The sequence below is a fragment of the Falco peregrinus genome, chromosome 9 (genome assembly GCF_023634155.1).
Source record: "Falco peregrinus isolate bFalPer1 chromosome 9, bFalPer1.pri, whole genome shotgun sequence".
Classification (NCBI taxonomy): Eukaryota; Metazoa; Chordata; class Aves; order Falconiformes; family Falconidae; genus Falco; species Falco peregrinus.
Genome location: NC_073729.1, coordinates 31,396,712 through 31,462,143, shown reverse-complemented (window position 1 = coordinate 31,462,143; position 65,432 = coordinate 31,396,712). Strand labels below are relative to the sequence as shown.

The window sequence follows — 65,432 nt, the reverse complement described above, 5'->3', positions numbered from 1 at the left end:
TCCCAGGAGTACCCAAAGTCGTCCCACACCCCCAGTTGCAGGCAGGCTTCCCTCCCTCCTGCTGCCTCAAGGAGGGGCAGAGCAGAGCTGCTTCACTGCTTGCCTGGCACCACTCTGCCCAGGCTCTTGGTGCTTAGTCAGCCTTGGGCTCCTTTGGCCTTCAGGAAAAGGGCAGGAAACACGCCAGTGCAAATTGGTTATCAGAGAAGCTTCTGGTTCAGGTTCCCACAAAGCGCATTCAGAGCCACCCGCCTTGGCTCCAGCTTTCTGCCTTTCCCAGGGTGTGCATTTCCTCTGTTAAGTCTCCTCTCTGCGCTCACTGACCACAAGCACACACCCTGCGACTCTTCTTCCCAAGGATGGCTCCATCAGACCCACCTTTCCTCTTATCTTGATGAGGATGAGTCTGGGGGACTGACTGAAAGCTGTGGAAGCACCAGCCTATTCCCTAAGGTGGCCAGGTGTGTAAAACATCACCTCCCGGCTGCGCCTGTCTTGTTCACATCAGGTTTGAGATCAAATACAAGTCATGCAGGAACAAAAAATACACAAACTTCTCTGCTGATTAAGGAATAAAAAGCCCCCAATGGGCCAATTTGTTCCTGTCACCCACCTGCTAGGGAATTTGCAAAATGACCTGAGAAATGAATTTTTTTCCTACTTATCATCATCCTAAGCCAAATCCTTGGGGCCCCAGGTCCCTGTCCTGCCCAGGAAGGACTGGTGGCAGCCCATGGAGGGTCCAGGGGGACCTTTTATCCTCCTGGCTTATGCTGTTCAAGGCAGGGCTGGCACCAAGGGAAAAACAGCTGCCTATAATATGTTACCTAACATTTAGCTTTAAGCGCCAAGATCTGTAAAGCAATTGGACTCACTGTGTTATTCAGCAACTGCAGATTTATTAGCCCCTGAAGGGCTGGAGGCTCACATTAGTCACCTCCCCACCAGTCAGGGGGAAGGGCAGCAGAGCTAGAGGTCTCAGCCAGTCTCTGCAGTGGTGATGTGACCTCTCTCTCGCAGGGGTGACCAGGCCACTTTCCCACCTGCTGAGGGCTGTAAATGGCCCTGCAGCCCTTCACACCCCTTGGGGGCTGTGGCACACCAGACTCATGCTGACTGCAGGTGGACTGGGCAGTCTTTTGGCAAAGCCAGGATGCAGGAGCCAGATGCAGTATCATTCCCAGGAAGTCATGGGCAAGAGGCCCTGCCTGCCCTCCCTAAGCTGCCCCCATGGCTGGGATTCCTCTGCCTCCCTCAGCCTAGCCACCTCCCCCAGCTGCCACAGGGATCCCAGCCATGGGGGGAGCTTGCACGTAGGGGAAACCCCCTTGGACAGCCAGGCAGGGGCTGCAGACATGGTGGGGCAGCTGCTGATGCAGGGAGCAAGGTGACGTCCCAGCTCTGAACAAAAGACACAAATAGGGATGTAATGGGAACTAGATAAATATCATTGACCCTTTCATGCTTCCACCAGCCCTGCACATTACACACGAGTCTGATTCAAAGGTGGTGGGTGCTGTTTCTCCCCCTGGGTTGGAGGAATCCTGACTGCTTTAACCAGCATGTGGAGGGAGAGCCAAACTTCTTGAAGCATGCCACAACAGGGGGTGGGGAGCCCTCGCCTGCTACAGGGGACAGAAACACTGAGAAAGAGCAGCAAGGGGAATGACAAGTCCACCTTCCTCCAGTAGACAATATGCCAGCTCAACTGCTTCAGGAAAGGCTTTTGGCAGCGGGACTCCAAGCAGTATAGCTAGCAGCTGGGTCTCCAAAAGAGCTTCCCTGTTCCAGTCCCTGGCAGCATCTTCCCGTGTGGCTGAAGCAAACACAAGTGATGCTGCAAGGGAGCTGGGGCTCTGAAGGGCAAGTCAGGGTGCAGCTGCTCACAGCATCCTTACAGCTGGAGAGGAAAAGTCAGGTTCTCTCCCTAAGCATCTTTCACCTGAGTTTGGGGACATAGTGTGGGAATGTGGCAACAAGGCAGCTGTGACCTGAACTTGTTCCTAATAGGATTCACTGCTGCTCGACAGACACCCAATTTCCATCCCTGCCCCATCTCTTGCCCAGCTCCTTTTTAACAGACACAGGCTGAAGGCTCAGCACTGGAGGCAGAGCAAACACCTAACTCAGCCAACAGATAAAATCTGCTTTGGAGTCTAATGCTGGGAAAATGCTATCACTTCAGTGTCCTGAAGTGGGAGTTTTCTCAGGATAGTGAGAGTAAGAATTGCTCTGCTCTTGCATATGCGGATCCTAAAAGGATTCTGCAGTCAGAGAGCAATTTCAGATGGTTCCTGGGAGGAAAGTACGGTAATATCCTCTTTCAGGCTGAGGGAAATTGAGACTAAGAAGGATTAAAGCGACCTGCCAAAAACCACATGGGGTGGGGGATAAATGAGCAGCTAAATGTACTTTAAATCTTAAGAGCTATCCTTCAGTGATTCCTACCAAGATTGTTTGCCTTGTCCCTGTTAGTGCCGCTAACGGGGAGCGTGTCTGTCAGAGGCTGCTGCCACCCTTGGCAGAAGCTTTTCTGAGAGTCGCACGTCTCGGTGAGAATAAGGCTGATGGGAGTACCCAACAGTTTAAGCTTTTTGATGCTCATCTTTTATGAGGAACTGGCAGAAAATGGGCAGGATTTGAAAACCTTGCATGAACCCAGCCCTTCTTGGCCATTTGCTGATCCCAGTTGCCCTAAGCCTTGAATAAAAGCACTCCTCCTTCTCCTCGCCATTGTGCCATTCAACAGCAGTAAAAGCTGGGCCACATTGGGGTCCAATGCCAATGGCTGCAAAGTGACGTGGCGGGGTCAAATCTAATTTCAAGCAACTATTTAACGCTATTCCTAGTATTAAGGGGGCCTAGGTCCCCTGGGGGCAGGTCCTGGAAGAAAGGCTGGGTGTCTTGTGCCACCAGTGGGGCTTACTCCTTGGAGTGGGGAGAGCTTTGATTTTGGTAACATCCAGTCACAGTTGCAGGAAAAGCATAAATTGTCTCTGGGAAGGGTAACTTCCAGCCTTCCTTGGGTTATTTTGCATCTGTAACTTGTCTTTAACAAAATATGTTTTAATTTGCAGGATTATGAAGATCGCTTCAAAGCAGCTTATCTAACACACTAATTCTGCTTCCCTGTTTTTCCCCAAAGTATTTGTGGGTGATGCAGAAGGCTGCGATAAGCCATTCTTGAAGCCTGCCTCGGATTAAACTTCTTCACATGGGACAGCACTACTCCCCGTGAATTTTAATGAGCTCTTCTAAACATGCCCTTTTCGCCATATACACGGGTTCTGCAGAAGAACAATACCCAGCACCAGCTAACCAAAAAGAACAAATCGAGGGTAATCATACAAACTGAAAACACTGCAATAACTTACCAAAATGCAGCTTCACTTCCTTGATCTCAGCAGGAGTGGAGGATGCTGAGAGCAGAGCAGGTATTGCCGCAGTGCCCAGCTCAGAGGGTGCTGCAGGTCTGGATTTTGAGACCAGGCTATTGCACAGTGCCCACGGAGCAGTAAAGCAGGGCTGGGAAGAGCCAGCAATGAAGCAAGGAGTTATCTGGAGCAGACCAGGAGGAAAACCAGAGGATGAAGCCATCTTAAGATCATATTTTTTGGATGTTTGGGTAGTCCCTCTTTGAGGCTGCCAGGGGCATTTCTGCTTCCCCTTGGGATTTGCAGCCTTGAGACCCTCTCCTAAAGTTTCATGTGCTATATCTTTCAGTGTATTGCTTACTGGTCACTTTGTTTCTCAGAGGTGCAGCTGGAAAACATGGGTCCAAGCAGATTTTTAATTTTTTTAGAAATACTTCAGCAATGAACACTTGTCGAGGGAGCAGAGACCCCTGCTCAAGTCCTTCAGCACAAATAGGCTCAAATCCACTCCCTGCCCCCAACTGCTTTAGATTTAGGCATGAAAATTCTCAACAGCTTCACAGCAAAACCTTTACCCCAACATCTAACCCAACCATCCCTGTCCCATGGAGACTCATTTTCCAGTGTGACTAAACACATAAAAAGGTCAACAGCATAGAAATTTCTACCATCTAGCATTGGAGCGCTCTAAAAAGCATTTTACTATCAAACTCCTCACTACAACACAGAATTAAGGGTTCTGGTGAATGCTTTATTTTTTGCAAAAAACAGTTGCAATCCAGCTTTGCTGTAAAGCACATCAGGCTGCTTCTGTGCAAAGGGCAGAGGATCCGGCAGAGATGCCTCTGAAATCCCTGCCTGTGCTTATGCCAGCTCGGGGAGGGGGGATTCAGCAGAACTCAGATCCACTGTGGAAGACAGAAATCATTGTCACCTGTTTTAAGCAGAAGAAAAGGTATGGTCTGGCTACGATGGTCTGGCTAAGCTCCTGCAGCTTTGCAGGTGGTGAGTGCCTTCGGGGAGCAGCAGTCCTGGGCTGCCACCACCGGCTCTTCAAATCTCTGCTGGCTGGAAGGGCAAGGCTGGGAAGGGAAGGGGAGAAAAGGCCACAGGTTAAAAAGCAGCGGCATGACCCCAGACTTGGGATGCCTTCCTGCTCCGTGCAGTGGCATGGCAGTCACAGGTGCCCCGCAGAGGACATCGCACCCCATGGGGCAGGAGCACCCAGCACAGCGCAGGGAGTCACATCAGAGAGGGCTGCCTTGAGTGCAGCCATGAGACATTGAGGGCTTGACATGGTCACAGCCTTCACTAGGGGACAGACTTCTGTCCCCGTGTCCTCCCTGTCTTTGAGACTGCAGGCTTCTGACCCCCCTCCATTCACATGGCTCCTGGCACAAACCGGATTTCCTTCCCTGCTCCTCGCATTTATGTTCGGCCATTCCAGTAACCAAAGTAATAACAATAGCAAAGATTCCTCAGGATTATCATAATAGAGATTTTAACTTTAAGAGAGTTGTCAGCTGTTTTCAGTTGTAGGTACCTTTTTCTTTTTCCATATGTTAAATATTGACACCTAGCCAGCATAGTGTGAAATTTAAAAGGCCCTCAGTTCAAGCAGTTATCCCCAGGAAATCCCAGTAAACTCCCAAACTTCTCACCCATCGTTGTGCCTGAAGAACAAGCAGCCATTTCAATATTTCATAATTGTTCTCCAAAATCCTTTGATGGCCATTCAAGCTTAGCCTGCATTTCCAACCTATCTCCTCACTCCTGATGGGATGTGCAACAGGGCTAAGTAAGGCTGCCGAGGGATGACCCACTCACACCTCCACCTGGTGGAATTCACCACAGCTGGAAGCACTGAAATCCTCTGTCCTGGCCGCTGATGCTAGGGGATGTCCACCTTCCCTCTTCCCTTTGATCTTGGTGCAGAGCAGATCCATGGCTCGAGGCCATGGCTCACTTGCTGGAAGGAGCGGGGTGTTTCTCCACCCCCCGCACACTGCCCGTATCACTCTGCATCATGCTGGGGGAACATAAGGCATCTGGAGATGTTCTCTCCAGTTTTCTTCAACTCCCTCACCCTGTCTCTATTTTCTGGTGTGTTTGCAAAGGTCAGCCACAGTCTTGCACTGGAAAACCAGAGGTGAGTGAACCAAGCCCATCCCAGCACTCGCTTGGCCATCATCTACAGATGGCTGCTCTTCAGGCAGTCCCTTTTTCTCTTGCACATAAAAAGTGAAGGTGGCTCTCCATCAAAATCAGAAGAGCTTAGTTAAATACCTCTGCTCAGCAACACATCAAAGCCTCCTCCCCAAGCCCAGTGTGTGTGCGGGTGATCTCTGCGTGCCTTGCCCAGACCAATCCCTTTGATACAGGAAGGGCACAATCCCTTGTGCAGGGGGGGGCTTAGGGAAGCCAAGCAGCAGTTCAGCTCTCCTGATTACCAAGGGCAACCAAGTATCGTTTCAATAGATCTTAAGCTCCATAAAGCAGCTACAATTCATTCCTAGCCTAAAGCTATTTGTCCTGCATGTGTGTTTTTCTCCTTTCTGCAGAAAAAGTCCATGTAAAATGTGGATTGACCTTTAGGGTGCCACACGTGGCTGCACAAACCCTTCCTGCCCTGGTCTTTGCTCTCCTAAATGATGCTTTCAAAGGAAAGGAGGCAGGGAGATGTAGGGCAGCAGTTCAGAGGCTGATGAGGGCTCCGAGTGTGGGCCCCCCCGCAGGGGCTGGGGGCTGCAGGGAACATGCTGCCTCTGAGGGCAAATACCCAGGGTCCCAGCAGCTGCTTTTCCAGTTAAAGCAGCTAAAGCCCCCAGGAACAATGCACACAAGGGAATAAATAAATAAAAAAAAAACAACCAAAAAAAACCACTGTAAAAAGCACAGTTTTTGAGCTTGCATTGTTTCTTCAGGGTAACAAAGGTAAGTATTTTATTCAGTAATAAAAAGTAGGTTTGCTTGAAGCTTCCATAACAATACCTTGAGGTTAGTTCAGCTGTTCCCCTTCCCCAGCACTGGGTGCAAGCAGGTCTTCTCCACTGCTTCTCTAGGGTTACTAAGACGACATTGGCAACTGATGGGTCCCTGCAGAAGTGCCCATCAGTGGGTTCTTTAAGTTAAAGCAGCATGTCCTACTGCAGCCATGCAAAGACCTGAAGTAACATCACACAGATACGCAGGTACGACTTACCCTGGCAGTCCCAGACTGCTGAGCATGTGCCATTAGGAACACTGTCCCTTGGTATCCCTTCCTTGCCTACGGAAGAGCCTGGGTTCATCTCGTAGGGATGTGTGAGCAGAGAGGTGTGCACTGGTCATCTTGCTGCAACATCAGCATCAACCATGTGAACAATACGTCTTGAAGTATCTATTCTTAAAGCATCCACCTTCGTGGATTTTTATTTAGTAAACCAAGAAAGACCAGTTCAATTTTGAAAGAAATTGACTAAAACAAGGGTTTCCCTGCAGAAAAAAATTAATTAGGACAGGAACAAGCACAAACAAGCAGCAGTGCCTGGGGAACCATCCCAGGAACTTCAATGGTTTGCTTTACAAGTCTTTGCAGTGCAATCTGAGACCAAATCTCCCAGCCATTTGCTGGATCAGGAGAAATGTGATGCTCCAGCCCTCATATGGACTAAAGCACACTTTAGGGGGGTGACTTTGTAGATACAAGCAAATCCTTTGGCCTGCTCACAGTTTCCAGGTTTAAATGCAGTCTTTCCAGACCCTAAAGGAGCTCCCCCAGAAGAGAGCAGGAGGCTGTCTCAGCACCGAGCAGCTGGAAAGCTGCAGCCTGGGAGAAGATGAACTTTCCAGCTAGTGCCTTGCAGGAGGGCACGTATAAGCACCAGTAGTTACAGGCAAAGCAAGACTTGTGCCTTTCTGCTAGGTGCCACCAGGTTTACCAAAGACCTTGGTTCTCAGAGAGAAATAGTCTCCCCAGGTTTGGAACAAAGGGTTACAAGATTAGCTGCCTCCTCCTCCCCCTCTTCCCTGCTTCAAACACAACTGGTCTGCCAGGGGAAAGCTGCACAGGGCAGCAGCTCCTTGGTGCTGTGAGAAGCCACTGCAGCAGCTCTGAGCCAGGTGAGCTGTGCACAGCACCTCCAGCCCTTGGGGAACACCTATACAAACACAGCAGCCACCTTTAAACACCCATCTGAGCATCTCCTGCCCAGCCATGCTGCATGCAGGTCTTCTGGTCCACCACTGCTTGGGCGGGGACCTTAAACCCTTAAAAACCCTTAAAAAGTGTCAGGACTTTTTCCAGTGGCTAAATATGGCACTAATGCACTTTATATGTACAGTTGTGATGCTGAGTCACTCCAGAGCATCTTCCCTCCAGTTCTCACTCGTTATGCTGCTGTCAAGGAACATCAACCCTCTGCCCAGACCCTGGGGCTCACTCTGTAGAAATAAAAGCACAGCATTGTGTGTACTTGAGCTCATGAGTCCATTAGCTATATTTAGCTCCCATCTACCCAAGGATTTGCAAGAAAATGGATGAATGTGCAAACTTAATTGCAAGTTACATCCTGTAGTTTCTGACAGTTATGTTTTCCCTTGAAATATGCCTCCAGGATGCAGTTCTCTTTGAGTGTATCTAGTCCTTAGTTACTTGAAATGACTGTACAGCATGTTGGAACCCCCCAGCATCCTCAGACACTCTGTGTCAAAGGTAGAGGCTCACAGCTACAAAGCTGATGTACAGCAATGCTATTTTTTGAGTGCAATTTTTTCTTCATCCCAATGGACTAATCAATATATTAGTTGGGTTGAGAAGCAGGACAGTAACAATTCTCAACAAACATACAGAGAAGTGGAAGAAGATGATCAGCTGATGGAAGGCAAGCCCTTTCTCTTTTACTCAATCTTCAATTGATATTGAACCCTGATGTCCTTTTCTAGCTGTGACATCCCAAAGTGGTGTCTTTCCCTTGTTAAACCCTGGAATCTGTGAACTTCTGTCTTTCACTTCCAATTCAGAAGAGGTCAACTGAAGGAAAATATATCTAAAATGGTAGAACAGTCAGTTCAGAAGAGCTGTCTTCTGTTGCTGCACTTGGAAGATACCTGCTTGACCTACCCAAGTTATTCCATATTCAGTTACTTACAACTTTGCCAAGATTAAAATGGCTCAGGTTGGAATTTTCCACACCATTTGTTGATGTCTAGCAGGAATCAAAGGCCATTTCAGGAAAATTGGCTATTTTCAATGACCAGATGAGGGGAAAATTACACAACATTAACAGGGATGAGATTGTTATTGGAGAATGAAAAATAAGAGATTCATCTGCCATTTGCAGGTTGCATCTCTCTGTAGATTGATAAGGGAGAGGAATTAGGATTTTATGGGAAAACTTTAATTATAGTATTTCATATCAATTAGCTACTTGATTTCGCAATTCAAGTATCCCTCTAACAAACTAGGAGAATGAAATTACACTAATTACACCAACAAAATGAAACCAAGACTACAGTGTAGTCAGGATCCTGGGAGCTCTCCCTCTATATTGCACCAGTAAATAATTCCTGCAGTTTGGGAGTTTTCCTGATCTATGGTATGAAACCCAATATTTAATTAAAAAGATATGTATGAAGTTCTAAAAGCATCTATACAGTTTGATGAGGAATAAGCATAAATTTAACAGATGGGTTTGCTGTGTAATCATACGCTGGAGATATCAAAGGCATCCAGTGAATTTTCTATGTTATGATCTTTCTCCCAAGCTAAGGGACTTCAGCTGAATTCATTAGCATCACCATCACCAGGAGCACGCTGGGGAGGAGAGCCACACTCCGCAGACTCGCTGCACGCTTACTGCTTGATGCTACTGGCTGCACGTGGCTGCCCAACACGTTTCCTCGCTCCTGCTCCCCGCACGCTGCAGTACTGAGCCTCCCATCTAGAAATCTTCCTCGGTGGTGTCTGCATTGAGGAATCTCCTGTAGTTAAGTTCCTGAAAGACAATAATGCCACATCCCAGCTAATTGACCTGTCCCTGGTGCAGACAGCTCATGCTTGACGCATGGAGCACAGCCATTGATGCTTTGCAGTCTCCCAGTGTTCATGGGAATGAGACAGTGACAGGGGGTCACAGGAAAGAAGACCCTTGTGTGGGGACAGTTCTTTGGACAGCATCTGCAAATAGCTCACAAAGACAGGGCAGCTCCTTCAATCAAGTTTTCCTTTGGAAAGTGACACCGAGTCCCCACGCAGAGTAAGGCTGACATTTTGCTCTGGCGCAGTTTGTCCCCATCCATGCCCAGCTCCAAAGCAGCGACGGTCCCCTCCCACCCACCACGGTCAAAGCTGCAGCAGGGAAGCAGCCACGTCAGCAGCTAAATGTTTTCCACTCTTGCTGGGAGATTTTTTTCTTTCAGCCCAACCTGTCTGAGGATATTCACTGAGCTAAACCAGTATCTGGAGCCCACACACCACAGCTCTGAACAGAGCAGGACCATCACACCCGTTACTAGCCAGTCTCTTGACCTCCCACACCGCCCTCACCATTTTATTACGGTTTACATTGCCGCGGTCGGCCCCGTTCCTGACCTTTCGGACCCTTACCAGGTTGCAGCGTGAAGGAAGCAAAGGCCATTTGCTCCTGTGTTACAGGAGGAAGGACAGAGGGAGGCTATGGGGTAGAACCCGTTCTATATTTGAGCCCTGCATCCGGTTGTTATGGCAACAGGAATTCCAGCCACCACCGCTTGCTCCTCCAAACGCCTCCCCGCCATCCTCTGCAGAGCCCAACTCTGCATCACTCACCAGCCTCCTGCCTAACACTTGGGCTGAAGGGGAGGCAAAAAAAAATGTGCAACTCATCTTTTCACAGAAAGATTTTTCCTCCAGAAGTGAAAAGCAAATGAGAAGAACAGCTTAAATAAATATGCCTACAGAGACAAGCGCTGAGCGCCAAGTCTAGCAGCAGAAAGGCTCAGACCCGCTCAGCTCATGGAGCCCACAGGGGCTGGGAGCCACCAGCATGATGAAACCCACCTGGTGTGTCCCCAGGCAACTGCTCTGGATGTGAACAGGGTGCTCACGGGGTGCATCCCGGTGGGATGGGAACGAACCCCTACTTCCATACCCACCGTCGGTCCTTATCAGGGCAGACCTGAGGCTCACACGTATGGTAGCAGGAGTTTGTCCCTTGCGGTGCCACTTCCCCAAGCTTAATTTCTTTTGTCTGACAGGTGAAAGTCTGCATTTCATCCCTGCATCCATCCATGTGCTTATATGGTCCTCATCTCCGCTGTGCACAAATCTCAAGGGCCACCAGGACATGGTTTGCTTTTTTTTGCAGCTATCAAGCTGGAATTCATAAACAGAAAAGCTGTATGTGAGACATACGAAATAAACCTTCCCTTCCCCGTCACTAAAGCCTCGGCTGGAGCCCTGCATCCAAGTTTGGGCACTGTTCATCAAGAAAGAGAGGCCCAAACTGGCAAGAGCCCAGAGGGCAGCAGCAGAAGTGACCAGAGATGGAGAAAACAGCCTCTACAGAGAGGCAGAGAAAATGGGTCAATTAACTCATGAAAATGGAAGGCAGAGCAGAGATGGGGTAACAGGTTTCTGTTCCTGTAGAAGAGAGTGTAGAAGAAAGGAGACTTGCTTTCCGTGTCTGCTGGGAATCAGACAAAAAATAAGATGAGAGAATTAGAATGGCTGTTGGGAAAAACTTTCATAGCAGAAGTACAGTAAAGGCCTGGGGTAGGTTGCCCAAGGAGACTGGAGGATGGAGACATCATGAAGACTTTCAAGAAAAAGGTGCTTAAGCATCTGTCAGGGATGGTCTAGACATATTGATCTGGGCTTGGTACAAGAGGGTGGATTAAGGTACATCTTCCTGTCCCTTCCTGCCACACATAACTTGGTTTTTCTGTGAGAACCTCACCTATGCATTACCATCACACACTGATCTTCCACACACCTCAGCAGCCATTTACAGCAGTCAGAGTCTTCTTGATTGCAGTGACCGGAGTTAGGTCTGGTATTTCAGAAGGAAGCTAAAGTTTTCAGCGGCACCCCGGCAGCACCTCTCTTTGCAGACTCAGCAGTTTTCAGCTTGCCTTTTCATGGCCACAGCAGCCTGGAAGCTCAGTGTCCCCAGCAGCAGCATTCACAGGTCTATCTGCTCCATCCCTCTCAGCTGATGTCCCTTTATCTTAAACTAGCAAAACCTGTTACTAATCTAGCAAACATGACCCAGCACTTAGAAATGTCTGTAATGCAATAACACCTTTCCTGCAGCCCATCAATGCCTGGTTTTCTACGCTTTTAAGTTTGTGCTAAACTGTCTTGACTGTTCTGGAGTTAACAGCAGCTCTTTGCATCTTACTAAGAGTCAAAATCCTTTGCTTACTAGGAGACTGTGGAAAAGAAGTCAGGAGATTGCACACAGCATCCCTGTGCGCCTGAAGAGTGTGCAATTACTAACGGGGTACAGTACCACATTAAAGCTGACAGAGCGATCCCAGTGGGGAGGCTGCTGAGCAGCCAGGAAGCTTGAATCCCAACTGATTTGAATTACAAAAGCAAAACCCCCAACAACTGATAGTTGAAACAGAGGGAAAATGAAGGGAGTGTATCAAAACTGAAATGAAATATTTTTAAATTGTCACAAGAAAGTAGCAACTGACCCCATCTGAAATAACTCTGGTAACATGGCAGTCTAATTCCAAATGGCAAGGCAAAATAAATTAAATCAAAGCCCCAATGTTTGCTTCTGCTCAGCTCTATCAAAAACCTTCTGCTTTGTATCAAAATCAGATCCAAACTGCCCTCCACAGGCAGCCAGGGCTTCTAGGTCTGTAACCCAGCCAGGGAGAGAGCCGCTCAGCGGGCACAGCCCTGCCCCTGCTCTGGGCAAAAAATGCTCATTAAATCTGTGCAGCGATGCCACCAAACCAGGGCCGAGGTGCCCCAGCAGCATTGCACGCTCTCACTGTGCCGCAGGCGCAGGCAGGTATCTGGGCATCAAAAAGGATCATTTATGGGTTAGATAAGCCAGGAAAGGAGTAAGGTGCACCTGAGGGAGACCTCCACAGCTGCTGCGTGGCAAACAGATGCTCCCACAGTTGCCTCTTACCTCTGGCTTCCTCCCCTGAAAGCTGTTGTGCAACGCTCTTGCACCCTACGCCAGCTCTGCACGTGGCGACGTGACCGTGCACACTGTGCAATGGCTGCAAACCACAGACACAGGGCAGCAACTCTGTTCGAGGCATCCAGTCCCCTTGAACACAGTCTCCTAAGTCGTCCAAAAGTTTTCTTTTCTGGTAAATTCAATTCTAGGAAAATAAAGCTCAGTTATTGGGAATCAAAACACGCAGAGGAGGTGCAGCAGCCCAGAACAGCCGCATTGTCCAGCATCCCCTGGTTACATCCACATATCAGCTTTGCAGCTTGTCCCTCTCTCTGCTTCTACTACTTTTTCTAATTCACCTTGAACTGCTGCCACAGCTGCAGGATACTTTAAAAGAAACAGGAGAAGCCAAAAAACCGCAGGGCCTACATTACCCTAAAAATAAACACCCGAGAGGAGTCAGTTATTAAAACGGTGAGTAGATGAACTGGAACCAACAGAGCTCCCATAAAGCACAGAGAAGAAAACACAAATGGGTGTCAGCACCACTGTGGTGACAAATGCCACCGTCCCAGCTCGCGCACAGCACCAAGTACTACAGCGGGCTGTGAAACAGCCTCTTTACAGCAAAACCACCATTATTACAAAATAAGACTGGGAGGAAACGCAGCCTGTCAGCAGCCCAGCAAAGGGTCAGATTGGCCAGCGCTGGGTACTTTTGTTCTTGTTAATAAATAAATAAATAAAGTTGGGATGATTAAGTGGAAGCAAAACAGTACTGTTATCAATACAGAGTGCCTATGCAGTACATTAAACCCAAGTAATTTAAAGAGCAGAGCATATCACACAAATAATTCATGCTCTTTTGGTAAGCACAATGCCACTTTAGCTGCCTAAATTTTCAAGGAGAAGGTTGCTTTTTAATTTAAATGTAGGCATTTACAAACACACGTGGGTCTTTAATCATTCATGTTTGGAGCAAGCTGCCTTGGTTGCGCGTTACAAAGAATAAAGCGGCTTTCATCTTTCTGTGGATTACACCCAGCAAACTGCCGGGCTGTGAATGAGCTGAGGAAGTCTGTCTTGTGATGAGAGCGTGTTTTGGTCCCCTGTGCAGCACAGAGTCATCTGGGAAGATGCATTTGCTGAGGTCAAACCAAAAAAAGAACAAAGTGCTGGAGAGCCAATGCGATGCAAAATCAATCTGCCCCAGTGCCTGCCTTAAAGCAGGTTCTCCCTCGCAATTAGGGATGTTATGAAGGCAGATAACCAGAATGCAGATGATTTCAGATTGCTTTCTTCCTAATGACACTGCAGGAAACAGCCCTCTCCCTTCTTCCCCAGACCTCTGGCTCAATGGGAACTTCTCTGCTGGCTCGTGATGCCCTGGATGAGGGCAGTGCAGGGGGAACCCCAGCCCTGGTCTGAGCAGTAACCTCCACAAAATGGATATCAGCCCAAAATAAAGTTATACTGCTCAGAAAGCAAATCAAAAGCAGCCAACACTCATCATTCCCACCCGCGAGGAGGAGAGTAGGAGAGCAGCTGCATGGTCACCCCAGCCCTGGCAGTGACCTGTGGCCAGCATGGAGCAGCCATGGCATCAAAACCTGCTCCGCGTTCCTGAACTGCTCATAGATGTGTCCAGCCTGTAGCCCGAGAAGGTGGAGCACTGCAGTTTCCTCTGTCATTGCCAGATAGCATCAGGGACCCAGCTCTAGTCAAAATGAACAGTGAAAACACTCTGTACTCATGGTGTTTGTCTTCATCTGGTACATCAGCATTTTGGTATTCAGTGGCTCTCTTGTCACTCACTTCTCCTTGCTTTTGGACTCCTGGTTAAAACCACCAAAACCATCTCCCAAACTTCCAGCAATAGATAGATAATCGTTGCTGGCACATGGCATCCCTGGCATCTGCGGTTGCATGGCCCTCACGGCAGGACAGACACAGCCCAGCTGCTGCCCTCAGCGTGTTCGTGTCTCAGGTCCCACAAGGGCATGACCTCCACATTTTGGTCTCAAGGAGGCATGATGTCTGGGGAGGAGAAAGGCAGCTACAGGCTTGGCTGGATGGTGATCGGGGTGGTGCAGTGATCGGGGGTGGGGGTGGCCGTGGTGCGGCTGCAGGGTTTGGCTGGCACAGCACACCTTTCCCAGGCAGAGATCAGCGTTCCTGCTGACGAGGCTGCGGGGTGACGAACACAGTGTGGGAATGAGCAGCCCCGCACTGCTTGCATGAGCAGACCCAGCCCTCTGATCTCTTCACACCATCTCAGCAGCATCCAAGGCAGCTTCCATCATTTCCCATCCTCCTTGGTGCACGGAGCCACAGGGCTTACCCTGGGGATTTCCTGAGCTGTACGGCACTAAGCCTTTTGGAGGAAACCACGCTGGTTTAGCCCAACTCACCCAGTACACCATGGTGCTCAGACTAAGCACTCCAACCCATGGACGGGTGAGTGGGCTCTGCTTTGTGCCCACGGCCCACAGCAACCTACAGCAAAGGGATCTGGCTCCATGTCCGAAGCAAAGCCACCCCCTTGTGACAGCTCGGCCCCTGGCAAGGCACCTCCACGCCTGAGGAGGATGGAAAAAAAAATATGATCATGAGATTAAGTCTCTAACTCAGGCCTTTCAGGTTTTTAACTCACTTTTAGCAGAGTTATGCTTGTTACAGCCTTAAGGACAGTCTCTCCTCCCTAGAGACAGTTCTGCCAGCCCCATACCAGCTTTCTGCCCTTCTCCAGTGTCCTGCAGTTTAACTGCGTGGCCAAGACACTTGATATGTCCAGATCTACACAGCAACTATTGCTGCGGTGGTCTGGCAGCTAACCCACGGCCTTTGTTCCAGACCTCTCTCCTCGGGATGATCCAAGTGTATCACAGTGCATTGAACCAGCATCAGAGGGAGCTGGCTCAGGACCTTGCACAGAGGCTTGCACAGAAACCACAGTGCCAGAGACAGAACTCGACTCACCCCGCTGCCACCCTGCCTTATCCGATTCATTTTTCATCCGGTGCAGAGATTCAGCACACAAAAACTCAAACTATAACAGAAGCTGCCAATGATTTGATCCCCGTCATCTTTCAATACACTGCAGAAATCCTTCAAAAGCGGCAGAGGCAGTGGTGATGAACAGGGACAGGCGCAAAGGCTGGACCTCAGCCTAAAGTTCTTGCCCTGAATAAGAGTGTGAGGGCATGCCTTCCCCTTACGAAAATAAAGTAATATAAAAGTCCAGCACCGCTATCACTCTTCTGGACACATTTGGATAAGTAATGGGTTAGATTATTGCAAATGGAAAACCTGACACTGGAAACTCTGAGCTGCTGCTTAGAGCATGTGCAACCTCCTGCAAACACTTGGGGGTACTTCTGAGGAGCTCTGCTCCAAGCTCATAGCAGTGTCATTGCAAAGAAGAAAAAGTTACTGTTTCTGTTACTTATTAATGTCTTTAAGTCACAAGTGCATGCCATACAGACAAATAATCACAAGATCTGACAGCTGGCAAGCAAGGAAGACTGCGCTGGAGGGAAGAGGATTTAACTGTTTAAATTCAAGCCACTGGAAGTATGAATATGCTTTTGAGTGTTATTAATCCTCTCAGAGCTGTCTTTACTCACATTGTGAAGTCTCCTTTGGCTTTGAGGTGCAAGCACAGTGCAAGCGCTGAGAGTTTTGAAAAAGTATTCTGAGACACATTTATAATTTTGATCCCAAGAAAAATGTTTTCGCTTGATTGCTTGAGGTTCCTCCTTTCCATTCATCTCTTGTGTTGAAACCACACACATGACTACAGCTGGAGCAGCCTGCACAGAGGTGGCTGCTTCATCCCTGAGCACATTTCTCAGTGGTCCCCAGGCCCCCATCCCTAGGCATGCCCCTCAGGAGGGACCCTCTGTCCCTAGGCATGCCCCGCAGGGAGCAGAACCTCCTGCACGAGGTTGAACCCAGCTCACTGCAGCAGGGCTGATGACCCCATGGTGGGACAGAGCCCTGACAGCCCCAGCAGAAGGCACAAAAATGGGATTAAGGGCACAAAGGAGTGACTTTCCAGCAGCCAGTGATCATGGCACACCCGTATCAGCATCACCATTTCAGCTGTAGGCTGCTTTGGCAATCAAGAAGGGCAACTGATCATGCTGATATCTTGTTGTATCTGACCCAGCCAAGTAAATCTCTCCCAGCTCCATACACACACAGCCCTACAGCTACCTCAGGCAGAAAATGGAAGAAAAACAGGCAGGCATGTTGCCGGGAAGGGGAGAGGAAGACACCTTATGCTGTCAGCTAACAAGGCTGACGCAGCTCTGGCAGAGTAACTCCTTGAGCAAGAGTGAGGGGAGCAAGGACCGTGGAGACCCTTTGCTGTGCATTTCCCTGTGTTCCTGTTGTCTCCAGAGTTATTTGGGACTGAAAATATAATGAAGTCCAATAGCTATGTGTGAACAGGTTGTCAGTACCAGGAGACATTTTCACAGAGCACAAGCTGCTTTCCCAGGTTCAGCGGCCGAGCCACACGGTGATGGGGCACAGACACTGGAGAGCAGAGGTCTGGACGCAGGTGTTTCTGAGCAGCAGATGGGTCTCCAGCCCCTCAGGCTGCAAAAACTCTCAGTGAATTTAACCATAAATGTTAAGCACCTTCAGCCTAATGGCCAAGCCATTCACTGACGGATGCTGCAGACCCTGAAGGTGCTCCTGCCTGGGTGCTGCAATGATAGAATATCTCAGGTTGGAAAGAATCCATAAGGATCATCAAGTCCAACTCCATCAAGTCCCAGCAGGAGAAAGTATTGTCCTTGAGCCACTGGAAACCAGCCAGGAAAACCACTTTTAGTCAGTCATCACAGCCTGCCCGAGTTGCAGCCATCAGTGTTTGCATCAGGAAAGTGTGGGAAGTCGCTAGTCTGAGTACAGCACTACAGGGCTCTGCACTTTTTTATCTCAAGCAAAATATCCATAACCACATTTTGCACTGAAGATATCTTAAAGAAGAAAACCAAACCAAACGCACCATCAAAACAGACCAGCTGAGTTTCAGAAGGACCTTACCTACCACCCACTGCCAAATGGTTGAAAACATCAGTCTCCATCCTCCTCCTGAACACAACCGGGAGCTGGCAAAGATAGCTGGTGACGAGCAACCTCCCCACCCTGCTGGAGCCAGGCTTTGGGAATCCACCAAAGAACAACGTTCCAGTTTTTAACTTGACTTTAGCCAAACTTTTCAGCAGATTGTCTTTTCCCTGACACATCTAGCAATATTTTGTCATCATAAATTGACTCAGGTTTATATTAACCAGAAACCTCTCTCATTCAATATTTATTTTGAAAAATGTTGGCAATGAGCACTAATTCAAAGTAGATTTATACTCACAGACCATGATAGAGCTCTGGGGTGAACTTCCTAGAACATGAACCTTAGTTTACCAAATAAGAACATGAAAAACCCAAAGAACCGATTCACATCATCCAACAAACACAAGATAGATACGCAAGGGCAGCAGGAATTCGCCAACATAAACCACTGTCAGACTTTGCAGTATTCATGTGTACTTAAGAAAAACATGAACTGCAGTGTCTTGAGAGGAGACAGTACTTGAAAGGAGTAAAGCATCAGGTTTAAAAATCCACCACATCCTAAACTGCACCTGGTGGGACACAGTGCTTCTGGAGCAGGGTAGGACATGTTCCCAGGGGAACAGCCACTGCTGCCGGCTTGCACAGGGTTTGGGAGCAGGGGTGAGTTAAGCCTTCAAGACACCTTGGTTTTCTGAGAGAAACCTGGTTCCCTGCAAAATTCCCACAGGGGAAAAAAAGCTCTCAAGATAGACTCATGGGATGTTCAGAAACACCTGTCTCCTTTTCCAAATGCCTTCCCATATTGTCCCAACTTACATCCCAACCTCCTCCTGTGCAGGCAGACAGCTGGACTGTCACAAACGTGGCTCACCCCCCCCCCCCGCAGAGGACCCAGCTCCCCACTCTCTCCCTCTGATAGCCAAACGGTTTACCCAAAGAAGGCATGAGAGCATGGAGAACTTCAGCTCCTTTCTAGGCTTGGTTAGGTCCCTGCTTGGGGGGGAGCAAGGGCCAGGAGTGCCACGGCAGTTCAAGGGGCACCCACGAGGATGCTGCACTCCCCTAAAAGTCAGAGGAAGGAGCGGAAGGGACACAACAGCAGGCAGCCGTGAAGGTTGGTGGGATGAGCAGGGCAGGGGGAACCCAGCCCCACTGGGTCCCAGAGAGAGCAGGGGCACTGGGAGGGGTGCTGGCAGGGGTGCGAGGGAGCAGGGGTGCTGGGAGGGGTGCTGGGAAGGGTGCTGGGAAGGGTGCCTTTACCGCAGAAGTGGCTGCAAGAGCACTCAGGTTTCTTGAGCCCATCCATGGGAAGGAGATGTGGCTTCACCTCCCTGTGTCCATCTCCTGCCATGACACTGACCTTGCAGCTGTTTCAGGAGGCTGACAGCATTTGACCTAGGCATGTTTATCTGATGTTTCTACAGAATAATACATTTCACTAAAATCAGGCTGCAGTCTGGGCCAAAACAGGCAGGGAAGGAGGAAAGGGGGAGCTGAAAAACGTCCAAGCACTTAAACATTTTATTCTACTTTTTTTTTTTTTTAAGGCAAATCATTTTGCAAGACATTGTTTAAAAGAAGAAAAACGTTGTGTTGATAAATATTAATAGAGAAAAGGGTTAAACAGGAGGGTAAAACAGCGTGAACATGAAACATCATATATGAGTTTGGGGACAGATGTTTCTCTTCAGCTCAGAACTTTCCCTAGTTTTGGTCACGGGACAGGAAAATCTATGGCAGGCTCAGTGCTCTGCGGAGGGGCAGTGGAAGGGAGACCCTCACCAGGCACTGTTACAGAAAGGAATGAAGCAACTGAAAAAGTTACAGTGATGTCGTCTGGGTGGAAAGTGCCAGCTGCAAGAGAGGGATAACTCACCCAGAGAAATCAGGGAAGCGTCACGGAGATGTCGGGGAGCATCTTCAAACCCCGGCCTCATCTCACACCCAGCAAGCAAAAGCCGTCAAGCCGCTCACCCGGGGGTGCCCAGCCTCCGTGGGTGCTCTGAGTCTCCTGCTTCGCTTTCACTTGGCGCCTTTTGCTGCCTCTGAAATTCTGGGATTTCTCTCCCTCGTGCAGAAACTGGTCCCAGTTTTTCCCCAAGCTATTTTTTTATTTTGCCCAGCTGGCATCATTACCCCGACCAGCAAATGCTGGGGATGCTGGGCTGAGGATTGCTCCTGGGAGCGGGAGAACCCCCTGAACCCCCTTCCCCTCCGGCGCCTTCCTCCCCCTTCACCCCCCCTGCCCCGGCTGCCCCCAGCCCCACACCCCAGCGGCCGGTCCCCCGGGCTCTGGCTGCCCGCCGCACCCGGACCGGAGCCGGCAAAGCGCCGGTACGAGCCCGCCGGGGGGGGAGCCGGCCAGCCTCGCTGCCGGGGCTTCACGGCAAAGCAGGACGCTGCGAGGCCGGGCAGGGGGCGGCTGGCCCCCGGGGGACACACGCGTGGGTGCCCCCGCCGCCGCGCCGAAAGGGGGACGCAGGGTTCGGCGGCGGCGGGGTCGGGGCCTCGCTCGCTCGTGCCGCCAGGCGGCGCTGTGGGACCGCGCTCCACCGCCCGCCCCGCCCCGCCGGAACATCCCCCGGGCCCCGGCGGCACGGCTCCCCCCGGCTGCCAGCTCGGAGAGAGGGGCCGGGGCCGGGGCCGGGGGTCTCACCCACGCCCCTGGCAGCTCTGGGCTCCTGCTGCTTGCGGAGCATCTCCCGAGCCCTCCTCCGGGCGCCCCGAGGCCCGGCCCCGCCTGCGCCCACCCCCGCCGCCCCCGGAGCCCTCAGCCCCGTCAGCCCCTGCCGCAGGGCGGTCCGGGGGGGCGCGGGGGGGGCAAGGCCAGGTCCCGGGGGCACCCCCGGCCCCGGCCCCGGCTGCCCTCCCCGGCTCCTCCCGCTCCGGGCTGCCCCGAAGCACCTGCCTGTTCCCGCCTGGGGACGGGGGCTGCAGCGGGGCGGGGGTCCGGCTCTGCGGGGGGGGGTCGGGGCTCAGCGCTGCCTCCGCAGCGTTGCCTTCTGCCCCCCGTCCCCGGAGGGTAGCAGCGGCCTGGCCGCGCCCCAGGGCCGGGCTACAGCCCCCGCCGCGGGGGTCCCAGCGGGCAGGGACCCCCCGCAGCCAGGCAGAGAGCAGCTGGGCAGGGACCCCCCCAGGCAAACAGCTGATCTGCCTTCCAGTGACCCCCCGCCCCCCACGGGAGCGAGCTCCCAGCCCAGCCCGGTGCCGCACGGGATTACCGACCGCGGAGCCAGGCACGGTAACCCCGACCCTGCCTCATCCTCCGCTTCAGGGGGGCTCCAAACCCCAGCAGAAACGAGCTCTGTTAAAATGAGTTCGGGGCCCCCCTGCCCTGGGGTGGCTGCCGGGGCCACGGCAGCTCCAGGCTGATCAGTCCCCCAGGAGAAGTTTCCAGCCACAGAAGCAGCTCTGAATTATGAATGAATTTGCTTTGTCAGAGGCAGGGCTCTGCTCAGGGGTTAGGTCTCAGCCGTATGCTGGGGACACTTATCGGTAACAAAGCCCCCGGCACACACGTACCCCGTGATGGATCCCGGGCCATTGCCTCAATAACACGATTAGCTGCCATAATGCAATCAAAGCGGGGAGCGGTGCTGGGATGAAATGTAATCAGAGGGGAGTGGTGCTGGGATGTGTGGGGAGGCAGTGTGCCCGGCGGTGATTCCTGGGCAGCACAGCTGGCTGCATCGGCATCGCCCCCCAGCCTGGTCCCCAGCCTGTCTCATGGGCCAACGCAAATTGCAGCAATGTGGCCGCAGGGACTGTGCTGGGGCCACCAGTGTTAGTCCTGGGGAGGCACTGCCCGTGCCCGACCCCGCCGGGGGCAGAGCAGGGGAGGCAGGGCCCGCCTGGTCCTGTACCTTGGCTCTGCAGCGAGGCACGCACTGCGAGGTGACTCGCAGTTTTATGGCCGGGGAAGCATTCCTGTCCGCTGGGAACCCACCACCAGTGAGCAGGAGGTCCTGGGGATGCAGGTGGCTGTGCAAGGGAGTCCCAAACATGCCACCTCATCTGTGGCCTTCAGAAAGTGCCCTGCCGCCCACCGTCCCCTGCTCAAGATGGCACTTAAGGAGCCAGTTTCTCACCTGGATGTCCAGGCATCCCATAGCTCCCCTTGGCTGACCAGCTCTGCCTGTTCCCCCCAGCCACCCACCCACTCATCCTGCACCTGCGCCAGCACAACGGGGGTAAAGGACCAGCCTGAGTCCCCGCTGCTCACAGGGGAGTGTTCGCTCTAGCATCACCCGGGTGATGCTGGATGAGTTTTTGGTTTTCGCCCTTTTTGCTGTTTCCTTATCCAAAAGCAATGCGGTGGGCACGCAGCACCATCAGCCGTGCTGGAGAGCCTGGGAGCTGTGACGTGGGCCGGTGCCTGTGGCTCTGCTCCTCGCGCCCCAGGCTGCCCGGATAAACCTCACGGAGCTCCGGCCTGACCCCCCACAGCAGGGCAGTGCCTGGGGCTGGGGGGTCTCCTCCCCCCTGGGGGAGCACAGGGGGCTGGCACAGACCAGGGGGTGCCCGAAATCCCTGGAGGGATGTCACCGAGGCTCCTTGCTCCGGTGGGTGCTGCTGGGGCAGAGCAGGGTGCTGGCTGGGTACCACCAGGGTGGCCAGCTGGCAAAGGGGGCACCCGGGGCGGTGGGAGACGGGATGCAAAGGGTGGGCATGGCACAGCGGACACTGCTGTGGGGCTGAGCTATCGGTACCGTCTGCGGGGGAGGAGAGGGAGCTGCCGGCAGTCCTTGGCTGCATAAGTGGGAGAGTCTTTCAGAGAAAAGAGGTATTTTAGGAAGTCCTCCCCAGCAGGCTTTACTAAGGGCAGCTGCCTGAGAGCCTCCATGACCCCACCACTCCTGCTCGCTTGCCCCCTCACCTCATGATTACCAAGAACCCTTCTTAAATAACAGTCAATATTGTCACACTGCTCGCCCAAGAGAACAAATATCTGGGGACACCTTGCCCTTCCCGTGGGGAGCACGCCTGCAGCAGCAAACCCCCAGGCTCGGGGGGTCAGCAGGAGCCCCCGGCTGTGCCTTTGAGAGGCCAACCCAAGAGCCACTGTACATCAGCACAACACTCCCGGGAGGAAATTAGTAACCCTAAAGGGGAACAAAATTCCTGCAACTAGAAACTTTTAACCTAAAAAAATGACTTCCCAGCACTGGAGGAGCCTCTGAAGCCATACTGAGGTTTCACCAGGGGTATCACCACGTGCAGCCGCCTAATCCCAGGAGATGCACTGATGGCATGTGCCAGCAGCAGGGCTGTGCCACCGGCCACTGGGCAGACAGCCTGGCCCCGTCCTGCCAGGGTAGATGCTGTTACCCTGGAAAAGGTTACACTGATGAATCTTTGGGGGGGAAAACGTTTTCTGTGGTATTTACCAGATGTTCAGAAAAAGCCTGATTTCTAGAGCAGGTGCTCTATAGTGGAAGGAGTAGCACTAGCCTCACACTTCCAACTTGAGCTCATTGCAGCGCAGGGACCAGTGCCTCTGCCTCTCCCAAGCCATTGTGGGTGCCCACGCTCACACCCCCCAGCCCGGTGAGGCTGAACAGTGCCATAAAAATACTCGTGAACAGGACAAAAACTCCTGCCCCAAGCTCCTGCCCAGCCTTTCCACCAGCTCCTGAGCCGGGCATCCTCTGGGCATCCTGGTGGGGCTGCTCCAGATGGGCAGGGATGCCCTGCAGCTGCATGCCCCAGCACGCGTGGCCCCCGCTGCCAGCCCGGGCCAACCCAAGCAGGTCTATTGTGCCACACAGAGATGAAGAGGGGAAGAAGTGTGAGAAAACACCCTGCTTTGGCAGTTAGGGTTCTTTTTGATGCACTCTGCAGAGAAGCTTGAGGGTTTTCCAGCCTGAGCAGCGGGCGCTCTCCCGCACAGGCATGGGCTGCTCCAGAGGAAAGCCTCGGCTCTGTGGCTGCTGGTCTGCAGCGGTGGCCATGCCAGAAACGTGCTGCCATGCCAGTCCCTCGCAGGGCTCCTCTCTTTAGCACCCTCCCAGCACAGCCCGTGCAAAAGGGGGTTTGCTCCAGCTCCTGTTTTTGCAGCTGGCCCCAGTGAAGGGGTCCCACGCACACACATGGGATGCAGGCTGGAGGCTTTGCTACCCATCTCATTTTTCCTGTATAGGAGCAACCCCAATATTTTGCATGTGCATCCATCTCCCCCAGCCGCTGCAGGGACAACACAGGCAACGAACCCCTCGGGGCAGCCAGGGTACCCACAGAGGACCCCCCACAAAGTGAGGTCAGACTCCCACCAGCAAGACAAGCTCCCACCCTCGCTCCTGCAAGTGTAGGGGGAGGCAAGGCTGCCATTCCCAGGCGGGTGGCAGTGGCTGGAAGGAGCCTGTCACCCCGCAGGCTCCAGCCAAGCGCCGTGGGTGGGAGGAAGCTTCCCAGAAGACAGAGAGCTAAATAAAGGCAAGGCCTGGAACAACCCAGGGCTGCCAGCTATTTATTCTAGCATGCCTGTACACTGCAGAGCAGGAGAAAGATATTTTAAAGCTGCTCTAAGGACGCTTGTCTATCTGCCTGGGTTTGTTGATCAAAAAATCTAATCACCAGCCCTCCCCACCAACAGCTCCAAGCCCTGCACCACCTACAGCCATGTACCTTCCCAAATGCACCCTCTCTACAGCAGCCAGCCCCTCCATCAGTACTACACTGAAGCAGATGCTTGGAGAAAAGGCTGTAGCATGTACAGTGTGGTACGAGCTTGGGGAGCATCCCCATCCTGCACTCAGTTTACTTCTGTCCAGTCCTAATGACAGATTTCTAACCATAAAAATTCTAACCATTTTTAGCATCCAGGACTTACCCTTCTCCACTCAAACTGCCATAAGCACTTACCACTCTGGGCTTACAGATCTCACCTCCTTCAAACAAAAAGCACACCCCAACTCCCTATAAAAAAAAGCAATGACTGCAAACTTTGTTCTTGAATATGTATTTTTTACTGAAAAAATCATTCATAAATTAACAAATACAAAAATGTACAAACACATGGGTAAATAAATGTAATGACACAAAGGATTGCTTTGCTGAGAAGTGTGTGTGTGTTTTAAAACACTAGTCTTCAGTGCAAAAACGTCCCCCTGGCACCTCTTAAAAACGTAACAGTAAGCTCAAAAGCCATGATGATGGAAACTACTTTAGAGTTTAAAGCCACTTCTGATGGTGAGCGACCCGAAGTGCGTGGCTGTTGCTCAGACGGTACCTCCCTTAGAGAAGCAGAGCTTTATAGATAATTAACTGTCAATAAATAGTTTTTCAAATAAAATCCACATGGCTCATTTAAAAAAAAAAATTAAAAAAAAAAGATGTCAGCATTGAACAGGACCTGCCCTCCAGCAGGGCTGACCAACGGTGTTGACATGGAAGGGGTGAGTGGCCTTGTTGAATCTCAGCTGCCAGAATATGTACAAGTTCTCCTTAATATGAGAATTTTTACACCATAACAGCACATGCGCTTGACAGTATGTTTTTAACAGTTACATTTACTATACAGGATTTGACATAGCTGATAAGATTAACAGTGCACATTTTCAGATATTCCACATCTTAAAAAGGGGGGAAGGGGGTGGAGAAAAATCAACGTGATTAGAACAAAGGAACTATGAAGAAGGATGCTGCTGGGGCAGGGGGTGGACCCTTTTGTGCCAACCATAGAGTGCATTTCTGAGCAGAGGTAACGGCTTTTTGTTCAACACAAGGTGCGATGGGTCTCAGGTACACATCAAAGGCTGAGGATCCCGACTAAGGTAGTTTAACACCTACTCACACACACATGCATGATTCCTGGGGTAGTGGACTTGGACTAGTTGAAATACATTCCTTGTTTGAAGCACCATTAAACAAAGATTTCTAGCAAGGTCTCAAGATGAAAGAAAAGCGGGGTAGGGCAACACGGGTTCAGCATCTGAAAAGGGTCCACGTGAATTAGACATCGAGATTCAGAAGCAAAAGTCTTTATTGCTATATGCGCCATAAAAAGCAAGTCCTCACCTCTGCCTATAAATAGCCAGGTTGAATCCCCTTGGGAAGTGAGCTTAAAGCACATGTAAGTTCAAAGACTTTAAAACCTAAGTTACAAACTTATCAGCGCTTTTCAAGGGCAGGCTTGCTGTCCTCTCATACGGGCCGATAAGATCTACACAAGAACTCGTGTTTTCTAAACTAACATTTTCTGGACACAGGTTAGGAATGCCCTGGGCAGTCACACCCACAACAGATGCATATGGGGATCATACGTCCACAGAACCAAGAAAACAATGTAAACCATGAGGAGATAAGGAAATTGAAGGCAAACAATGCAATAAAGAGAAAGTTAAAGTACATTGGAGGTTACGTACACACCATTGTTACGTAGAAATACAAATTAAAAAGCAACCCCCAATATATTTACTTTTAAGTCAGAGGTCCAGTAGAAGTGACGGTGTCAGTGCTGTGTAAAGGACCGGACCGAGGGGCAGCGGTGGGGAGAGCCCGGAGCCCAGCCTGCCCACCGCGGCTGCGGGGAAGGAGGGGGCGGCCCACGGGAGAAGGGAGCAGGCACTCCAGTTTGGGTGGCTGGATGGGGTGTCGGACCAAGCTCTCTGGTTCCTGGTCCTCATGTTTTCATGAGCTTGATACGTGCGTCCTTCATTTCTCTTGCTAACCTCCAACAACCTACCCCACCAGCTGCGCCTGCGCAAGGGCCACCAGGTGCCGACGGTGATAACCACAGGCACTGCCTGGCTCTGACAGCACCAGTGTGCTGCTGGATTTACACAGGAACAACCTCCCAAACTGTACCGTCACGTTACGGGAGTGATGGCAGGGTGCTGCTGGTGCGGGGAGGGCTCCGTGGGGGGTCAGCCGCCCCATTCCGAGGATGGCGCCCAGGGGCTGCGCTTCCCGCAGCAGCGGGGATGTGAGCTCTTGAGCAACCTGCCATGCTCATGCTTACCACCACTGGGATAGAGAGCAACAGGCAAAGGATTTTATTCCATATGGCTTCTGGATTCATTTGCACATCGTGTTGCAAGAGTGACAGAAAGGGGAGTTTTGTCATAAATATTCCCATCTCCTCACTCTCCCTGGAAAAAGCCACCCCTGTGGTTTCTGGAATGAGCAATGACATGGCTGTATTTCATCCGCTACACTGGCAAGTTTAGGGCCCTGTCCCACAAACATTTCTGCATATGCACAGCTTAAATCATGCAAGCAGTCTCACTGGCTTAAAAGGGAACACCTTGCACAAGTACAGTGATGCACACACAAGTGTTTACAGAATTCAGGACTAAAATGAGTGACTGTATGTAAACCTCTAGCTTGGATTTGAGCCATAGGAGGAAAAAAGGGGCAATTTACACAGCATATTTACACTTACACTTCTTTAAGAAGCGATTCTGTTGTATATACTTCAAGCAGGTCATTTAAAAAACTGCACAGACATAGAAGAACGGTATTAGAAGTCGCTTGATCTCCCACCAGGGCAGTTACCGACTGAATCACTCCCGACGTTCGCCATCGAGAAGCCAGAGTCCCTCAGCTGAGCTGCTTCCTGGAGGAGAAAGCACGTCCAAGGCGAGTCCCAGTGCCGAAGATTGCTGGAGGAGGAATGTGGAGTCGAGAGCAGCAGGTCAAACAGTTGTCCTGAAACCCAGAAAGCAAGTGGCAGAAAAAAGAAAGAGACTGCTGAGCTCGCTGCACAAGTATCGGGCTGGATTGGTACAGCTAGGGCAATTTGTGCGTGCACTTTCAGCCTTATTCTCCAAAATACTGTGATCCTTCATTAGACAAAGTGTTGCTTGTCCTTGATAACCCTTGGAAAAGAAAGTCTAGTGTGGTGCTTTCTTGGTGAAGGGCAGAGCAAAGTTATTTTCTCCTCTTAATATTCAGGCACCAGAGCCAGCTCCGGTGTCAGGTTAACAGTGATGTTCTTATACAAGGCGTCATACGTGACGTTTGGAAAGTAGTTCAAGTTATTGAGGCCGTCCAGGGCTTGCCTTTCTCTTGACTTCCTCAGCAAGGCATACCTGTGGAATGAGAACCAGAGGCTAGAGTCACTTCCCTGTATCCCACAGAGCCCTGCAAAGTTCTCCCAGCGCTACTAAAACACCCTTAAAACAGCCAGTCCCAGCAGCAGGTACAACCCAACACACTTCTGAGCCCTTAATAAAGGGAACAATCACACTTTCTATACTGGTAAATACCACAAACTTTGAAAATTACAGTCCATCACTGGATGAAGAGTAAAATGCTCCCTGTGCCACCAGCAAGCACTCAGCTGTCAGAACAGCCTGTCACTCCTGCCCAGAGCCTGGGGGTCCCATTCCCAGGAGGTGGATGAGCATGGGGGCCTCCTGCCAAGCCCTCACCAGACAAAGCATTCCAGAGAAAACCAGTAATGGGTGATGTGGTCCTGTCCATTTTTGACAACCTAGGCCACAAACAAGAGCAGAACTGAATTGTTTTAGTCTAAGGGATGGGGGACAAGGAAGTAAAACTAGAAAAATGATGGTTTGGGGAAGGAAACTGCAGCTGGTGCATAAGAACTACCCACCTCAACCATATTTAGGGGCAAGATGATGAGATGTACAGGCTGAGGGCGAGAGGGGCAAAAAACAAAATAAGCAGAAACATTTCATCAGGACATGACACTGACTTTCTGCACCACAGTGCTGGGGGCCTGGCAGCACCAGGACGAGTGGGAGCTGGGCTGAGACCTGGGGACAGAAAAAGCACCAGGGAAGGGATGTGCCAGGAGGAAGAGGAAGATGCTGGGTGAGAGCAAAGAGGGAAGTGCTAAAGCTCGTTTCAAAGTCACAGCATCAGGACATGGGCAGGACACTTAAGTGTCTTGATGAACACTTTCCTTCTCCACAGCGAGAAGTGTTGGGTCCCCCTGCTCAGGTGGGAGAAGCAGCAGGGCTTTCAGATGGCAGCAGTTAGTACTTGCCTGTGGGTGAGTACAGAGGAGAAGGAAATTGAGGTTTCCGTGCAGGACACAAGAGGGTATCTATTGCTAAGCCTTGCCTAGGCTGGGCGTCGAGCTCCAGATGCAGCAGCAGAGGCAGGAGCACTAGCAGCACCGGTGCCAGCCTCACCAGGGCCACCACTGCCTTACCCACCACCACCCTTCACCACAGATCCCCCTCCCACAGCTCCTGCTGACATTGAACTCGGGCTCCTGGCTGGCTGGGGCCAACAGGAGACCAGGGAAGCATCAGGAACAAGAGCTCAATCCCACTGCACTGCCAGCCTTCCATGCCTCAAGGGTTTGACTAAATACGGCTTTAAGCCAAACCAACTTCTCTTTTTCAAGAGTGGAACAAGGTAAGTATCTCTTAGTGGCTGCGTTCTGCCTAAAAGAGAAATGGAAACTAGGGCTGAAGATGACAACCTCAAATGGAAACTCCCCCAAAAAAATGAGTCTTCTGTAAAGAGACCCAGATAGCTGACATAGTGTCTGCAACATAAAAACCCTCCTTGCTGCCTCTTCTGCAGCAGCAGCCAGGAGCCCCTGCACAGAACAGAGCTTGCATGGTCCAGCAGCTCATCACTTGTAAGTGTTAATTCCTGCAGTTGTTTGTGAAAAAGGTATTTCTCTCATTTTTGTTGCACAGTTTTCAGAAGACTCGAGTTCCACCCAGGTCCCTAGGCAAACGCAGTCATTCAACCAGTTCTTGTACCTTCTGAAACAACCCTGGCTCCTGGACAAAGGGGTCGGAGATGTCCTGGAAAGCGCCAAGATTTCAGCTTTTTGAGAAAAAAAGACAAAACGTTCACGTAGTACGCGGGCTCCTTAGATGCAGGGGACAGTCAGTGCCCCTGATGGATGTCCGAAGTCTCGCAAGAGAGCAAACCCTGAGTTCAGGGGCTCTGTACACTCAGCCCAGTTTGGGGCCAAGAGGCAGGAACAGAAGAATGGGAAGGAGCAAGCTGCTCCGTCTCAGCACTGCAGTGGAAGTGTGCTGGAGCTGCTGCCATCTCCCTGTCTTCACACACCATCACGGGATGAAATCGGTGTCAGTGCTACCCTGAACACCATCCACTGCTGAAGAACTCCACCGCAGGAGGACATCGCTGCTGTGACAGCAACTGCCTTTGCGGCACAAAGCCAGGGTGTTGCTACTGGACCTTGTCAGTGTTCTCAGGGACACCCGATGCTTTAGCAGCCACATACAGAGAGAGCCCCTGCTCTCTGCCTTCTGCAGGATGACCAGTTCCTCCTTCAACACTTGGGTCAGGCTCTCCTAGGAACACGTAAGCTTCTCTGACTTCTGGCATTAGCCACCCCTTTGGGAACATCCCGCTGGAGATACAGGACAGGCCCACAGCATGCCATGCTGACAACTCCCTCTTCTGGATGGCACCCAAGCAGCTAAAGCCACAAAGTGAGGACCCCTTGTTGCAGGGATGCGGGATATAAAACACAGGGATGAAGGAATCCCGACAGTGCTCTACCTCCATCTCTCCACAGTTGGTTTCCTTCAGGAGTTGAGGCTGTTACTGCCCCCAAACAGCTGCAGGGAGCCTTGTACTTGGTAGACTCTTTGTGAAGGGCTTTGGAATTCTTAAAAAACCCCCACAAGATATTAAAATTAAACTACTTGCCTTCCCAGGAACTGGACTTCTCCCCGATGATGGTGAGGAATTGATTTGTATTTCCCTGTGTCTCCTTCTGGTCGAGTCACTGAGTAACCTGCATACTGCACCCTGCATTAGAAAGGGGAGAAATAAAGTAAAAATCCATCGTTGCATTTGCTGTGCTGTCAGCACTTGCCAGGGCTGCACAGTCAGCACGCTTGCGGCTCCGACAGCAGCTCTGCCTTTCCACCCAGCAGACAAGCCACACAAACCTCCTCACTCCAGCCCAGGCTCCAGGCAAGCCACACGACACTCGGCACCTCAAGGCTTCAGCTCAGCCGAGATCAGTTTGAGCTCAGCAGCGTGAGATAACCGCACACAGGGCCAACAACTCCCCCAGCCAGCACTACTCTGAGTTTCCCATCTAGTGCCTGCACGGGCTGGAGCAGCCCCTGTTCCCACCAAGCCACCGCAGCCAGGCTGGCTGGTCCCTAGCCACGGTGAAGCAGGCGCAGCAAGCCCAGCGCCGACTGCCGCGGTGACAACGCTTCGTGCCGCAGCATGTGCAAAGCCCGGCACGCAGAACCACCACCAGCAGTGAGCCCAGGGGCGCCAGCTGAGTCAAGCCCATACCTGTTCCAGAGGTCGTCGTCTTCGCCGCCCCAGCCCCAGAAGGCGTTAGCGAAACCATTGATCTTCTGAAACTGCTCGACAGTCAGGCCGCTCACCCCACCGAAGAACTCCTTGTAAGGGAGCCTAAGCGGGAGAGAAGGGGTTAGGGCAGAGCCCACCAGCACTGCAGCTCTCCTGCCTGCAACGGGGAAAGCCCGAGCTGGGAGGATGCCTTCTTCTATTCCCCTCCCATGTTCACTTTGCACAAAGCCTGAGAAGCAAACTGAAATTCATCTTCCTCCTTTTTAAAAAAAAAAAAAAAATACATCTGACACTGGCTCCTTAGCTACTATGGTAGTGGGGAGGAAGAACAGTGCTTACAGATACATGTACTTATCCAGCTTGGCTGCAAAGTGCCTCGGCATCTGTCCACACCCATAATAGTTACGGTCATTTTCTGGTATGTGGTCCACATCATGGAAGATGAGACAGTCCCAGTCCAAGTCCTTCATTGCTTCCCGAAAGCCAACATTGAAGAGCATGGCACGGTTAAAGGGGTGGTTTCCAGCCTAGGAGGGAGAAAGTTCCTTCTCAAGGGGAGTCCCGCGCAGTTCATGTCCGCGTGTACTTTCTCTGTCTTGTCTAGAAAACTGGAGGGCAACCAGCTCCCACCAAGGTGCCGCAAAAGGAAACGATGTATTGGGACAGACTGGTGAGATCAACCAAGACTTAAATATTCACTTTACTGTGCAGGAGCAAAAATAAAGATGCTAAAGTCTTATTTACTCAGACACTTGGAAAAAAAAAAACCCCACCCCACTACCCAGTTTTCATCAATTTTTTTAAGATAGAGCTAAATATGAAAGTACATTTACTGAGTGGATGAAGCCATGTGTATACCAAATGAGAATCTTAGGTTTAACATTTATAAAAGTCTTCTAGATACTGCCCAGACAAGAAATGTCTGACTCTGGTCAGGCCACCCTGTGCCTAGGGGATGCTCCCCAGAACAGATGTACAAACCCACAAAAATAACGCAGCATTAGTTAAACTACAAATACTAGGTTCAAAGTTGTCTTTTTTTTTTTTTTTAGAAATACCTCCTCCAATACAGGACTTAAAAAAAACCAACCACACCACCCTGAATCTACTTCATTTTCAGATAAAACCAGTGATTTTTGGGCACCCCTCTTAGCTGTGCCACTTCTAGGCAGAATGGGACAACTTACACATTGCAACATGAACCCTAAACCTGCCACAGGTCAAATGATGTGATCTGGCAGGTAAGCTCCTTGGGACATGGCACAGAGCTACACTTGCAGCTTTAGCAGATGCATTTTTAGCGCAGCACATCCATGCCCCAGTGGCTGCTGCCCAGACCACCCCAGGGCTCACTCACTTGTTCCACAACGTAGAAGGCGAACTGTAAACGTTGTCGCTGCAGCATGGGAATAAGGTGTCTGAAGAGGACAGGAAGATGCTCGTATCGATTGCGGAATGGGATCAGGATTGCCACCTGATGGGGAGAGGACACAGCTCTTACTGTACTGCACCAGTGGCTCCTGCTGCTGACTGACCCCTGGGCTGGGGAGCGGGGCCGGCTGGTATGGTGTTGTCGGAGGAGCAGCACTAAACATGGTGTCTCAGCTCTCCCAAGCAGGGCTGAGCAGCCTGAAACCCATCCAACCCCCACAACATGGATTTGTTATTCACCTCTTGGGGAATTGTTGCTTTGGGGAAATTCCATGTGACCTTGACTGGGAGGGAGACCCGCTGCCCACCCCACTGCCTCTGCCCGGTGCCAGGCACAGCAGGAGCGGGGCCAGGTCCTGCTATCATGCTGGCCTAAAGCCACCGCCCGCTGGAAACAGGAGTCCCAGCACTGCCACCTTGCCTCTCTACATCAAATCCTACCCCGGACAGGCCAGCAGGGAAGCAGGCAGGCAAGCTTGCTGCCCGACCCCTCAGCAGTCCGTACAGAAATCCAGAGCTGACTCACGCAGCACTAAAGCAGCCTCTGAGCTCAGCATTTCTTCCTCAGGCACTGCAGCCCCACACTTCAGATCCTTATATTCATTACTCTGAAGCTGTAGCACATGAGAGACATTCCTGTCTTCCCAGCACCCCCCTGGGACCCTCCACCCCCCCCCCCCCCCGTGCTCAGCGGGGACACAGGGCTGCCCAGCACCCCAGTTACCTTCCAGCGAGGCAGGCAGTCGCTCGGCTTCCAGTGGCCTCCCAGCTTGATAGAAGGGTCTTTTGAGAAGAACTGGTGGATATCCTCCATCGTGATCTCGCTCATATTTACATCAATGAGGCCCTCTGCAGAGACAGCAGGGAGAAGCAGGAGGGGGTCAGGAACTGCTGTGGTCCTGAGGTGGCTCAGTGCCTGCTCAGGGCAGCACTTCGCTGCATCCCTGCCCTCTATCCCCGGCACTGAATGCAGGCAGCCTCTTCTTTTCCCCAAGCACCAACAAAAATGATTAGGAAATGCTGCTGGCACGACTTGTAACACCTCCATCTCCTTGGCAGCTGGGCTGTTTAGCCTTTGTGGCCGATGGATGCACTCCATTAGAGACCCACACTGGCCATGGCACCCCTCTACTCCTCCATACAGGTTTCCAGCAGATGCAACACCCCTCACCTCGGCAGAGAGCAGTCTCCCCCTTTCAGGAAAAATTTACCTGCAAAAGCCCAGTTTTCCACTGCAATATCACTTTGCTGGAAGCATTTCTCCTGGCTGTGGCTCCCTTCTGGGGGTCCACCACCAGCCTGTCTCCTGCACCAGCCCCTGCCCAGCTGTACCGGGCACAGCTCAGGCTGGGACCAGTAGCACTGCCACAGGGCAAAGGAGCCACCCCGCTGCCACTGCCCCTGGAAAAGAGCTGGCCGAGCCTTTTCACCAGCTCCCAGCACACAATCCCTCTTTTGTTTGCGTCTGCCAAGCAATGGGTTCCTGCTTCGGCGGGGAGACGTGCCTCCGACATAGCAGGGATTAATTTGTGTGAGTGGGTAAACAATGATTTCCCAGGAGGGGACCAGGCTCCAAACAGCGCTCCCATTCACCCCCAGGTACCCGGCAGGGAAAGGTGCAACGTTGGCGAGCCAGGGAACGCCACGATGTGCCCTCCAAAGCCACAGGGCTGTCAGGATGCTACTCACTCATAGAAGGGAGCCTCTCAGGGCAGGTGAGGTTGGGGAAGTAGGTAAAGTCTTCAGGAAGAAATGTTGTGGCTTGCAGAAAGGTGTCGTTGTGGTTCAGATCAAGAGGATAATCTGAGGAATGAGAAAAAAGAAAAAAAAAAAAGAGTGCACACTTGAGCTGCAGGTCTTCTTTATTTTCAGCCACCTCCCTGTGCCACTGTGAGCAGACTCCAAAGCCACCCATGGCTAAGGATGTCCCCAATGGCATGTGAGTGTCCCCCCACAACACCAGCTGTAGACTTGCAGCCCAGCTATGGGCTCATCCCCACCCTGGGGCTGGTGGCTGCAGAAGCCCCTGTGGCCTTACACAATGCCACACCAAAGAAACCTTCACATTTTCTGGCCAGAGGAAGAATTTTGAGTGTCACCTTTAGGTACCACAAACATCTCAAAGTGAAGGAGCACATGGCACTTGGAAGAAGGACCACGGCACAGCAGGAGGAGACTTGCCCCTCCAGCGGGTCCTTTCCCAACAGGCTCGGAGAGGGAAGTCCCCAGGCAGGTCCTGATGCCAGCAAGGACTGTCAGTGCAGCAGTCTGCGCAGGAAAATCCTGCCTTGCATCCTCCTCAAAGGATCAATAAAAATGATCACGTTACACCTGGCCTTTCCTCTGCTTTACACCGTGCAAAAGCAGAGGAGCCCCCGTGCCCCAACAGCTGCGGCAGTGCCCAGCACAGCACATTTTTCAAGCCCCCCCCAACCCCCTGCATCCTTGTACCTCCCAGGCAAACTCCCTCCAGCCTGCTACACCTGGAGATGTTTTAAGAAGGTTTTTACATAACCATGAACTTCTGCTTTCTACAGCAAAGTCACCAGCTTTGCATAAGGCTTCTTTAGCCAAGCATAACCTTCATTTTAGGCACTAGAAAAAGTTCCCTGTCTGTGGTAAAGCATCAGCTGTTACAGGAGGATGTACTTTCTCTGATCTGATGTTGGCCTTTTGGTCCCACAGCACCAACCTGACACCTCACAGCGGTCCTGGAAAGCAGCCATTTAGTGCTGAGCCACCCAGTCCCATCACAGGCAGCCCTCGGACCTACCAGGACAAGGTGGTCTCATCCTTTCTAGTTGCCTTCCCATGCAGAGGCATCTGCAGAAGCACGCCTTGGGGCTGACATTCACCATGCTGATTCAGAGCAAGAGCAGCCCTGGTTTCTCATGAGCACAGTACAAACCAGCTGGTGTTCAGGCACCCAGAGACAAAAAGGAGGTCTAGGATCCCTCCTGCCACCCCCCCCGAGAGCTGTCCAAGCAGCTCTGCTAAGCCTTGGACACAAGGGTTGGCAAGTGATCCATCAGCAAACTTGAAGTTACAGTAGGGAGCCAGATTTTTAAGTTATTTGACTGAACCCAGTGTGAGATTCACACATTTTTTTAAACCAGCAGCTATAACCTTTCAAATTAAGCATACATTTAGTATCAAGAACATACTGATAGCAAAAGGGCTTCACACATTTTATCCTGAGAGCAATTTAATAAACCTAGAATTACAGTGTAGTGAAGTAAATGAATCTGCTAAGATTAAGAGTTAAGAATGTAAGTCATATTTAAGGATAGGGACATTTAAGTAATTGCTTAAGCACAGTATATTCTCTGCAGCAGAAAGGCTGCATCTAATAACCACATTCATGATGTATCTGGGAAAAATAATCTAGTGACAAGTTAATCTTTTTAAAGCAAAGCAGGGAAGGTTGTCTTTACCTGCAAGGTCAAAATCTTTCATTTCAATTAACTGGGGCAAGTAATTGCTGGACTGATATTTCAGCTTGCTTTATTGTGCTAGTATCTACCATCACAACATGAATACTGTTTATCCACGCAAAGAAGTGGCACCCAAACTCTCTCAGACTCAAGATGGACTTGTAAACAGAACCTAAGAGCTTTCCAAGTATGATAGATACTGTTTTGAATGCTTTTAGACTCCTATCACCAAAGTACACTCTCAATATTTGGTCCAGCTGACGACACATGGTGAAGCTCAGCTCCCTTCTTTCGCATAAAGGGCCACCTTTTTTGCTTGCAGAAGCACAGAAGGGACCCTTTTTGACTTACCGAACAGGAAACCTATTATTGCATCTATTAGCAAATGCAGAAAAAGATAAATTACTTCCCCATTTTAACACAAGAGGAAAACAGCTAAGGGCAAAGAGTAAGTGCAGCTGGATGGGGACAAGCACACTGTGCTCGCAGCAGACCACTCTGTGCTTGGGCACCTCGTCATTCAGGGTGGGACATCGCATCTTTAAGGAATCTGCCCCAAAATTAAAGCCCCAGGAGGACACAAACATGAGGCAGCACTGCACAAAGAACTGCTCCCCCCTGCCCAGCCCCTTGCTGGAACACAAATGATGTGCGGGAGAGGTTGCAGCTCAGAAAGCATCGGCAGCTTCCTACCTCCCAGTGCTCCCATGCAGCTGGAGCAGGGACAACCAGAGAGGGGTCACAGGGTCTTCTACTGCCCAAACTGGTTTGTGACCTGTGGAGCTCACACCCAGAAGCAGCATCCCCGACCCTGCTCCACATGCCTCGCCCAGCAAAAGGGGAGGGAGTGCAGGGATGGGGAGGGGGCACAGGGAGAGATGTGACACCCACTGCTGCCTGCAGGGCAGGGTGGAGGCAGGAGAGCCTGGGGAGCTGCTGAGATGGCCAAGGCCTTTGCTGGGTCCATCCCCACCACCGCACCAGGTGGGCTCGCTCTCCTGGCCGTCACTGTCACACTGCCCGCAGCGGCGTGGGGAGGATGCGCTAACCAGGCAGTGCTGCCCACCCAGATCCCACCGAGGCACCCAAACCTAGAGTCAGGGAGGCAAGATACTGATCCCAGTGTTAACATAATTCTTGGGGCCACAGTGCCACGTGCCTTCCAGATGTCACCACCATCCGTCATGCATGTGCTCTGACCTGCCTGCCAGGGAAGGCCGCCCAAGAATGGTGCACAGCACTTGTGTATGTTAAACTCTCCTTGCAGCCGGAACTCTCAGGGCAGGAGGGGCATCTGCCCGTGCCTGCAGATCTGGGACAGATGTGAGGTCCAAGCAAGGACAGTTATTTCATTAATGGCACCACCAGTATTGCTGCGCTAATGTGGTAACCATCCCCCTGCCTGCTGCAGGCAGCAGGAGCACACAGCAGGCTTCTGCAGGGCTCTGAGCCCTGAGGGCCAGGACAGCAGCAGGGCTGAGGCTCTCATCACCACAAGCAGCAGTGGGAGCACCAAACCCTCCTCCCCTCAGGGGATCAGTCACTTCCTCACCCTGCGTCTGCTCTGCTCCATGTTTCCAGCCTCAAAAATAGCCCATGGTGGCAGCCCCGGCTGCCTTCGGAGGAGACCCAGCATGTCAATCCCTTGCACAAGTTCGTAATTCCACCACCACCACCACACCACCCCCCATCCCCAGCCAGAGTACAGCTAAACTGTCAGCCACCCCGCTCAGCTCCCCAGCAGGCTGACCAGCAAGGACACTGCTTATTTTCTTATTAACAAGAAATAGAATCTTGCCCCGTGAAACCCTGCCAGCCCCTGCCACTGAGCCCTCGCAGCAGAGGAGCTGAGCTCAGCTCCCTGGCACTGCTGCAGCCTGATGCCAGCCCCACCAGCATGGGGCACTGGTGACATGTCAGCAGGGGAGGTACCCGCTTGGTGTCACAGCAGCCCAAAGGCGATGATGCCTCACCCTGCCTTACACACAGCCAATGTGCATTTATGCTTCGCTGTACCAGATTTACACCAAAACTCATAACCCTGTTATCAGCTTTATATTACAGACGATGAGCAGCCTGGGAGTGGGAGCCTGCGACTCTGCTCGCTGCATTCTGCCCAAAGTTCAATATATTATTTGTGGCAGGTCTCCAGCCAAGTCATCTCTGCTCATCCTTGCATGGGAAGAGTGAAGCTTATGAGCACAGGCTCCTCCACGTGCACGGAGCCGGGGATCTGCATGCGCTTGTGCCTGGGAAGTTATTTTTTACATATGAAACCTGATCCTTGCACTGAATTCCCAATGTTTACCTTCAGACTGGTTGAAGCTAACAAGCTGAATTCCTGGAAAGCAAAGAGGTTCTCAGCTCCACATTCCATCATTTGAGACCTTTCAAGATTTTTCACCCGTTACACAAGTCAGAAGCATTTTTATGTTTTATAAAGAAATTAATATTTTTTATATATAGTGCATACATATGATATAAAGAATGAATATGTATATATATTTTATGTTACATAAAATATTCTTACATATAAAATAAAAAAAATAAACCAATTAAAGTTCCCACCCTGCATTTACCAGCATGCATTAATTCTTTCAAGCAGAGTTGACCTGAACCACTCTTATTTCCAATGGAAACAGAATCTTTGATCAAAATGACAATTACTCAAGAAGTACCTGAGTCATTCACACTGCTGTTCCTCTTGGCATAGGCACTGCGGACCACCTGCTCGTACACCTGAGCTCCTATTGTTCTCATGTTTTCACGAATCATGATGCCTTGGGCTTGCATCATGAAGAGGTAGGTGTTCACTGCAAGGAAGAAGAAAAAAAAAAAGGAATATTTCCACAAGCATCAGCTTTTATAGGAAAGAGAAATAGGAGTCTTTTGGAACCATTCCCAGCCTTCTGCTTGGTTTCAGCTCCCTCCTGCCAGGAGGATCCCCAGGTCGCACGTGCCTCGGTTGCCTGACGGGAGCTGGGAAGGGCACGGAGTCGGAAAGCAGAGGCGTAGGGCATGTCTGGAAACCCAGCTGGTTAATAAGGGGAACGTCCCCAGCTAGACCTGACAACACAAGCTGAATGCTGTGTTACAGTCTAAGACCAGTACCTTTTGCTGCCCAAGTAGGGAAGTTTAATTAGGAAATATCATTATAACAGGAAACCAAGCTGCACGCCTGGAGAAGGGCAGTTGTTCCTAGACTGCAACACCAAGGGTTGACACTTGCTTGGCAAGGGTGCCTCAACGGGCACCACAAAAAACATCCCACTGCCAGTCTCTGAGCCCACCAGCAATCTGGAAGTCCCAGAGCAGGCAGCATTTTGCAGCACAAGCCCCCTGGGTCCCTGGGACCAGCCCGCCCCCCACCCCACCCCCCCACCCCACCCCCCACCCCCAAAGCCAGCTTTCTTCCCCCATTCCTTTCCCTCTGACCCTGTGCCCTGGCACAGCTCAGACTGAGCCTACTTAGGTTTCAGTTTAAGCTGACACCCGGCGCTGGCAGACACGGGTCCCAGAGCAAATGGCAGCAAGCACAGCCCTGCCCCCCCAGCAGCACTCGTGGGGACGCAGGACAGCCACCATGCACGCCCCAGCACCCCTCACCAGCATCGCAGTGCCAGCCACGCGCCCCTCGCAGTGAAGTTTTAGGCTTAAGAATGAAGGGAAGAAAAAAAAAATAATCTTGATTTCAAAACCGGGAGGAGGGGAGATCTAACAGTTCTGTATTAATATTCAAAAAACCAGGTCAGAAGATGCTCCAGGAGGGATGAAAAGGGCAGCAGGCCAAGGGAAGACCAGGGACCCCGCACAGAGGAGGGCAGTAACCGATGAAACGTCATCACGGAACATCCATAACGAACAGGTCATTTCCACAGCAGGCATATCACAAGCTGTAATAGCCTGAAACCAGAGGCTGCCGGTGCCAGGAAGGTACAGTCACTGCTGGAGTCACGAGGAGCACAGATTAGATAGGGCAGCCCAGAGATGGCACCACTATCAGAGAGTGAGGTCCCCCCAACACACAGCCAGACACACGCCCCCCAGCCTCCCTGCCCTGCTTTCCCCTTTTACACCCACAGACTGAGTCAGCCTCCAGAAAGGCTGCTCAGATGCATTTCCCAATCCCAACCAGACTTTGTTTTCACACAGCTAAGTAAATATTTTAAAGGGCAACAGAGCCCCACGCCATGCCCAGAGCCCCCACAGGTGCTGCCCGTGCCCAGCCTGCCTCCGAGCCATGGGCAATCATCAGATTTTCAGCAAAAAGAGGGTCAGCTGCATTAAGTCCTTGGCAACTAAATGGCTTTGAAATGCAATTTTAAATGCCCATTCCCATCCCCTCCCTCCCCACAGGGTACCCTTCGTGGTGGAGCCAGTGATGGCACCCTGAGCCAGTGGTTACAGCAGCTGCAAGCAGGAGCTGCCTCAGCCAAAGCTGCACCCACCCAAACCCTCTTTGCTCACCCGCCGTCGGGGTCCATTAGTGACAGCTACAAAATAAACATGTGCTCTGGTGCAGCTCCTTGGCAAGGCACTCCTGTTGCAATGACAGCGAGGCAGCAAGGGCTGCTCCCACTCAGAAAGATGGGGAATCTGCTCTGCCAGATCCCCAGGGGACAAGGCTGAATGAAAAGCTGGCATTTTGATGTGGCACTACTGGCCAGAAAAGAATGTAGCTGGAATTCCCATGCAAAGCCTTACACCCAGCCCTAAAACCTTCATATGCTCACACTTGGACTCGTGTCCTGCTCAGAGCTCAGCATGAAACTGCGTCGCCTCCCAGCATCAGTGATTCAGCCCCAGCATCCCTCCCCACCACAGCCCCAGCATCGCCAGGCAGCTGCCAACCAGGATTTACGGAAATGAGGCGTTCCTGGAGGAAGAATAAAAATTCACAGAAATGGGCTTGTTCAGGGAGGGGGGCAGGGGGGCTAGTGGTGAACAAGCGAGCGACACAGCCAGGCTGGCACGGCCTTGGGGTCGAGGGCAGGATGCACAGGGCAGCTCTCCCAGATGACCACAACAGGACACAGAAGCTGGGCAGTCTCTCCTCTAGCTCAGCAGCCCAAGTCGCAGCTCTGCCTCGGTTGCAAAGGTGACATATTAAGGGCTGATGCTTGGGGCATACAGCTCCTCAGGACACATTTACAACGTCCTGCCCCACTGAGAGCACCCACCCCAAGCTGCGGGCAGACACTGCGAGGCTCTGCAGGGAGGCAGCACAAACCCAACACCACGGGACAGGAGCGGCATCCTCCAAAGCCGAGGAGCACAGCAGAGTGTGGGCTCCTAAGGGAGAGCGGCACAGCCTCACCTCTGCCATCAGCGAGGGTTAGCGACTGCCCAGCTCCCTTCCCAAAAACCTGGAAGGCTAACCAAGAGCCGGTGCACGGAGCAATGGGTAGCTGAAGCCACCCGAGTGGAGTCGCAATGCTTATCAGGACCAGGCTGCTGATAAGGAAAGAGGGGGCAGCAAGCCTTCGCCTCCCAGCTCACATGGAGTTTGAGTCAGTGGCAAGGTGTAACTTGCTGATGCTGAACAAGTAATTTAGCTTTTACTTCATTACGCCTTCCATTTATTGGATAAAGCAGAACCAGGTTTGGTGAAGCATGAAAGAACAGGAGAGACTCAAACCGGCATCCAATCCCTGCTTCAATTAAGGACGAGGGAGGTTTGCTGGGCGCAGTGAAAGCGCCATTTGTTCCCCGCTGCCTCGGCGGGCAGACGGAGCAGGGCTCACCACAGCCACATGACACGGCTTGCTGGTCCACGGAGTTGCAGTGGGAATCCTGAACAGACTGTCACAGCAGCCACCATCCCAGGGGAGCACGAGCACAAACAACGCCAGCTTTGTTTAAGGCAGCAGTTGTCTTTTCACATATTAACCCCTTTACTCAGATGACTCAGGAGATACCTGGCCACAGACAAGCCGTGCCACCAACACGCCACACCCCCAACACCAAGATCCCCCCTGCCCCAGCCATATGACCCCAGCCCAGGGGTGAGAGTCCCTTCTCCTGCCCCCAAAATGACCCGCCACCATGAGATAAGCTTCACAAACCCCATGCTTATCCAGAACACGCAATCCATTCAGGTCAGAAAATCAGATTTAAAACTCATGATTGAAAACATTTCACTCCACGTACCCACACGGGGCTTAAATTAGCCCCACAGGGCTGCCGTGGCCAGGGCTGGGTCTGGACAGACATTTGGGAATCACTGCACCGAACTCATACCTCAACTCCTCCGTTTACTTTGCTTCTGATGAGCAAATCGGCCACGTTTTAAATTTATTAAGCCTGACCTGGCTGACCCGACATCGCTCCAGTGCCAGAGCCCCCACCAGGGAGGAAGGACATGCCGAGCATCGGGCATCCCCTCTGCCAGGGGAGGAACGTGCACACACACCCCCACGGTGCGCTCGGTCTGAACCAGGGTTCAGCCAGAAAGTAATTCTCCGTGTTGTGAGATATTGCTAACCTAATCACATAGGATGATCTTGAAAATTACATTGGCCTTCTGCCTTTATTCCATTTGAGCATGCAGCACTTCAGACCACATACACGCAGCAGTAACAGCCTGGCCACGGCCACAGAGCAGCAGGACAAGGACAGGAGAGGGATTTTTAGCTGCTGTGAGTGGTTGCGGAAATGTCCCTTTTCCTACCAGTTTCCAGCAGACCCTCACTACCCACGCGTAAAACGAGCAAGCTTAATTTAAGAGTGCATTTGCCCAAATGACTGCCTGAAAATTATTCTTGTTAGCTCGTTAAAGAACAAGTCAACCCTGCTGGGATTTAAACACATGGAAACCATGACATCAGACCTACAGCTTGCCTCCAGCTGGAGCAGAGGTCCCCGGCTGCACCCCAGGGCTGCTGCACCCCAACCCCTGCCCACAAGCAACAGGGATGGCAAGCGCTCGTCCAAGCCACGAGTGGATGCAGTGACTTCAACTGAGGAGGTAAAGTCCAATTATATAAATGAGTGCTGAAGGCTTCCTGTAATCATTTCTCCGGTGGTATTTTCGGAGCACTTCTAATCAAGAAACAGCTGACTCGCTCATGGAAAATTAATTTCACTGTGATGATATGTACCAGAAGAGGCAGCAGGGTAATTTGCAACTTGGGAGTTGATTCAGAAGAGGTCTGAGCATAAGCCGTGCCAGCTACCGGCACAGGAAGGAGACAGACCTGACACATCTTGCTCTTGACCCCAGCATGCTTCCGCCACCTGCGGAAAGGACCTTCCTCCAGCATCCCCCGGCACAGGGATGGCGCGGCACGCCAAGCCCCACACTGGGAGGGACAGCCACCGGGGCTGGGGTCAGGAAGAGGGGCCAGGCAGCTCACAGCAGCCCTGCATGCCCGCAGCAGTATCAGCGCCCAGCACGACACCCAGGCTTTCCTGAGGAAGGAGCAGGTCTTCCTCTGCTTTGAGATTTAGGACTGTTCCATTCAGCATTTTTCCCAGTTCATTAGTCCGTCATGCAGATGCACAGAGGGGCCCCATTTGTGAGTTTACCATGGTCTCACTGCGACGTGCAGCCTTCTCCCGGGAGCTCTGGGGCAGCTGGACCCCAGCCCAGCCAGGGCAGCCAGCACGTACCCCTGCCCTGCCACGGGAGCGCACATCCCAACAACCCCATCATAAATCCATACAGCCAGGGAAAGGGAACTGCTGCTGCACAAACTGCTCGGCCAGGCGCTGGGAGCAGGTAGGAAGCACCCAGCAGAGCCTGCGGGACCCCCGCACGCAGGAGGCACAACAGACTCCAGAAGGGGTGAAGGTCCCACAGGCAGCAGGGCTGGGTGCTGAGGTCACCCAGCACCCTGCCAGGGCTGGGAGATGCTGCCCACTGCCAACACCTCCCACGGGGCCCAGAGACAGCCAAACCAGCAGTCACGTCTGCCTTAAGCCTTTGGTTAAGCTCTCCCAGCAGATCCCCAGCATCAATTCAGCTCTGTTAGCATTAGCAGTACAAAGGGGTTTAATCAAACTAAGCCTCCAAGGAACAGATAGACAGTTAAGATAGTCTTTAACTCTTAAACAACCTAACTAGGAAATTTAGCAGCATCCCATCACTAACACACCACGAGACCTCTGTCTCTATTAGCCTTCCAGCAGCACCGTATTCCCCAGACATACAGAGTGCCAGAACAAATAAGCAAGCGGTTCCTATTAGTTTTAGAGAATATAATATTAACGCCCTCACTGTTACTTAGTCCTTCACCTATAAATAGTACAGGAAGGAATAATTTGATACGTTAAGTGGTCTAAGAATTAACAGTGCAGCAGCAGCACTGAGCTGTTAATTACAAACCATCCAGCCCCAAAATTGGCAAGTTCACAGCCTGCACGTGCACGAAGCCAGTGGGGAAGATGGGAGACTGCAGGGATGCTCGACCAGAACCTGAATACAGGGAATCTGCATCTGAACTGTCTTAGAGAAAAGTGACCCTGGGGAGGATTTAGCAAGGGGGAAGAAAATTCAAATTATTCTAATAATCCCTGAAATTTTAATGGACATATTTAAGATGGCAGCTTTCAGTTGCAATCCCACAACTGGACAAGCTAAGGTGTTTGTCGCTTTGAAGAACGCTGCACCAATTTTAGGATACCCAGCAAGAAAAGCACAACATGCTCTGCACATGGGAAAACTCATGAGTCCAAGGGAGTGTTTACAGCACCAAAGTACCCATGGAAGGAGCCCTGCACCCCAGCAGCTGCCAGGACAGGCGGAGGGATTGAGCCCCAGGTCACCCAGGCACAGTCACACTGACCGGGACAGCAAGGAGCCCAGCGCCGGCACGCACTGTACCTGGCTCCACACAAGTGATGCTGCGGGTGGGGAAACCAGGAGGACAGAGTACACCCGTGCACCAGGGCAGCAACACAACGGATGGCTGTAAGGTCACACAGGGCTTTACAAAGCCCAAGAGCAGCGAGCAGCTCAGCCCCTGGGCTTGGCTGCAATTCCTCTTTGCAAGGAAGGGCGTAGTGACATGTGCAGGCTGGAGCACAGAGCATAACAAGCATTTGCCCAAGTTAAATATTACCCTTCCCAGAGAGATTCGGACTCTTAACTGCAGCTCAGGAGATGCAATTCCACACGACTGTATCTCCTGTTTATTTTCCATCCCTCCTCCTTCACAGCAATGGGCAGCTCTCCCCATCTACAGCCAGCCTGCCCTCCCCATCTCGCCTCCCTTCGCCAGGGTCAGCGCAAACACTTCCAAGGAGAAAAAGAGCATCAGCTGCCAGCAGATTTCTCCGCACACAAAGCATAAAAGCACAGCACTCACTGGGCACTTGTGGGCACCGCACAGTTAAATGCACAATAAAAGGCTCTTCAGCAGGCGGAGTGAAATGGTTGCTAACCTCTCTGGCTGGCAGCACTGGCAGGCTGCTGCTGGCTACCAACAGCAAACATTTACAGCTCAGCATTTGTTCCTTAGGTTCATTAGGAGACAAAGCGGTGGAAATTCCTGCACCCCAGACACCATCTCAAAGCAGCAGGAATCCTGACACCTAAGCCCAATGCTCACATAGGATCAGGATAAGGAAACAGAGGGAGGGTTTCAATTTAAAAAAAAAAAAAAAATCAGTGAACACTTGGGCAAGCAAGGGAGAGGAAGAACAGGCAGATACTCCCCCGTGCTGCCCCAGAAGCAGAAGGGCAGGGGAGGATGTGGGCAGCCTGGGACAACTCCTCATCTCCCAGGTCGTGGGAATCAGAAGGGCTGCAGGACAGAAAGGAAATCCTTTACTGCAGGCAACCCCAGGCACCAGCCTGGGCACCCTACTCAAACACGCAGCCTTAGGACGTACAGGAAAAAGGGTACACATGGGGTGGTACTCCTCAAGAAATGCATTCAACAGGGCGTTTTCCTCAGGGCTGGCCTTCACCAGTTGAAGGCATCTGGAATACAGCCAAACCACAGCAGAGAACAGAAGACAGGTTAGATTTGGATTTAAAATTTCTATATACATCACACACTATTTAAATAGATTTTGAAATCACCGATTTGTTAGCCTTCCAAATTAGGACATCAGCTGTACTTACTGGAGAGTATAAAATTGTCAAGATAAAAACAATTTCAGAGTCATGGATTTACTGACTCAGTTCACACAGTACAAACTGCACTGCCTGAAGCTTTCACACCCTGACTTTAATGGAGAAAAAGAGAACGGGACTGTTGTTTAGGATATTCCCCCAAAAAACAGACAAAAGACCTGATTTTTCAAGCATGTTTTACAAGTTCAGCATGGCTGAACAAAAAGGGTTATCACATGTACAGCCTCATGTTTACGGCAATGAGCAGTTCCACAGGGGAGCCTGAGATGTTGTTTCTGCTCAGTGGCTTGCCTCTTACACCAGGCTGGACCATCCCAGTTAACACATACGAAACAATATGCCCTCCCAGTTATGCTTAAATACAGGCACCAGATTTGTAGTTACAGCATCCAGGATGGCATTTGCTCTCTGATCAGTTCAGCAAGACCCGTGGCACATCTTCCACTGCCATTTACTGCTAAAGCACGGCCCAGCTCCTGTGAAATCTTCTTTGTCTCCAAAAAAACAGATTACCATGGGGCAAGTCCTGCCCCCTGCCTAGTTTGCCCATGATGCATGCAATCCCAGGGGACCCACTCCTCACCATCGGAACGGTGAAACCCAAGGCAGCGATTTTTAGCCCCGCAGCGGTCTTTCCTACGCCAAGCTGCTGGCTGCTTCGTGTCCCCAACCTGAGCAGGGCAGGGACACCCCACAAACCGTCCCACAGGAGGTTCAAGGCAGGCTGCAGAGCGCAACCCTCCGCCTGCACTAAGGCATTTACCCTAGCAATACCCAAGTGCCATAACATGATTACTCTTATCAGCAGGGCAATATCTACCACCAGAAGATGCAGGCTCTCATCTGACCTGACATCGGGCGCTTTGACTCCTCACTGCGGCTAAAAAGCCCAGAGCCAGGAGCACGCACTGCGATACTGGGTCAGTACCTGCTGGTGGGAATAAACCACCCTGCAAAAGCTCCAGCCCTGGGAAGCGTAAAAGCAGCTTTGCAGCAGACACTATTTGCACTGTGGAGACTGCATCTAAGGAGAGATCCCTCTGTAGCAATACACCAAGACTGTCCCTGCTGTGATTTCTTTCCCATACATTGCCAGGTCCTGGGAAACCCACCGTTTCAGCAGCCAGAGAAGGAGCACTGCCACAGCCCCATCTCCACACTATGCATCAGCCTGTCTCATCTGCCCATTAGCCCCTTCAACTCCTAAAAAATTCTCCAAGCTGAAATTCTTCAATCACGTGGGATTATTGTTGTCCAAGATTTTAAAAGGCAGCAGCTCGGAGCTCCCTGCCAAGGGTACTTTTACCGTACAGTGCCATTAAGATCCACAGTAGCCTGGCCTCCGCAGTAAGATTACAGAGTTGTTCTTGTCTGCAATAATTAAAGACTGCACTGCAAACAGTCCGTACAGCTGCTGTGTTTTTATAGAACAGAAAAAGCTATCAGAGACAGGATGGGACTTTGAAGTTCCAACACACAGACCATTACCTATCAGATTTTGTAAGAACGCTGATGTCCCAAGACATTTATCAGCTTTGTTGTGACTTATGCAGCCTTGAAATACCTAACATTTTTAATATGGTCTTCTTCCACCTGACAAGCAAGCTGGTAATACAGCTGCTGTAAATAAATTAACTAATTCCATTATCAGAGTAGGGAATTATTTTATTGGAAGTAATTCACATCTGCAAACTTATTTAGCACTTAACTAAGAGACTACACACCAAATCACAGCCTGTGTGATGCCCTCCTGTATGTCAGCAGAAAAACAATGGTGTGACAGTCTGTTCAGGATGCCCTGAATAGGACATAAATGTCTGAAATTGAAAAACTCTTCTCTCCACCACCCGACGCCACACACCTCTGCTGCGCCCCACGGCTTCCCCCCAGGATCACCCTGCTCTCCCTCCCTCTGCTGACTCGTTCCTCTGGCAAACATTTACTAACAGCACTGCTGCCCTGGCGTCAGGCATAAAGAAAACCCTAAACCCTATTCCCCCCTTCCCGTGATAAAGTGCCCTGGCATCAGGAACCACATTTGCACCGCCCTTTACCACAATCAGCACACTTGCAGAGTTGTGCCTAACACACTACCATTAAGTTACATATTAATCCCAGATAAGCAGAAAAAAAGCTATTAAGTGAGTGAGCTCATCAAGGGATAAGAAAGAGCGCCCACAGCCACAAGCCGTAACCAGGCTTCATGGCGTGATGGGGACATGCTGGCTGCAAGGGACTGGAAGCTTGCGGCCCCCCAACTCCCACCCCACCAGGTTTGGGGTTTATACAAACAGGGGAAAAAACCTGATGCAAGTTCAGCATCACAGGGTGCCCGTGAGCAGGCTGTGGGGACAGGGCGCTGGGCACCGAGCCCAGCTGCCCACAGCAGCCCAGCAGCATGGGGCACACAGTGCCATGCCTGTCCCACCGCAGGCAGCCAGGGCGGCCTTCTCCTGCCCGGAGCCACCAGCACTCACCTGTGTGGTGGCTCTACAGCTGCCTGGGGACTTCCAAGCCAATGTTCTTCCTTAGCACCCCCACCCCGGCAGCCCTGGAGAGAGACAAGTACATGTGGGGACACACTGGGGAACAGCAAACACCCCCTCCCTGCAACCCACTGCCCCACAGACAATTTATCTCCTCACACACAGCAGCAGCTGAAGTTTTAGAGGTGTGTGTTTACTGAGGGATCTGATCATCAATATGAGAAACAGGGCAGGGGAGGGAAATAAAAAAATAAACTAATCAGATTCCAGCCTGCCTGCAGCCCGAAGTCAAGCTCTGCAAACAAGAGTCATACATTTGGCTACCTTGGAAAAGATAAACACGCTGGGAACAGGAGGCCAGTGCTCCCCAGGTTGATCATCCCTCCCCAGCCCCACGTGGGACACGTCCCCCCGCCGTGCCCAGCTCTGCTGTGCTGCCCCAGCCTGCCTCCTGCACAGACCCCCAGATCAGGGCGGCACTTGGCAGACTAGGAGGGGAATTAACTTCTCACAGGTGGGCACATCTCTGTTTGGGCTCAGGAGCAGGGTTTAGACATGGCAGCTCCAGAAGCCCATCCATGGGGGCCAGCACACAGCACCCACAGGTGCTCCAGCACCTACCACAGCCTGCAAACAGGACCCGGGTGGGCAGGAGCAAGGCAGGGCGAGCTGGGGAGCAGCTCAGGGCTTTGTCACCACAGCACAAGGGTGGGCTCTGGGAAAACCAGGAGCATGCTGGCACCTTACTGCGCAACCAGATCCCTGAGCAGAGGCAGAGCAAGACACCAAAGTCCAAGAGGGCACCAAACCCAAGGGGACGCCCAGCATACAAACACTAAGGGTGGGATGGGTCAGAAACACAACCTCTAAGAGCAAACACCGGCCACCTCCTGCACCAAGGCAGCGCCAGGCCTTGCAGTGTTTCAGTCTCAGATGCAGAGAAGGAAGCCCCTGTGCTCACCTGAAGCTGTGGCTGATCCTGACATGGGCTTCCCTGCCCTTACCCAAGCAACTCCCTGTGACCATACGCAGAGCCCAGAGATGCCAGCCTCCAATTTCTGTCCCCTCTCACATTCAGCTCCCATTTAAGAGTCTTCCTGGCCTCCAACCCCCACATCACTACTGGGAAGCTAAAACTCATGAGTGCATCAAGCATGCTGTGAGGTCTCAGGGATGACATGTTTCCTTTGCATCCTAAAAAAATGCACCAAAAAAAATATGTATCTTGGTGTGCATCTCACAAAGATGGATCAGAGCAGCTCCCCATCAGCCTCAGGGCCAGGGCAGGCACTGGGAGAGCCCACACAGGACAGCTGGAAGCAAAGCTAGCTTCATCAGGGGTTAACCTCCTTCTCTCCCTCTGCAAACATCGCCCTCAGTTCAAACGGGCAGGGTTGGCTACTGCAGACACCCATGGGTTTGCGAAGGCTGCAGGGAAGGAGCCGGGCACGAAGCAAGCGCAGGACCCCAAGGGGCCACACAGAAGGAGCTGATCAGGGCTGGTGTCCCACAGACTGCCCACAGCAGCCCCTCCAACCCACCCAGCACGGCACCAGCCCAGTGACAGCAGCCCACCCTCCTCCTGGCCGAGGCACCAGCCCTTCCCTCCACACTGGATAACGAGATTTTTAGATTACACCAATGTATTCAGTCAAGTTACCCGATGTGTGCAGGTTGCGCTTGCTTCTCCAAGGTATTACAGCTAAACCCCATCCTCCTCCACTCCCCCATCCCAAATGTGGCCAAGCCCTCAGCAGCACCTTGCAAACACAGCCCCTAAGTGCCAGGTCCCTCTTCAGCAGCACCCTGCAAATGGGGTGGGTGTGTGTCTGACCGGCTCCTGAACCAGGTGCAGTACCCCAAATGCAAAGTGGGGAGGCAGCTGGGGGAGTGCAACAAGGGGGGAAAGGGTTGGTGTCAGCACCCGCTGCAAGACCTGCTTTGCTATCAGCTTTCTGCAGCACAGCAGCAAACAAGACAATTACTGTGTTGACTGGTATTTTTTCTACTTTAATTATGTGAAAGCAAGGTTAACCTAGAGCACCCTGAAGCTAGGCAGCCCCCCGCCCCCAGCACAGCTCCCTCCATCTGCTCTTGCCCTACAGCCCTTCGCAACATCATGTGTGGAACCAGCAACCCTGGAGCTGCTTCACAGGGCCAGGTACCAGCAGACAGCCCACTGCTGCAACCTAGAAGCTGTAAGACCATTTGATACAACCCAGGACACCAGAAAGGCTATGCTGACAAGACTATTGCAAGATAGCAAGTCTGCCAAGGCCTCCGAAATACAAAAAGATGCTTGACTAATCCTTGCCCATAATTACAAAAGCAAGTTAGGGCAGGAAGACACATAACGGGCTTAGGCTGGAGGAGAACTGAGGCCAAGCCTCATTTGCAGGTTTGATTAGCAATAAATTAAACATGGGAACATTTTGCAGCCGGCTGTCACACAAGAAGCTCTGCCAGCCCCACACAAGGGCTCAGGTCACATCCAGGAGAGATGGGGCAGCCTGAGTGTGGGACCCCCATGCCTGCAGCACAGGTGGGATGCAGCTGAATTTATTGCCCCACATTTACTCTGGAATAATTTCCACTGCAGCATGCAACAAGACAAAAACATGAGGAGGTCTGAGAATCAGAGCGGAGAGAAGTCTGCAAAGCAGCATCACTGCTTTAAGCAAAGGGGAAGGAGCAACAACACTGCAGGGAGCACCAGCATCTGCTGCTGCATGATAACTGCACTGTTCAGTTCATCTCAAAGCAGAAGTCACCAATACCTGTCCTCCAGTCCCAAATCCTCCAAGCCACTTGCTTGGGGTATTTTCTGTCCTGCCGGCAGTGCCAACAGTCACAAGCCAAGCACCGGATTGCTGCGAGCTGTGGCTGCCCTCCTTACGTCGAATGGCAGGGAGACAGAAGGTGGTTACCAGAATAAGCCTTTTTAAGAAAAAGGAAAGACAATTTGAATAGCCAGCATATTTTCAGCAGCTCATTCAGCTAAGTCAGGGCAGCTCGCTGCGTGCAGGTGAAGCGGCACAGGGCACGCTCACAGCACAATGATCACAGACCCACAGGGACAGGGCACCCGCAAGCACCAACACACTCCCCACAGCACAAAACTGTAACCTTGTGAAAAAAGAGACAGCCATGCACCTTGGACACCCTTGCCCTACCACTCCAGGCGGATGCTGGCAAGCACAACAGCTCTTAACTGGAAAGTGATTTTAAACTTCCCTCTATCTGCTGATTGCGACACTTCCCTCTGCCCGCCGTGGCACACACGCAGGCACAAACCCAGCACAGCTGGTCTGCTGCCATGCCCACACCGGCAGTGTGAGCAGGGCATGGGGTGGGAGGGGGCCAGGTCCCCTCTTGCCCTGTGCCAGGACAAGCTCCAGGCAGGGCAGCACCTGCCCGAGCCCAGCAGAAGCCCTGTGGCCAGCAACCCCAGGAAACAGGGAGAGGTGGGCTCCCACCGCCCGGCGTGCCCCCAGCGCAGCAAAGGGCCGAGCAGCCAGTGCCTCTGGGCTGAGAGCGCAGCAAGAGGCATCATCTGCTTTACTCCTCTGCAACCAGCACGAGCTCCTCCGCTGCCACAGCTGAAGTCCCACAGGCTCCCAGGGACACGATGCTGCAGTGACTGGCATAAGGGCAGGGGAGACCCTTGTGAGGTCCAACGCTGGCAATGGCCACTGCAGGGGGGTGCTGGCCTCCCTGTGGAAGCACTGGAGAATCTGGTCCCTTCTGCAGAGCCACACAAGCTCCACAAGTCACAGCTGCTTTTCTAGAAGGTGGAAGCCTGACTGCCAAATGCCAGAGCATCTCCCTTACCTGTCAGCACGGAGCTTTATATATCTGGAAACATGGGTTCAAACTGCAAGCCAGAAAAGGACGCCCTTTTCCCCAAAATCCTCCAGGATGCTGAATGACTAAGAACATTTGCACGCTCCTACTTCCCCACCACTTCAAACTTTTCCCATCTGGTTCTGCATTTGGTCACTGTTGCAGTCTGAAACCTGCCTGCTAAACTACCCAACTTCTTCGAAAGCAAGCCTTGCCACACAAACACGGCTGGATAATATTCTTGCTCAATAGCTGGTCTCCAGGCTGGCATTTTCAAAGGCTTTGATCCATTTCAAATAAGGCAATGAGCTTAGCCCTTGATTAAATACATAGCATAATCCACCTAAATCTTGTTAGCCGAGAAGCAAGTCGCTCATCTCACTAGTTGTGGGTGGCGTTGTGTTTCACTGCCAGGCAAGCTAGGCTACCTCCAGCGTGACAGTGCCCCTTGGGGACACAGCCCAGGCAGGCAGAAGCACTGGGGCAGCTGGCAACCACAGCAAGAAGGTGCACTGCTTGCCACCACTGCCCCAGCAAGCCCATATGGATTCAAGGTGCAGAAGTTCACAAGACCCTTCCATAAAGCTTCTCCCTGTAACTGGCAAAAGCCACCCAGGGAAAGAGCTTGTCAGCTTCCCGCTGGAGGACACAGGGAGACCACTTCCAGGCTCACCCCATGGCCAGGACAATGAGCATCCAACAGCCAGCAAAGCTCTAAAAAAAAAAAATAAATTAAAAAAACAAACAACAAAAAAACTACAGCAAAAGAAATCATAGAACGGTTTGGGTTGGAAGGGACCCTAAAGATCACCGGGTTCCAACCCCCAGCCACGGGCAGGGACACCTTCCACTAGACCAGTTGCTCCCAGCCCCATCCAGCCTGGCCTTGAGCACTTCCAGGGATGGGGCAGCCACAGCTGCTCTGGGCAGCCTGTGCCAGGGTCTCACCACCCTCACAGTGAAGAAGTTCTTCCTGAGATCTAACCTAAATCTACCCTCTTTCAGTTTAAACCCATTCCCCCTTGTCCTATCGCCACATGCCCTTGTGACAAGCCCCTCGCCAGCTTTCCTGTCAGCCCCTTTAGGTACCGGCAGGAGCTGTAAGGTCTCCCCAGAGCCTTCACTTCTCCAGGCTGAACAACCCCAGCTCTCTCAGCCCCTCATCCCAGGAGAGGTGCTCCAGCCCTCTGCCCATCTTCGTGGCCTCCTCTGGACTCGCTCCAGCAGGTCCATGTCCTTCTTAACGCTGGGGGCCCCAGAGCTGAATGCAGCACGGGGCGGGGGGGGGGGTGTCTCACAAGAGCAGAGCAGAGGGGGAGAATCGCCTCGCTCGACCTGCTGGTCACGCTTCTTCTGGTGCAGCCCAGGACATGGCTGGCTTTCTGGGCTGCAAACAGCCATTGCTGGCTCATATTCAGTTTTTTACTGACCAGCACCCCCAAGTCCTCCTCCACAGGGCTGCTCTCAATCCATTCTCTGCTCAGCCTGTGTTGCTGCTGGGGACTGCCCCATCCCACATACAAGATCTTGCACTTGGCCTTGCTGAACTTCACGAGGTTTGCTCAGCCCCACCATCCAAGCCTCTCCAGGTCCCTCTGGACAGCACGTCCTCCCCTCCGGCACATCAACCACACTACACAGCTCACTGTCACTGGCAAACTTGCCAAGGGTGCACTTGATCCCACTGTCCATGTCACTGACAAAGATGCTGAACAGCACTGGTCCCAGCACAGACTCCATAGAAACGCCACTCAGCACTGGTCACACCAGCGCAATCACTGGCCCCAAGTGAGGGAGCCAGGCTGGAGCGCAGGATATGCTGGTCACGCTTCCCCTTCCTCGGGACGAATGAATCTGTGGCACGGCGTTTGTAGAGCATTAGCAGAAAGGCCCGGCTGCTGCGTGGGAAGCGTGCCACAGCAAGGGCAACTTTCCCCATGCCAGACAGGCAAGAGCCTGGCTCTGGGCAAGATACAGGCATGCAGCCAGGGTCTGCCTCGCACGCACAGCCCGCTCCCAAGGGTGGCATCGCTCACCAGCTGAGGAGGAAAAGCAGCACCGCTTCCCTCCTGGGTCCCAGGCTGCCTCTCTCCAACTCCTCTGCACTTCCCAGCGCAGATGCCAGTGTGGGTGCACGCATGTTCATGCCATCCCCAGCAGCGAGACATGGGGGAACAAGGCAGTTGGGGAAGTCTGGCAAAAAGAAACCCTCCTGCCCCAGGCAAGCCTGTTCCTCTCTTGCTTGGCTCTGGGATAACTCTATAAACATATATATATATTTATATAACAGGTGAGTCTTTCAAAGCCCACAGAAGTAGAACACCAAGCAGGGGAAGACTATGAAGATGCTTTTCCCAGCCCCAAGGATGCTCCTTCCCAGCCTGAAGCTGTATGACCCCACTCCCCACCAGTTCCATCCAAAGAGAAAATTCTGTTGGGACATGGGACAGGAGAGATCAGCTCCAAAGACTACAGCATATTTATTATTTGAGTCATTAGAAGACAAATTCTCTGGAAAGCACTGCTGCTCCCTATTCCCCTCCAGGTGTCAGACCGGCTCTGAGGGGTGGTGATTTCCCCCCCAGGGCCGATCCCAACCCAGAGGCAGGAGCCCCACAAAGCCCTGCTCCATGCTGCATTAGCAGCTCTACAGCTTCCCGCAGCAGCCAGCCACGTTTCAACGTCCACTGAAGGATTTTAAGTTAATTTAACCATGTTAATACATTATGTGGTTTCTGTCATCTCAATTACCTTAAAAAGCTCAGGCACAGATCTCAGGGGGAATGCATGGAGGAGGAAAAAAACTACGATTTAAAAATTACTTGGGGGGGAATCTTGGGCATGATCCCAAAGCAGAGTCTCTGGCAGGTCGGGGGGGGAAGAGAGAAAACAACCCTCACAGGATTTCAAAACAAACAAACCAAAAAAGCAGTCAGAGACAGTAACTGCTTTAATCAAATACTAGCCAGGAAGGCTCAGCAGAGCAGATCTTGCCAGTCACCAGCTGGCGTAGCGGGAACCAGCCTTTTGGCATTGGTATCCTCACCCAGAGCCCAGCAAGGGAAAGGGCTGCCTGCAGAGGAGCCGGGATGATAAATGACAGCAGTTGAGCATTGCAGGGGCATTTCACCGCTTCAGAGGTTGCTGCTATAACAATCTTCTCTGACTCAGCAGCTGAAAGGGACGCTGGGAAGGAAGCACCATAAAAAAAAAAAGTCATGCATTATTAATATGGACTCTGGCAGCAAGACATGAGTTGGAAAAACACTGAGGGGGAAAAAAAATATGACTGCAGAATAAGAGCGAACTGCATGTGTGGAATCATTTCACACTCCTGCGGGAGCTGCTGCGCTCGTGGGGCTGCTGCGGCTGGGGGCCACCCCATGCACCTCCTGAGGGTCCCCAGCTCCAAGGGAACACCATGTTTGCCGACAGGACCTTAATATCCAGTTTTCTCCCCCAAAGCAGGTTGCTGCAACCCTAGCGCAGAACATACCACACGCCTTGGGCATGGCCCACACTAGTTTCAAGCTAGGACAGCCCTGGGCTTTTCTGCTGTGTAAGACAGCCATTTTAGCAGGTTTATTTAGCTGTGGTCGGTGCATCACTTGCAGACTCCCAGCAGCTTCCCCTCGTTGCTTTGCACCCCAAGCAGCCCCCCAGCAGAGCCCTGGCCACGCTGCCGGGTGTTTTAGCAAGAGCAGCCATTGCACAACGTGCCCAAGGCTCCCACGCCACAGCCACATGCCACACAGGGACATGAAAGGCAGGAAACAGGACTGAAACCCTTTCCTTTTCCTGCCAGGTCAGTGAGGGAGAGAAAAAAAAAAAATCAGTTAGGACTTGACTACCTGGTGCACTGCAGTGTTTGCTTTCCTCTTCTACTCTGTATGCTTTGTACACATATTTTTTTTCCAGAGGCACTTCATAAACATTGGCATTCACATAGCAGTCTTCACCACTTCCCATCCAAAATCCTTGCTCAAGACATAGCCTCTCCCAACCTGCTGCTGAGGGGAGACACCATAAATTAAGAGTACAGGCTCCCCCATCACAGGCATGACACAGACCTCCACCAGCTTGTCCTCGTTGTTGCAGCATAACCCTCTGATCCCTGCACAGGAGCCTTTTGGCAGCGTATCAGCATATTTATAAAGTTTCAGCACAGCTTGGTCCCTGGCCTCTCCAAAGCAAGGAAGGTAGCTAACAGTGCCAGGATTCAAGACATTCCTTTGATCATCTGTACGACAATAGCATTCAAGTAAAACCGATCAATTACTTTGCCATAAAATTCCCTAGATATGCAAGCAAACACTGGCTGAAGACTGCTTATACCATAGTCCAACCTGCAGCTGTGTGATGGGGTTTTTTTGCCTGTATTTGCTTTCTTCCATTACGTGTGCCGTGGCATCCTCCATGCAGAAATACCTCCCAACGTTTACCTGGCAGGTTAGAAAGGCACAGGGAGGGAAGAGCTTTGCAGGCGCCATCTCACATGCAGCCCTCTCGCAGCAGGCTGGGAGCACACAGCCCAAGCAAGCACCGTGCAGACATGTGCCTGCTCACCGGGGCAGGAAAACAGTGGCTTTCTAACAGCCAGCTCTCACCAAGCAGGGAAACCAAGACACAAACTGGAGGAAAAAAAAAATACCCATGGTGCTATTTGAACCCAAATCCCCTGCAAGCAGCCTCTCCCTTGCAGCAAGAGCTGGGGGGGAAGGGATGGGTACCCAGGTTGGGGTCCCCTCTGCTGCAAGGGGGGCTGGCCAGCACCCTGCCAGCATCTTCAGAGGGGCCCCAGGGCAAGACCCATGCACAGGGCAAGGACGCTGGAGGCACTTGTCTCAGCCCAGCCATGTCACACACAACCACAGGTTTGCAAAGGAAAGAGCCCATTGGTTTTGCACCTCAAAACCAAAAACCTACAAAAATGAGCTTTAGGAAGTCACAAACAACATGGCCACAGACTTTCCGCTAAAGCCCAGCCCAAGCAAGCACTAGCCCCCTTGCCTCCTCCATGTAGCCAGGAGGTACCAACAAGCCAAGCTTCTTGTACCCCTGAAGTAGTATTTACATGCCTTGGAAAAACAAAGTGTCAAATAAGGTGTACTAAAGCTTGTGGCTTTATACAACACACCCACAGGTCACTACAGAGCACAAGGGATACCCCAAACCTGCCTGCCCCCCAGGCACAACAGCCTGTTCCTCTTTAGGTTTGAGCACAACCTGCAAGCCCCAGAAAATTCCTTTTGTAACAGAAAAAGGGCTCCGCTGCCCTGCCAGTCACCAGGATGGGGGTTACACATGCTGTCCCTCCATCACCCCTGGGACCTTTCCAAGTAGCAGATGAGGATGGCCAAGAACAGTTCTCCTGCCAGGCACTGATATCACCCCTCAGCTTTGTGGTCTACCTCTCCTTTCAAAATAAGAGCAGCTCCAAAAAGCCCTGGCATTTTTAATGTTCTCAAAAACACACCCACAAACAACTCAAAAATTTCTGATTTGGGTTTTTTTCTTTGCATTTCAGCAGCACAGTCCACTATACATTTTCTGCTCCATCTCTCAAAACAGGACTAATACCCACAGTATTTACAGCAAGTGCTAGAAAACCTTCAAACACACATTAACCACCCTAACACACCAGCATTCAAAATGCTGTCAGACAAAACCACAGTCAGAACAACAGTCAAAATGCAAATGCAAAGAAAAAGCTAGTATGAAAATCAACTTTGACAAAATCTTTGCTGGGTTAGTTTAGTAAAGTAAATGCATTCTATTGTAACAATGATGCTTTAAAAATAAAGCTGTTCAAGGAAAGATTTTCTCGCTCTGTATAGCTACATATCAGTTTCTCTTCCAGACTATTCATCCCTTGATGCTGCCACAGGGAGAGCTGAGGGCTCTGCAGTCCTACCCAGCCAGCAGCACAGCAGCCCCAGCCAGCACCACTGCTTGAGGGTCACCAGTGCCAGCCCTGTGATATTCCCCAGAAGTTCAAATAAAATTAAGCATTTTAAGACTCCATGCACTGCTTGGATATTAAAATCCACTAACAGTAACAGCATTCAAACAGGAACAAGTGCAAACATACAGCTCCCCACATTGCTCATCTCCATTCCCTGCAGTCGTCCCCTGGGTGTTCCACCATACCCTGCAGAGCAGATGCTGCCGAGTTAATACAATTAATGAGTCCACCTGGAAAAGTCAGCCGATCAGCTCAGGAAACAAACCAGCAGTGTCGGAGCCCTTATCTCCCCCCAAGCCAGCAGCCAGCTGAAGTGGTTGAGTACCTGGTGAAGCCCCAGCCTTCCATGGCCTCCCAAGCCCATGCAGATCAGGTCTCTTGGAAGCCTGGGCTGACGGCACTAATGGCTTTGCTTTAAGGTTTGGTCTGTGGCAGAACGTCAAGTTTCGAAGCATTTAATTTGCAGGAATGAACCAGTACCTGTAAGGTTTTGTGACTGCTGAGCAGCTTCCAGAAGCCAGGCCTTCCAGAGCTAGACAGATGAGACAAATTCTTCACATCCTCCCTGCAGTTGCAGCACCCTGCGAGCCACCAGCAAAATAACCCAAACCAGATGTGCCTGACAGACAACACAGGTGCTTACAGGCAAAGAAAGTCCAGTAATTCACCTGCCCTCAAATAAATCTTGTAATTTGTTAGCCTTGACCAAAAGGTGGTCTCCAGCCAATGCTCTGCACCACCAGCACTTTGGATGCATTGGCACAGGAGCAGCAATGTGCAAGCAGGGCCTCAGCTGCTCTCCTGCCTGCATCTGCCTCTGAGGAGGCTCAGTGCTGGAAAAAAGTGGTGCTACCAGAGGAGCAGTGTCCCACAGCCACCACCAGTCTCCTTCCATGCACAGCACAGGAGATCCTGAGCTCAAGTTACTGCATCTAGGAGCACCTGAGGATTTCTTACTACCCCCAGTCACTGCTGGATCCAATGACTGCAAAAACCTCAGTAGGATATGCTGAGGAACTGGGCTGTTCCTTACTTTGGTTGTGAAATGCTGCTTGGCAGATCTTTCAGGCAGAGAGGGTGGAGGAGGGCAGCACTGTTGGTGTTTCAGTGAGGTACCATACTCCCTTACACTGCTGAGGGAAGGCTCAGAAGATAAGAGCCAGGGCTACAGCCGCACAAACCTTGTGTCATTATTCCATGCTGCACCTTCACCTTCTGTCCCAGCTCAGGCAGTGCCCAGCCACGTGGCAAGCCCAGAAGGACACCTGCACCCAGCCTCTGCCCAGCCGAGCCAAGGCCACCACAGCGCACCAGTGTTTCTCTGATGAGCTGGGTACCAGCAGCCCCTGCCCCCTCGCTCAGGACTCTGCACTGCCAGCCCCCTTCTGCCTTTCTCTCCACCGGCCGCTCAGTCTAACCATGCTAGTCCTGATGGCATCCCCACAAGAGGTGCACAGAAGGTACAGCAGCAGGTACCCACTCCCCCATATGACCTCCCCACTCCCCTCGCCCAGACTTGGTGTCAGTCTCCTCCTCCAAGTAAAAAGCAGCAAGACAAGAGGAAATGGCCTCAGGTTGTGCCAAGGAGGTTTACACTGGATATTAGGAAAAATTTCTTCACTGAAAGGGTTATCAAGCATTGAAACAGCCTGCCCAGGGGGCAGTGGAGTCACCATCCCTGGAGGTACTCAAAAAACACATAGATGTGGCACTTAGGGACACGGTTTAGTGATGGACTTGGCAGTGCTGGGTTAACAGTTGGACTCAATGATCTTAAAAGTTTTTTTTCCAATCTAAACAATTCTGTCATTCGAGGGCTCACCAGCCCCAGCTCTGTGTCCCCACAGTGCCATCTCCTCTCCTGGGACCACGGCCACTACTTTTCCTCTGTTCCTTGACACCAAGGGCAACTCACCCACTCCTCACAGTGCCATGGTCCCCTCAATCTGGGGCAAACTGGCAGCAGCAAAATCTTTTGGCATTTTCACCCGTGGATCTTCTCTGTGCTAAAATTTGTCAGGCTGATGCATTAAACCACCAAACTGGATCAGCCACATCCAGCCATGTAATGTTCTTGAAAGAGACCAAAGCCACAAGCAAGCTGTACAAAGGAAGCTGCTGGTCTGCACAGTACTGCTCTGCTGTCTACCCAAACACAGCGTGAAGCAATATCATTTCAAAGCACTCCTGACTATCAAAATCAAGTTCTTGTGCCATAAAGGTAATCCAGGGATAACGCTGCTACTTCATGTCCTGTACGACCAATGGGGAGCAATTCCCAATAAGCTTTCGGGAAGTAAAGCCAGAGCGAATTACAGCTGTCTCACAAAGGTAATAGTCTCTCACCCAATAATTTCTCAGCATTATTTTCCTGCATCAGATTCAATCAAATAAGACTCCAGTGCAAACTCAAGTTTTAAAAAAAATTAAAAAATTAAAAAAAAAAAGGCTCCAGTGTCTGGAGGGACAAGGGAAAAGCCAAGGGCAGCTACCCAAGCACCGGGGAAGGTCCCTGACCTCACTGCTCCCAGCCACGCAGCAACCACCCTCTCTGCGAGGGCCAAGTCCAAGGCCTGAGAAATTCCTACTGTTGTAGCGAGTTATCAAGATGAAACAGCAGCTTGCAGTGCAAACAGCTTGTCAAAGCATTACTGTTCCAGCTGCAGGAAGGAATTCCCCTGATTTCCTAGGCCCTGTTAAAAGAGCATAAAACCTGACATTTTTAGGAAAGCTGGATGAACCACCACACCAGAACAACTCTGGCAAGCCCACTTCTTCACATTCCTTCTGGAGAAGAGAGAAGCACGCAGGGTGGCTGTCCCAGGAGGGCGAAAGCCTCAACGCCAGCAACAAGCTCTGCAAAAAAAACCTGCTGAGGTGCCTGCTGGACCCCAGAGTGAGCCAAAACAGTTCACCCAGCGCCAAGCTCTGCTTATTCCAGAGACAAGGCCACTGCAACTTCTTGTAATTAAAACAGTCTGCCTCACAGCTCTTTACCCTGCTGCTGCCACTCACAAGACTTCAGAGCAAGGAAAAGCAAGCTCCCCACCCATACAGCATCGCCTCATACCTGCTGCCTGGTGAGGCTTCTCTAGGAGGAGCGGGGACCCATGCAGATACGAGAGCATCTCCTGGAGCCTCCAGCCACTTCATCTCCACCAGCCCCGGCATGCCTCAGCCCCAGCTCACTGCGGAGCAGAACAATTGGCCGCCTCATCCAGCGCACAATGGCCACGATGAGACAGACCCACATCATCACCCCAGCCACAGCAGGGACAAAAGCAAGTGAGCGCCAGGGAATAGCATCGAATAAAAGGGCAGCCTTCTGTATTTGTGCCATCAGCTGGGTCCCTGGTAATTTACTTTCCGAGGTGGCTGTGGGAGCACGGGGATGTAAGTTCTCAGGGTGATGCGTGCGGAGGACACCCAGACATGGGATGCGAGTGCAGGGAAAGAGGCAGCACTGGGTGTTCACATTTGATCCCTCTGCACAAACTTGATGCCACAAGAAAATCTCAGTTCCACGGAAGGAAACCTCAGTGAAGAACAGAAATAAGGAGCTACCCCAGTCATCACAAACCCAGGCACAATACAGACATAAGCCCCAAGAGCTCTGAACTCTCTGGGTACCAAGCGTGGTGATTTGCTGACAGTAAACATGAATTTCTTCCTGCTTTTCCGTCTCAAGCAGACCGAGGGCACGCTGGCATTACCTGGGCTGCAGGGAGCCAAGTACAACAGCCAGCCGGGCAACAGGCCAGCGCTGGGGTAGGCAACCCAGAGCCCAGGCTGGCCTCGCCTTTCCCACCTCCAAAGGGCACCAGGAGCAGTTTTCCAGCCGACAAGAGAGCCGGCAAGCACGCCAGCTCCACGCCAATGCGCTGAGACAGCACCCAGAAGTGCAACTGTCCCAGTTTTCTCCTGGCACTGGCGCACAACTGCTCAAACACAACAAGCCTTAACAATGCTGATGAGTTTTTGCCCCCCAAATGAGGGGCTCAGGGACAGGCTTGGCCCAGCTCTGCCCTCTGCCACAGTGACAGCACATCCTACTGCAGGGATGCCTAGACCCCAACTCCCCTCGCAGGGCTGTCCCCCACGCCATGGGGCTGACACTGTCCAGGCAGGGCAGGCTGGCTCCAGCCCTGGCAGCACCAGCTGCTGACCCCCACAAGCGGGGGTCTGCTGTAACAGACCCTCCCCAGCAGCCTGTGGCACCACACAGATGAAAGCCCTTCCAGGCCCAGGCTCCAGCAGGTTCAAGCTCACTTGCAGCATCATGTCATGTTTATTTGGACTTTTTCCTTTTTAACTGATGTATGATCAAGTAATGGATTCATCACTCCTCTGCCTGTGCTTTAGCTGATGAGCTGCAAGTCCTTCTTCAGCCGCTTCTCCAGCATGTCCTGCAACAGACAGTTTTAGGACAGAAGCTTCTCCAGGCCCTTCAGTGGCTGGAGAAAACCAGCCCAGCCCTACCCCACCACACCAAGGTGGCGGCAGGCAGGCCAAAGGCCTCCAGAACACCCTGCTGACAACATCTCTCCGTCACATGCCATACAATTTATTAAAGTCCCCAGCTCTGCTCGTGTCCTCTCATTTCCTTTTCTTCCAAGCTTCTCCTCACCACTCTGGCCTGAACACAAACTCTCTTCAAGCACTGGAAGGACAAGCCCAGCCACCCCAGGAATACTGGGGCTGGGTTTTCATGACTGAACACTTTTGGCTGAAAGAGGGAGAGAAAAAAAAAACCAAACCAGGAAGCAGATCTTCTGTCACCTGATGGGGAGATGACTCAGAACACCACTGAAATCCATGGGTGGGTGGGGAAAGGGACCACCTTCACCTCCCTGCCTCTTCTTCCAGCATCAGAGATAGTGACAACACTGGGTGGGACATGACCACATTATCCAAGGTCCACTTAGGAAAAGGCCTCTGGGCACAAAGCTGGTTTTAAACAGTTTTTTATACCCTACAGCATCTCCAGCACCTCTAGAACTGGCAACCATGCAGAATAGGCACAAAATGAATTAGACAACTCTAAAAAAGGAACAAAACCACCCTTATAAGAGAAGTTTCCTTCTTAAACTGTACTATTTCTAAAAAGCTATTCCCTCTGGGCCCAGGGAAGTCTGTCAACACCCACACCACAGCTCTTGGAGGAGGCATCCCTTGGGCCTGCCCCACAAAGGGCTGCGGGATGCATCTGATACAACTGCCGGCCCCACAGCAGCGCAAGAACAGGACAAGTCCAGCTGTGTTTACAGAGGGAGCAAGCAGCAGCTGCACCACCCACAGCACCATGTCCTCCAACACATGCAAGAGAGCAGCTCAGCAGCTCCGAGGCCAGCCTGCAGGACAGTGGCCAGGAGCTCGGTGGCCTGCCTGTGGGGACAGCAAAGCCCTGGGCCACCACAGGGATGCCCAGCCTCACCCAGGCTCTGCCCAGACACGAGCCCCATGAGCAGGTCTTCGCACACCAGCCAGCCCCTACCTAGCCCCAGGAAAGGCTCCCAAAGCCCACTGGCAGCCATGGGACACCATCCGTAAATAAAAACCCACAGAAGTCACCTTGGAAATCACACAAAGGTCTCCATGGGATGTCCAAGCTAGGAATGGCATGAGCAATACCAATGACATTTCAAGGAGAAACTCCCATCCGCAAGATTTCTTTTGAAAGGGTTGTTTTCATAGAAATAAATTGTTGCCAAAGTTTGGTTGAAGGCCAAACCGCGAGCCTTGGCTCCTCACAGAAACAAGACACACCATATCAAGACAACAGCTGCTTTCTGAGGAACGAGTCTTCCCGTATCTCAGGGGAGATGGGCACGCAGCCCCGCTGGCCCCGCCGCCAGGCACTGGCCATTTTGATACCGGGGCCCCCGCGAAGCGCACTAAGAGGATAGGAAGGAACGCGCGCTCCTTCTGAAACACACACTTCTCATCTTCCCACTTGACAAAAAGATTAGGATTTCCGCCTGAGAGCGAGTTTAGACCACAAGCACTTGGACAACGCTCCGCTTCTTCAAAACAAACTCGCAGGCAGGAGGCAGGCAGGAGGCTGCCAGGCTCGCTGCCCCCCGCCCGGCTCCGGCAGCGCCACGGCCCGGGGAAGCCCGCGGGGAGCGCAGCCGGCACCTCCCGTCACCCCTCCGTGTGCCCACCCTGAGAGGCACGAGCGGGCGCCCCCCCGGGGGGAGCCCCCCCACCCCCGGGCTCCCCCAGCCCCGCAGCGGGGCGAGGACGCGCTGCCGCGCCGAGCCCCGGGGCACCGCGGAGCCGCAGCCGGGGCCGCCGGGCCCGGGCCGTCCCTCTCGGGGCAACGGCCGCCGGGGATGCCGCCCCCCCTCCGCGGATTACTCAGCGTTTCCAGTGGGAGACGGCGTGCCCCCTCCCCGCGCCCCGGGCCTCGGCCCGCCGCTTACCGATGCCCGGCGCCACATAGACGAAGTAGAGGAAGGAGGAAGAGAGCGAGAAGAGGAAGAGCGCGGCCAGCAGCGAGCGCCGGGGCAGCAGCCGCCAGGCACAGCGGGGGCCGCGGTGCCACCGCATGGCCGATGCGGCGCCGCCGCCGCCCTGCTGCTGCTGCCGCCGCCCTGCTACCGCCGCCGCCGCCGCCGCTCACATGCGCCGAGGCCCGGCGGGAGGCGCCGCGCCTGGGCCGCTCCGAGCCGCCGCCCGCGCCCAGCGCCGCCGCATGAATGAGCCGCGGCGGGGCGGGGCGGGGCGGGGCGGGAGGCGCGGGGCGGGGCGGGGCGCCCGGGGACCGGCAGCAAACTCCCGCCGCCGCCGCCGCTGCAGCGCCCGGGGATCCGCGGCAGAGACCGCCCCCCCCGCCCCCCGCGGCTGCCGGGCACCCTGCGGCCCCGCTGGTGGTCCTGGGGACACCCGGCCACGGACCTGGGCACCCCTGGTGGTCCCGCGACACCGGGCAGCGCCCCAGGGACACCCGGCCATGGACCTGGGCACCCCTGGTGGCCCCAGGACGCCTGGCTGTGGACCCTGGGGCCCCGGGCAGTGACCCAAGGACACCTGGTCATGGACCTGGGCACCCCTGATGGCCCTGGGGCACCTAGCTGTGGACCCCAGGACCACGGGCGGTGACCCAGGGACACCTGACCACAGATGTGGGCATGACTGATGGTCCCAGGACACCAGACAGTGAACCAACAACACCTTATGATGGACTGGGCACGTCTTGATGGCCCTGGGACTCTGGGCAGTGATTCAGGGACACCCAGCTATCGACCCGGGCACCCCTGACGGCCCCGCGACACCTGGCCGTGGACCCCAGGACACCGGGCAGTGACCCAGGGACACCTGACCACACATCTGGGCAAAACTGATGGCCCTGGGGCACCAGGCAGTGGCCTCAACATGCTCAGCC

At 52.4% G+C, this 65,432-nt stretch overlaps 1 protein-coding gene across 2 annotated transcripts; it reads right to left on the bottom strand.

Annotated features, from left to right (window-relative positions):
* Window positions 1-24,508: 24,508 nt before the first annotated feature.
* Window positions 24,509-64,758, bottom strand: B4GALT5 (beta-1,4-galactosyltransferase 5). 2 transcript variants are annotated; one of them, XM_055814190.1, is made up of 9 exons: window positions 64,471-64,758; window positions 38,349-38,483; window positions 33,926-34,039; window positions 32,961-33,085; window positions 32,163-32,279; window positions 31,145-31,332; window positions 30,785-30,907; window positions 30,179-30,280; window positions 24,509-27,597 (listed from the first exon to the last, which is right to left on the bottom strand). In XM_055814190.1, exons 1-9 carry the CDS (start codon window positions 64,595-64,597, stop codon window positions 27,450-27,452), a joined length of 1,179 nt encoding a protein of 392 aa, XP_055670165.1. In that variant the 5' UTR covers window positions 64,598-64,758; the 3' UTR covers window positions 24,509-27,449. The 2 variants fall into 2 exon arrangements, with proteins under 2 accessions (XP_055670165.1, XP_055670166.1); XM_055814191.1 differs by lacking the exon at window positions 64,471-64,758 and adding an exon at window positions 48,229-48,431.
* Window positions 64,759-65,432: the final 674 nt, after the last annotated feature.

What these genes read in the sequence shown, in the direction of transcription:
- B4GALT5 (XM_055814190.1), bottom strand. Translation starts at nt 64,597, where the DNA reads ATGCGGTGGCACCGCGGCCCCCGCTGTGCCTGGCGGCTGCTGCCCCGG. An exon ending in ACTGCCTGCCTCGCTGGAAG is followed by an intron (nt 32,280 to 32,960) that starts GTAACTGGGGTG and finishes TCTCCCCATCAG; the next exon opens with GTGGCAATCCTGATCCCATT. An exon ending in GAAGTCCAGTTCCTGGGAAG is followed by an intron (nt 27,598 to 30,178) that starts GCAAGTAGTTTA and finishes CTCATTCCACAG; the next exon opens with GTATGCCTTGCTGAGGAAGT.